Below are 72,089 nucleotides of genomic sequence, written 5' to 3' on the forward strand. Positions count from 1 at the left end.
GTGAGATTTGATAGCAAAATGTTTGAGATCCACTGCTTTCTTTCACCCAAGGAAGTGATGATTGGATATTTCTGATCAACCAGTGGGGTGGGCATTCAGAAAAAGGGCTTTTTATCCTCTCTCTAAAAATGAAATGTACAATCTATGCATGTTCCTCTGAGAAACTTTGCTCCCAGGGAACCACCAGTCAAGACTTGGGTTATGTTACCATTTCACAGTGCCAGTTAAAGCTGTGCTCAGGCAAAAGCTCAGCATGGCATGCATTTAATTCAGATCTTTTCATGGATCATGACCTTCAAACTATAGGAGTAAGCGAGGGGAGCGAGTTTCTATATGGTACCACTGGGAGGGTATCTTTCAACCTCAATGTGAATCTTAGTCTGAGAACATTTCTTGGCAGGTCCTTGAGAGTCTGTGTCTAATTAATCACCTTTTCAGACACTCAAGTGGACAGTCCTTGGGGCAGGAAGGGAGAGGCCTGGGAGGCAGAGCAGAATAAACATCTTAATCCAAATCAAGACCGAGGCCAGCTGTCCAGGCTCTTCTTGTGGCCACAGCTTGTAGGGCTACTGCCCACGGCTGCCTCTACTTTATTCTGCTTCCTCTTGAAAGTGCCTCCTTCCCTCTCCTTCCCACGCAAGCAGCCAGTCCAGTGCATGAATTTGTGGGTTGGACTCTAATTGCTAGCTGTGCTGGGAAGCCCGCCTCCCTCTAATTCAGCCTTGACACAAATAGCTAGAAAGTTCACTTGCAAAGCCACAACTCCCACAGCAATGCGCTGAGGGGTTCCCTTCTAGAGAGAGGACTTCTATTCCATCCAAGTCAACAGTTCTTAACTAAGCACCTATTTGGTACTCAACACATCCTGTGAAGAATGAATCTGAAAAACACATTTGACAGAATCATAGAAGCTTGGAGTTTCCAGGCTTCTCATCACAGCTCTACCCTCACACAGTGCCCACCAGCCTCTACTTGGACCACTTCAGTGATGAAGACCTGACTACCTCTTGAAGCATTTTTAGAGAGCTTTAGTTAGTAGATAATTATTTCTGCTTCTCTGGGAGGGTAGCATAGCACAGTGGTTAAGTCACATAGAGCTGGTCTTAATGCCATCTCAGTCACTTATGATCTTAAGCAAGTTGCTTTTTCTACCTATGCCTCAGTGTCCTTATCTGTAAAAGGGAATAACAATACCCAACACAAGCCATTGTTGCATTAAAATAAATTATGCTTGTAAGATGTATTGCCCAGGTCCTGGCACAAGTTGAGTGTTTATTAAGTCAGTTCCGTTGTTTAGTTTAATTTACTAACTAAAGTAACCGTTTAGTTACCTTTGACCTTTAACAAATTTGGTAATTCAGGTTGTTTGTTTGTTTGTTTGTTTTTGTAACTGAAATTATACCTGTATCATAGCATTGTCAGGATTCATCCCTGATTGGGAACTTACTAGTTTTAGGGCATTGGCAAGTTATTTTAATTTTTTAAGCTTGATTTTTAAAAAATCTTTAAATAGAAGAGCAGTGCTTGCTACTTAAAGGGCTTTTGTGAGAAATAAAGTATGTAAGATACATATTAGCTTTGTGCTTGGTAAATGGTAGATTTCACTGTCATTCACTTCCATCAGTTTGCCCTGAGAGATCTTTGGTCCACTATTTGGATCTACACAGACTAAGTAAAATCTTTCTTCTAATTGGATCTTTCATTATGTTTCCCACATGTTTTCTTTCCTCTGGTATAGACTTCCCCAGTATCTCCAAGGTATTTCTTTAATAAGATTTTCAGCTTTTCACTATTCTGGAAATGCTTTCCAGATGGCCTTTAGTTTGTCAAGGTTCTTTTCAAAATATGATGTTTATATCTTTTTTCCTTTAATTTTTAACATTTGTTTATTTCTGAGAAAGAGAGCATGAGTAGGGGAGGGGCAGAGAGAGAGGGAGACAGAATCTGAAGCAGGCTCCAAGCTCTGAGCTGCCAGGACACAGCCTGACGTGGGGCTCGAATTCATGATCATGAGATCATGACCTGAGAGGAAGTCAGTTACCCAACCAACTGAGCCATCCAGGCGCCTCTGATGTTTAGATTTAAATGTGGAATTGCAGGTTACGATTGACCAGCCCAGAACACTTTGAGACCATCATCTTTATTGTGTGTGAACTTTTTTTAACGGAACCAAAGTTTAAGTGATAGATTTGCCATATTACTGATTCATATTGAATCAACTTAAATCATAGAGTTGTTTTCATATTCGCTGCTGTTAAACCATGTGTTCCCAATTCTGTACTCATGAAGTTTAATTTAAAAAAAAACTTGGAAGACTTCACAAATTTATGTGTCATTCTTGCACAGAGGCCACATTGACCTTCTCTATATCATTCCAATATAAGCGTATGTGCTGTTGAAGTGAGCATGTTAAATTTTTTAAATCATAAATATAGGATTTTTTTTGATCTCTGGTAAAATTGGTTTCATTATTTTGACTCATTATTCTTACCTATTTATTTTAAAATAAGTTTGGATTTTGATATCCAGCATATTGCCTACTTGTTGCACTCTCTGTTTACATATTTAATCAGAATTCCTTTTATTTAAGTTAATTAAACTGTTGAAGAAGATAGGCCACTCCGGAGATCTGTGGGGTGAAAGAGAGTGTACCCTATCCCCATCCAGATGAAATTTGATCAACATTATGGAGGTCTAGTCAATTAAATAGCTATAAACTCTCCATACTGTAATATCATTCAGTTCTTAGTTCTTTACCATTTCATATACATGCTTAAGAAATGAGGAAATAAAGTTATCTCCCTTCTCCATGGCATAGGGGAAAGCATATAACCGAGAACAGGGATTCATATCTTTGTACTTTAACGAACTTGTTAGGTGACATGTGAAAAATTAAACCTACCCTGGATGTTCTCATATGCAAAAAAGAGATAACACTATTACATTTTTCACTGTTTACTGAGAAAATTAAGAATGGTAATAATTAGGGGCGCCTGGGTGGCTCAGTTGGTTGAGCGTCTAATTTTGGCTCAGGTCATGATCTCATGGTTTGTGGGTTTGAGCCCCACGTCGGGCTCTGTGCTAACGGCTAGCTCAGAGCCTGGAGCCTGCTTCAGATTCTGTGTCTCCCTCTCTCTCTCTGACTCTCCCCTGATCTCTCTCTCTCTCTCACTCTCTCTCAGAAATAAAAACATTAAAATTAAAAAAAAAAGAATGGTAATAGTTAGAATAAATTCTCCACAAAACGAAGATATTGTTTATTTCAGTAACTGGATCGAGACACAGATTATCTTTTATTGTTGTATATGTTTTAAACATACAGATGACACTTGTGGGGACACTTGTGGGGATGAGCACTGAGTGTTATGTGGAAACTAATTTGACAATAAACTATTAAAAAAAAAAAGACAGAGAGCCCAAAAAAAAAAAAATAAATAAATAAAATAAACATACAGATGAAGAAAAGAGGCTCAGAGAAGAAATGTATCACCAAGATTCAAACTCATATCTGTTTTGCTTAAAAATATATTATCTTTCCATAATACTATGGTACCTCACTGAGAACAGTTTAAATTGCTTTGTATTATAAAATCCTAGATGAATATGAATTGTTATAATTTAGTTTACCAGTTAGAAAAGACAATTAGGTTCATTTAACATAATTTATCCTTTGTGAATTTAAGTAGCCTCTTGATGATTACAAATTCACCTTTAATATACTCACAAATCACCTTTCAATAGTTACTGTTGCTGTTTTTTTACTTTAGACACAATAGGTTCTAGAATCATCCCTTCTTTCTTAGAAAAACTCTATTTATCCTTCCATAGGTTTTTGGTACTTCTCACATTGAGAAGTATGCTATGTTTGTGTGTGTGTGTGTGTGTTTTCTATAAACTGCTTACATGTAACTGTGGAAAACTAGATGATAGGTAAAGAGTTACACAAATTGTAGTCAAGTATTAAAATGAATAACAGAAGGGCACCTGGGTGGCTCAGTCGGTTAAGCATCAGACTCAATTTTGGCTTAAGTCATGATTTCACGGTTCAGTTCATGAGATCGAGTCCTTCATTAGGCTCGGTGTGGACAGTGTAGAGCCTGCTTCATATTCTCTCCCTTTGCTCTTCCTCTGCTTGCACGTGTGCAGTGTGTCTCCCAATAAAAGTAAAATAAAATAATAAAATAAAATAAAATAAAATAAAATAAAATAAAATAAAATAAAAAAGTAAAATAAATAACAGAAATAGAGAGTTGTCCTAGATGGTCAAGAAAGTAAACAGTGTGAGCTGCAGGTATCAGCAAAGACTTCATAGTAAAGACTGTAATTCTAGACTACAAAAGATCAGTCCTTCATTTTTGTATTTTCTTTGATCAAGCAAGGAAGCATTGATTGTATTTCTTGGAGATTCCATGAATCTGTTTACACTTTTCTTTGCCTTTTTGGGCTTCTTCTGTCTGCATTGGCACTCAGAAGCAGTGCTGACTGTCAAAGCTAACTGGTTCATTCCTCTCAGCCTATGGTCCATGAACTGCAATACACAGAGCTCAAAGAACCATCAGAAGAGTCTTGGGGGAAACATGTGTTGACTGAGAAGCAGGGGGGTAGTTATTGCTTAGAATGTCTGAGAAAATGGAGCTGCAACAAGCCCAGGCACTTTTGCCTGAAATCTGTAGGTTTGTAATTTACTTATATTATAAACATGTATCAAACACCTACTCTATACCGGGAACCGGGCTAAATTTTGGAGATAAAAATCAAGCTAAATGTGTCCTCTAGGAAGTTTCTCACAGAAGATGAAAGTTGAACTTCTTGGTTGAGTTTTGAAGAGACACTAGTTATTAGTTGGATGAAAATATTCACAGATAGTGGAAACAGGTCAGGGGAAGCAAGTAGAGAAGCATGAAATAACCTGACAAATCTGAGAAACTAAAAATGCTTCTGGATGACTAGACAATACGTTGACTGTGAAGAAGTGATGGGAGCAAAGCTGGAGGAGTCGTCAGGAGCCAGATAATGAAGAATTTTGGTTGCTAAGACAGGGAATTTGAAATCTTATTCTAAAAGCTCTGGTGGCCCACTGAAGGAATTTAATCAGCATAATGAAATGATTAAAACTATGCTTTAGGAAGATGGCTTTTATGAGAAGTGTAGAGAGTAAATGGGAGAAGAACCATTTTGAAACCCAGGTAGGAGACTATAGCAGTAATCAGGTTGGAAACAATGGCTACTGACTAGAGCACTGGCCATTAGTGGGAATCAAGTAGAGGGAACAAAGCAAATGATATTAAAGGACATAGAATTTGAGTGCGTGGTGCTAAGAGGGATGACATGGGAATAATAGAGTGAAGAATCTAGGTCAATTCTCACATTTTTTAATATGGCTCAAGGCATTGATTATGATTACTTTCATTGAGATAGGGCATAAAGCAGGCAGATCAATTTTTTGGGTGGTAAGATGATGAGTTCAGTCTTTGACATGTTAAGATTTGGGTCTACAGTATTTCTAAGGAGATATTTTAGTTGGAAATTTTATATGAGAATCTGAAGCTTATTTAAAATAAGGGAGGAGAGAGAAATTTATTAGTGTATAAAAATGGTGGTTTGAAGCCATGGGTTGACATGGAAGGAGGAGATACCAATAACCAGTGTTTTGGAAGGTCTGTCCAAACACCCACTTCTTCTTGTCATTTGCAAGGATGTGGATGGAGCTAGAGTGCATTATGCTAAGCAAAATAAGTCAGTCAGAGAAAGACAAATAACACATGATTTCACTCATATATGTAATTTAAGAAAAAAAAACATGAGAGAGGAGAGGGAAGAGAAAGGGAAATAAACAATAAGAGACTCTTAAAGATAGAGAACAGACTGAGGGTTGATGGAGGGAGGTGAGCAGGTGTGTGATGGATATTAAGGAGGGCACTTGTTATGATGAGCACTGGGTGTTGTATGCAATTGATGAATCACTGAATTCTACTCCTGAAACCAATATTGCACTATATATTAACTAACTAGAATTTAAATACAATTTTGGAAGAAAAAAGAAAACAGAAGCATACACTTCTTCTCTAAGAATTCTCCCTGACCTGATCCACAGGTGGACATATTTGAACTGTGTGACTTTGCATATTGTATTAATAGTCATAGCTAGTTGGTCTAAACTGTAGTAATCAGAATATATCAGCTAGGGGATATGACATTGAAACATCCTTGCACAATATCTCTGCATGTTGTTTGGCCGTGGAAATATAAATTCAGGAAGTACGGGGCAACCATATTTGGCTATGAAACAACTAAACAAGTTAAGTTGAGAGGAATGGAGGCAAGCTTGGGGAGGTAATAGAGAGAAGTTCCATATTGCTTAATAGTTTTTAAGACTCTGACAACCCTTCATGAAGCTTTAGTTTCTGGAAATACCCGAAAACTTCTTCCAACAAATTCCAGTCCACTCCCTCAAGCACCCTTTAGTTTTGTATGGAATGAAAATATTACTTACAGAAGGAAAATTAGACTGTAACTACTTTGAAAGCCTTAATGAACACATGAATCTAGGCAGTGAGTAGTAATAGCTACTAACAAAACAAAAACTGAACAATCAGATATTATGTGTCTCTTAAGTATAAAATGGGACAATATTACCTATGGTGAAACACTGCTTAGAAAATCAACCTTGGGTCTGATCACATCTCTAAATCTAACTAACAGTTTACAGGAAATATAGTGTCAGAGGAGCATGTTAAACTATACCATAAGGATAAAATTGGTAATATGTAGACAGTGGGAAGCATTGGCAAATTATCTTACTTTTCTCATGCAAAAAAAGAGTTGGGAAGATGTGGAAAGGTGATCCAAAAAGTTAAATGAGAGTTAAGGGACATGTGAATCAATTTTAAGATATAGACCTTATTTTGATCTTGAGTCAAATTTGTTAACTAAAGAGATTTATTCACTGGACATTTTATGATATTAAGGAATTATTGCTTTTAAATATGATGATGATGATATGACAATTTTAAATATTCTTGCACCTTTTGAGATACATACATAAATAGTAACAGATGAAAAATATAATTTCTGGGATTTCCCTCAAAATTATTAGAATGTGGCAGAGCTAAGGAAGGCATATAGATGAATCAGATTGGTCCCAGAATAGGTAATAATTGAAACTGATGGTTCATTATATTATTCTCTCTACTTTTTTTTTTTACAAATAGTTTATTGTCAAATTAGTTTCCACATAACACNTCTACTTTTTATGTGTTGGAAATTTATAATAACATAATAAAAATTTGGTTGTTTTTTTTAATTTTTTAAATGTTTTATTTATTTCTAGGGGAGAGAGAGAGAGACAGCGTGAGCAGGGGAGGGTCAGAGATAGAGGGAGTCACAGACTCTGAAACAGGCTCCAGGCTCTGAGCTGGCAGTCAGCACAGAGCCCGACGCGGCGCGCTCAAACCCACGAACCCCGAGATCGTGACCTTAGCGAAAGTCTGACTCTTAACCGACTAAGCCACCCAGGCGCCCCAAGTTGGTTGTTTTTTTAATAGTAGCTTGATATATACAGGTATTGGCGTGTGAATATCAATGTAATATACCATATTAATAAAGGATAAAACCCACATGATCATTTCGATAAACGAGAAAAAGCATTTGACAAAATCAACACCCCTTCATAAAAAAGAAAAAGAAAACACTTACCAAACTAGAAATATAAAGGGACTTTCTCAACCTGATAAAGGTTGTCTACAAAAAACCTCAGTAAATATGACACTTCATTGTGAAAGAGTCCATGCTTTCACTCTAAGATCAAGAACAAGACCAGGATGCCTGCTCTTGCTATGTCTATTGAACATTCTGCTAGAAGGTCTAGCCAGCACAATTAGGCAAGAAAATTAAACAGACATTTAATTTAAGTTTTAAAAGAAGAAACATTTAAGTTTAAAAACACATTTAAGTTTTTTTTAAAGGCCAAATCATTAATTTTATTCCTTAGAATAATTGTTTCCCCCAATGTTAACATTTTACATAACCATAGTATAAGGATCAAAACCAGAGTATCAAGAGGAAGGATATTCTATAGATACTTCTTGGTGCTTTGCTTCTATAGATACTTCTTGGTGCTTTGCTTTTTTTCTTTTCTTTTCTTTTTCTTTTCTTTTCTTTTTTTTTTTTTTACAAATAGTTTATTGTCAAATTGGTTTNTGTCCTTCTCTGCCTGACTTATTTTGCTCAGCATAAAAGACATTTAAGTTTTAAAGGAAGAAATAAAATGATCTCTAGTTATAGATGATATGACCTTCTATGCAGGAAATCCTAAAGAATCCACTAAAAAACTATTAGAATAATAAGTAAATTCACTAAAATTTCAAGACATAAGATCAATATACAAAAATCAATTGCATTTCTATGCATTATCAACGAACAATCTGCAAATGAAATTAAGAAAACAATTGCATTTATATTAGTATCAAAAAGAATAAATAGAGGAGTGCCCGAGTAGCTCAGTCAGTTAAGTGTCTGATTTCAGCTTCACAGTTTGTGAATTTGAGCCCTGCATCAGGCTCTTTGCTGTCAGCAAACAGCCACTTTGGATCCTCTGTCTCCATCTCCATGCCCCTCTCCTGCTCACACTCTCTTTCTCTCAAAAATAAATAAACGTTTAAAAAAGAATAAACGGAAGACAAAAAATAAAACACGTAACAATTGATCTAATAAAATACTACAAAACTTATAATCTAGGGGCCCCTGGGTGGCTCAGTCAGCTAAATGACCAGTTTTTTTTGCTCAGATCATGAATCAGGGTTCATGGGTTTGAGCTCCGTGTCAGGCTCTGTGCTAACAGTGCTGAGCCTAGAGCTTGCTTCAGATTCTGTGTCTCCCTTTCTCTCTGCCCCTCCCTCCCCCACACTCTTGTCTCTCTCTCTCTCTCTCTCAAAAAAAAATAAGTAAACAGTAAAAAAAATAAATAAAAATTAGAAACACTTATAATCTGAAAACCATAAAACATTGCTGAAAGAAACTAAAAGAACTAAATAAATGGAAAGAAATGTCACATTCATGAATCAGAAGGCTTAATACTGTTAAGATAACAATATGTCCCCAAATTATTGACAGATTCAATGAAATTACTATTCAGATCCCAGTTTGCATCTTTTCAGAAATTAGCACGCTGGTTCTAAAATTGATATAGAAGTACACGGGAATAAGCATGGCTAAAACAATTTTGAAAAAGAACAATGTTGGAGGACTAATGATTTCTGATTTTAAAATTTAGTATAATGCTTAGTGAAATAAGTCAGAGGAAGATAAATATATGATTTCATTCATGTGCGAAATTTAAGAAATAAGACAGATGAACATAGGGGAAAGGAAGGAAAAATAAGATAAAAACAGAGAGGAAGGCAAACCACAAGAGACATCTTTTTTTTTTAATGTTTTATTTATTTCTAGGAGAGAGAAAGACAGCATGAGCAGGGGAGGGTCAGAGAGAGAGGGAGACACAGACTCTGAAACAGGCTCCAGGCTCCGAGCTGGCAGTCAGCAGAGAGCCCGACGCGGGGCTCGAACTCACGAACCGCGAGATCATGACCTAAGCGAAAGTCGGAAGCTTAACCGACTAAGCCACCCAGGCGCCCCAAGAGACATCTTAAATACAGATAACAAACTGAGAGTTGCTGGAGGAGTGTTGGGTTGGGGGGATGGGCTAAATAGGTGATGGACATTAAGGAAGGCACTTGTTGGGATGAATGAGCGCTGAGTGTTGTATATTAAGTGATGGATCACTGAATTCTACTCCTGAAATAATTATTACAGTATAAGTTAATTAACTTGGAACTAAATAAAATTTAAAAATAAAAAAAACCACTTAGTACATATCTATGCTAATCAAAACAATGTCATACTAGCATATGGATAGACATATAACTCAATGGAATAGTATAAAAAGGCCTGAAATAAAGCTCTCACTCTGAAGAATGGAAAGTGCTCTTTCCACTAAACAGTGATGACTGTAAGAACAAAGTGGTTGCTTTTTACCAGGGGAGAAGGAAATGTGGGCCAGTTGGCCCTACTTAATTTTGATGGCTTAATATATAGCTCATTAGAAAAAAACTTAAAATCTTGTCCATATATAAAACAGTTGGTGAAAATCAGAATACACAGAAAAAAAGAGGAAAGAAGACACTAATTACAACTACAGTAATTACAATGACAGTTACAGGCAACATTTATATAACATTTATTAAATGATGCACCTATTTCTAAATATTTTAAATTTAAGTCATTTAATACAAAAATCATTAACTACCATTATTATTTGCATTATGCAGATGAGAAAACTGAAGCACTAAGAGTTTATATAACTTACCCACAATCATAAAGTTGGAAGTGCTAAGACAGAAGTTCTCAACACTGATTGCACATAAGAATCATGTAAGGAACTTGTAAAACAGTTAATGACCGACCCATACCTCAGACCAATTAAACCAGACTCTGGTGGGTTTTTAAATCTCCCAGATGATTTCAATGTGCAGCCAAGGCTAAGAACCACTGTATTAAAGCCCAGTTCTTATGCAATGACCAGAGTAAGAGGCCTACTCACCTAATATTACAGCATCCTCTGGATTTAAAGACCATGAGTTTTCAGAAGGTGGTTCCCAGAGCATTGCATGAACATTTAAATGCAAGTGAATTGAAAATTGTCACTTCTCCATCATTACCTTGGATCTGTGTTTTAACTGTCCTGCAAGGTAATTCTGATGCTCATTCAGCTTTGGGAACCAGTAATACAAGGATTAGGGCAAGCTTCTCCTCCTCTCTTGTATCATGGCCTAGGAGACCAGAAATTTGCACTTAATGAGAATTTTGTCTGTAGATGTTTATCCACTGAGAAGTGTTTTGTCGATGAAGTCCTCAGATTTCAGTGGTGAAATGAGGGGAAAGACACAATTTCTGAGATATTCTATAAGGTTAAAACTCTGCATTCGGATAACTCTTACCTAAGTTTCAGAAGTGATTCAAGTTCCCTGGTGGAAGGAGATTTTTCTAACCCATAAACAAACACATTCTGATTTCCAGAAATGCATAGCATAGTGATTAAGAGCATGACCTCCTGGATCTATCTAGATTTGAATGCCATTTCTGCTTCTTCCTATCTGATCTTAGAAAAGTTTTTAAATCTGTGAGCCTCAATCTTTATTATAAAACTGGATTCCTAATCATATGTACTTCTTAGGCTTGTAGCAAGGGTTTAAAAAAAGTGCTTATAAAACACTTAACATCAACTCAGGCACACAGTGAGCTCTCAGTAAATGAAAGCTATATTTATAATTATTTTTTCATACTGGATATTGCACAAAATTTGAATTTCAATATTTCCCCCATTTCCAGGCATACTTCAGAGTCAGGTATGAAATGAGAAAGCTTTGGAAATTAGAAGAGAAAGTGACTATAGGGGACATGGGGCTATGAGCAGCGATTATGTAACAAGAATGAAATTCTAGGATCATTTAGTCTTACAGCTGCCAGAGACCTTAACTATCTTCTAGATCAACCTTCCTCCCCTATGGATCTGGATAAAGAAGTCATGTTGGAGTAGAGTCTTGGCCTTGGAGGGGACAGCAATTTATGAAGCATTAATGGGTGAGATCCTATTAATGGATGTGACTGGGATTGGGTTCCTCCAGAGGCCTTCAACCTACAAATAGACTACTATTAATTCAAAGTGAAAAGAAAAGCCAATGTAGGAGAGAGAAAATTTTGGATGGAGGAAGTCCCACATTGTCTTAACCATCAAACCAAATGGTAAGTGTCCTCTGGGCTCACCAGAATGGCTCCTGGAAGTAATGCATTTTGCATACTGACAGGTGTTTCACCTATCAGAAAGTTCTATGTCAGACACCCACAAGATTTATCATCTGTGATGCAAAATTCTCCATCCCTTTCTGGTGCTAAATACTAATTTTTAAACACACACATGAAATCAAGGCCAATGAGAGGGGAGGATGCAGAATGGAATTAAGGTTGAGAGAGTCCACAGGACTGAGAAGGGCACTGGAAGGTATTCTTGGCTATGGGAAAGCAGAATTGGGTGCTGATACCTGAGGCAAGAGGCATGGGAAGGAATTGTCAGGTGTAGAAAGCAGATGTGAGAGAATGTTACGGACAAACTGTACTCTCTTAACAATCATGTATTTCTGATCCCTGGTCTGTGATAGTCCGCTACTTTATCAGAAGCAGAGGAGGATGGAAAGTAAAAGACCCTGAATCACTGTAGCAGTAATATAGTTCTTTTGGGAAATAGCTTATAATAATTTTCTAGGGCTGCTTAAACAAAATTCAGAGTCTAGAAGTCCAAAACCAAGGCATTTGCAGGGTTGGTACCTTCTAAGGTCTGTGAGGGAGAATTTGTTTCATGCCTCTCCTAGCTTCTGGTGGCCTCAGGCATTCCTTGGTTTGCAGATGGTATTCTCCCTGGACTTCACATTTCCTCATTCTGTACATGTCTGTCTCTATGTCCAAATTTCCCCTTTCGTGAGGACATAGTCATATTGGATTATGGCCCACCCTAATGACCTTATCTTAATTTGATCATCTGCAAAGACCGGCGATTTCTAAATAAGGTCCCATCTACAGTTACTGGGTGTTAGGACTTCAGTACCTTTTGGAGGGGAACACAGTTCAAATCATAGCATAGCCCATGCTCTGCTCCCATATTCTGGTTAACATGAGGCCAACAGAAACTTTCTTTGGTTACTGTATTTCTTGAGTCTTCAGTTTTCTATCTCTAATTCAGGGCTGCATGTCTTTCAAGAACATTCCCTACTATCTTTTACCTGGAAAAGTGTGGGGGTGCTGTACCTCTCTGAAAGGCACTCTGTCTAGTGCAGAAAAGCCTCAAATCCTTCTTTCTAGAGCTGCTGACAGGAAACTGTTGCACAGAGAAAATGTAGATCTGAGAGGAGCCTCAGTAGTTACGTGGTCCATACTATAGAAAAGTGGAGGGGGACCCAAAAAGTCATTCTAGTTCAGGTGCATGGCAGAACTGGTTACAAACTCAGTTTCCTCATTTGAAGGGCAACACTCTTCACTTTTGACCAACTCAGTATTGTGTTAGGCACTGTAAGAGTGTTAAAGGAAGTATAATATTCCATTAGTTAAAGATGCACATTATTTCACATTTTTAAAATCTTTGGAATAGAGATGATATTTATAAGCAATGGTAAGTCTAATTGGCAGCATTTTCTCTTTATTAGTGGAATACAACAGTAAACACACATATTATTTGGATAGCTTAAATCCAATAAAGTATAGTTTAAGAAATAAGTCCAACCTTCATGATGTCACCCCTCTAGTTAGAAAGATAACATTTTATCATTTGATGTCATAATAAGCATTATAAGATAGACTATAACTGAGAAGTTGACACTAACAGCTTTGGCTATAGAAGACAAAAAAAAAAGTATTCATTGAAAATTCAAAACCCATCACGTCCCTAAGCACTCCCTTTTTAAACCCTTTCGATGGCTTCTTCTTGCTCTTAGGATGAAGATAAAACCCCTTATGTGGACCACAAGACTTGGTATGTCCTGGCATTTCCTAAGTTCCTACCCTCCTCTTGCACCAATCTTCTTTCTTCACTCTCTCCACAGTAGTTCTCTCTCTCTCTCCTTTAAATTTTATTTACTATTTGTGTTTGTTTGTTTTAGTCCATCTTATTTCCATGCCCCTTTCCCTTCCCCCTACCCACACAGGAGTTTTCCCTTGCTGTTTCCTCTTCTTGGAGTGCTTTCCTTCTGTTCTTCAACCAGACAACTCTTAACCCTTCTTCTGATTTCTTTAAAAGAGTTGCTTCTTTGGAAAACCTTTCTCTGATTCCCTGATTAAGTTAAATTGGTTCCCTATGTTCTCTCAAAGCAACGTGTATCTTTCTCTTTGTTGCCCTTGCCATGGATACATACAGTTATATATTAATTTGATCATTTGAGTAATAACAGCTTCTCCTATTAGACTTGAAGCTCCTTGGGGATGGATTCTTGTCTGTTTTTCTCATTAGTGTGTCCTAGGACCTAGCATAAGGCCTGGTACATAGATGATGCCAATACATATGTACTGATGAATGAATGATGAATCTGTACATGTTCATGGAAGATATTATGGTGGCTTTGTGATTTGACCTTCATCTTGAAAATGGTGAGCAGTGAGCATAGAGAATATTACAATCATTGGGTCACACAAACATGAAATAAAATCTCAGTTCTGCCTTGAATACAATCATTGAGATCATTAAATCAAATCATATATAAAAACACCGGTACAGTATCTGGAATGCAGGTAACACCTAATAAATCACAGCCTTTATTGTTTTTACTTGCTTATGTCTAAGAGGCTGTTTGGGGGTAGGGGTCATGCCCAATTTTTGTACATTTGTAGTCCATTCTGTCTGTCACATGTCCATAAACATCCGTAACTGAACACATGGCATTAAGGTTAAAGAAATGTTTCTGGGGGCAGGTACAGGAATGATTGAATTTCCTTTGTGTCTAGGTCTGTGTCTAAATAATAACTGTAAAAGTTGCCTTTATGTTTTTCAAGAAATCGTTTATGAATGGTAGGAAATCCTTCAGAATCGTAGGGAACTATCTAATCTCTCTCAGTGCAAATGTTCCTCATGCAGCACCTGTGATTCAGCAGCATTTTCAGGTTTGTCACCAGTACATGGCTTTAAAGGGGAATGGAATCTCTAAATCAAATCAAAAAGGGGCTTATTAATGCTACTGGCTTATGAATTTCCACTGTAGCCCCCAGGGCTGTTCACAAGCTCTTGGCTCCTAGATACTTCATCTGGTTGTCATTTTTGGCTACAAGTCTCATAATATAGAAAGTTTGACACAATATTTATAAGAATAAATTTCTTTTCTCACATTAGGCCTAGATTTTGAGGAGTCTTTTAAATCCACTAATACTGACATTTTTCAACATAGAAACATTTTCATCTATTTTTATCTTTGTTCATTACTTTTAATTCCATTTTATAACACTATTTGTGTATTGGATCTCTATTTTCTTACCTCTTATTCTCTCTAAATATCTTTATAGTTGTGTGTGTGTGTGTGTGTGTGTGTGTGTGTGTGTGTGTTTTAACTTTTTACTTTGAGATCATTGTAGATTCATATGCGGGTGTAAGAAATAATACATAAGGATCCCATATACCCTTTGTTCAGTTTTCTCCCAGGGTAATATCTTTCAAAAATACAATATAGCATCACAGACAGGATATTGACATTTCTACAGCCTAACAATGTTACTTAGATTTCCCTAGTTTTACTTGTATTCATTCCTGTGTGTGTGTGTGTACATACATACTTAGTTATATGTAATTTTGTTAAATGTGTTGGCCCATTTTCCACCTCCACAGTCAAGGCACAGAATAGTTCCATCACCACAAAGATCCCTGATGTTGCCTTTTTATAATGACACCCAACTCCTTGCCCCAGTCTCACTTTGTTCTTTTTCTCTACATGATGTTTATATTTGTCTACCACATTACTGATTGGATTTTCTGCAGTATCAATCCTGCTCTTCACTGCTTCCAGTATAAATGGTAATTACACAGACATACCCTTTTTCCTCATAGTCCTTTTAAAAAAAATCTTATACATATCTCCTGCTTTGTTATTCTCTTTTCTCTTTGTAGCTATTTTCACATGAGCATAAAATTGGGTAGGAGTCTGGGGAGTCATTTAATCCAGGGAGGCAAATTCTTGGAAAATATGCTGACACATACTTCTATACTTCATATACTGCAAGTTTATGGCTTACAGTTCTCCAAGGCAAATACAACTAATCAATTAGATATGGCGTACAAAAGCAAATCTGTTTGCCATTCATGGTCTTTTCCAATCTTTCATTTCACAAATGAAGAAACTAAGGACAAATATAAGAGTGTCTGTAATAAAGTGTACAGATAAGATTGGGAAATAGATCCATATCTGAAAATGATGAAATGGAAAACCAATGCCATTTGCATTCTTATAGTTCCAAGTCTTTGCTTGGCCTCGAGGATGTTTTGCATCTAGGCTGGATGTATGGTACTTCTGGATGACAAAGAGCTCTCAGGAAGGATCTGCTGATAAAGCTGTTTTTCAAAAGTGTTCTCTGCCTGAAGAATTTCCTGCCTAAATAAGGCAAAAGAAGGAAGGACTGTGGATCCCACCTTTAGTTATATTTATGTTATTTGAGACTTTTCTACCCACTTTTCTCTTCAGCTAGTCAAAGAGTTTTAAAAGCAAGTAGGATTCAACCTGGCTGTATGTAACTAACAATGTAAAATAGCACTGGTAAGAATGAATGTTGAAGGGTAATTTTCAAACTTGAACACAAAGAATATGGCCACGTATTATAGACCTCACTCCAGAAGAGAGGCGGTATTATTTAGTGATTAGGGCTATACATACTGGGCCCAGCTTCTGAGGTTTGAAGCCAGGCTCCAGACCTATTAGCTGGTGACTTTGAGCAAGTTACTTAATTTTTTTCCCTCAGCTTCTTCATCTGTAAAATGGGGATTATAATATCAGTACCTACTTTACAGCAATATTGTGAAGGTTACATAAGTCAACATATACAAAACACTTGGAAGGGTTCCTGACATATAGTAAGTGATATATACATGTTTGCAATGGTTATTTTCAGCACATCCAGACACAATATGTGTAATGATCTTATGAAGTATCTATTACTTTTCCCATGAGGGAAATAAAACTGAAGAAGTTACATAATAAATAAGTAACAGTTTTGAATAAAGAAGAGAAAGATAATATTTCCAACTTGGAGAAGTCAAGGAATGCTTTAGAAGAATAGGCAGATGGGGGACGCGTGGGTGGCTCAGTCAGTTAAATATTTGTTCAACTTCAGCTCAGGTCATGACCTCACGATTCATGGTGCTGACAGCCCAGAGCCTAGAGCCTGCTTCAGATTCTGTGTCTCTGTCTCTCTCTGCCCCTCCTCCACTCATGCTCTATCTCTGTCTATCTCAAAAATAGATAAACATTAAAAAATAAAAAGAAAAATAGGCAGGTGAGTACCTATGGAAGGAAGGAGACTATTAAAGCAGGAATAGATGGAGAAAAAAAAATGTCATATCCTGTTGTCAGGTCTCCTGGGGGAGAGTACTAGATGCGTAAGACCCAGAGCAGCAATGCCATTTCATTCCTTACTTATTTATTGGGCATCAGTTAAATATACACCATGATGCAATTATGATGAAGAACATAAGACAATAAAGAAGCTAAACCCCAGCCTAAAATATAAGTACTATGTGTTCTGCCAGGAGAGAAGAAGTGGAGGTAGAGATTGGTCATTTTCATGCCTGTTTATTATATTATTTTCTAATAAATTTCTCAGCACTGAGCAGGTGAAATTTTCCAGAAAGATAATAATTTGAGGTCCTTTCCTGTTACTGAAAATATCAGAAGAGTTTGTCCTCTTGATGATGGCTTTAGAATAGGGGTTGCAAAGTCAAATCTTACAGGGACCAAAAGGGACAATAAACAAATGAAGCATTCTGAGTATAAGTGCAGGAGCATCAGAATGTAAAAGTTGGGGTGTAGACCATGGAAACCTTGGGAGCACACAGCCTGTATAAAGGGAACCCATTTTGGAGTAGGTTATTGCCAGATCCTTTAAATTTTTGAGAGAATCCAGAAATATATAATTTAACATGAAAGCTCTTTATTTTTAAATACTGCATCAAATATTGTAAACAAAATAGGTGTGCCAAACAAAATGTGTTTGAATATCATTTTTTAGCCTTCGGCAACCAGCTGGAGTTTAAACAAGCAATGACATACAGTGGGTGCTGTTGTCTTTTCAGCTCTCTGAGAAAACCCAAAGCTCCTGCCCCCTAGATACCCTCACTGTATCCTCTCACACCCACTGGGTCCCCAGACAATAAGCTGGACAACTTAAACCAAGAGTCTCACTTCCAAGGTATTACTGCTGAGATTTTCAAGTTTCAAGTCCCTGGTTTAGAGTGAGTCATCTCAGATTCAATTAATGGAGAATTCCTCTGGGTTTGTCACCATGGGCAGAGGGGGGAAATGACTCAGACAGTGGAGTATGCAGTGCCTAATGGGTCCAGCATGTGAGGGCTTTTGAGATTGCTGGGTATGGTGCTCATGGTGCCCAAAGGGAGCACAGAGGAGGGCTAGAGGTTACAACATGCTCTCAGCTAAACTCACTGCTGCCTCTTTTGGACTAAAAAGAATTTGAGATATTTGCATCTAACCTCAAACAAAGTAGGTCCAGCATCTCAAGGAGATGTATTATTATAAGCTCTCTGTTTCCTTTCCCAGCCTTATTTCCTTCTGCCTGCCCAAACTGTGCACTTTGCATCCTGATATCACTAAACAATTTGCAGTTCTCCCAACCCCCTTTCTTGCTTCTATACCTTTGTAAATGCCATTTTGTCTTCCTGGAATACCTTTGGCTTTATGTTTATATTTTGCCTTTATTCCATAGTGCCTTGAGCATGGACAAGGGTTTATAGAACTGTATTGAATTGAAATACTACACAGCCCTAAAGTGACCACAGTGTGACCTGTCTAAATCCTGTGGGCCAGACCTAAAGCATCAGTGATTCACGCTTTGCCATCTAAGCCCTTCTAAGTTATCTGTAGGCATAATTGGGGTGAATCGAGCAGAGAAAGTAGGAATGCACAGATAACTGAAAAGCCAGTAGTTTCACCTTACTGCTATCATTCACTCACATTCAGTAAACATTCACTGAAAAAATACATTGTCAGGTATTGACAAATGGGGATCAGCAGTCAGGAAGAGGAATCTTCTCTTCTAAAGCTTATATTATATGTGGTAGGGGAGAAGTAAATCAGTAAATATAAACACTAGAATACCAGATAACATTAAATTCAATGAAGAAAATCACACAAAATAATCTGATAGACCTAGAATAGTTGGGGTGGGATTTCAGATAGAGTAGCAGTGTTGGTCTTTCTAGGAAAGCATTGATTTTTATACTGATACCTACATGATGAAGACTCAGCAATGGTAAGACATAAAGGAAGTAAGAGCATTCCCATGGAGGAAAGAATGAACAGAAATGCTTAGAGCTTGGAATGAACTTGGTGTATTCCAAAGAATGGCTAGGGCTGTACTAGAGAGAGAGCAAGAAATAAATTCTAAAATGTAGTCAGGTGCCAGAGAATGAATAGCCCTGTGAGACTACAATTAGGAATCTGATCTATTGTGAGTCTGGTAGCAAACCAGTAGAGAGTTTTATGCAACTTTCTCTCATGCTATGACTTTCCTTCAGTTGGTATGGATTGCCCATGACAGGAGGAGAGAAAATAGAACAGAATAACTGAGGCTGAGATTGACCACTGAATGACCCTTTTCTTATGGAACCAATTTCAGACCAAAAGGCCTTTTATTGTTAGTATTGAGAAAAAGGCCTTGGCAATGCTATTAGGAACTTGTAGACTCAATGGGGTACAGTAATGGGGTACAGTATTGTTGAAATGATTGGATATGGGCAATGTCCTTTCTGATGCATACAGATATCTTGGTAGGCCCATATTCCTTCTTTGCATATAAAATCTAGTAGTATGCTGTTTCCTAAACTTTAACATACATATGAAACACCCAAAGATCATGTTAAATTGCAGGTTTTGATTTGGTAGACTTGGGTTGCTGCATTCCCCCTTTTTTAGCTCTTTGGTGAATAAGTTTATTATTGTCTTTATCTGAAAAATCTTCATAAAAAACTGTGGTTTGGTTTATTAGCTCTCTGCAGCCCACTCCAAAATTCTAAGGAAGCTTGCTTTCTGAACTACCCAAGCTTTATTCTGGGCAAGAGACATTTGGGGGGATAGTTTCACCTCTTTTTTAAACTTATTTCTTAGACTTCTTCTTATAGGCTGGATTCTCTCATAGAGTAGTGTGAGCTTTCTTAAACATCTCCTCCATCATGTCTGGAGTTACATTGTTCTTTTATGTAATAAGAGAATTGTTTCTTGTAAGCATCTTCCATTAGGTAACACATATAATCTGGTAACACATAAAATCTGCAACTGTTAGACCCAGGATGTGCTTCCAATGTACTTCTGCATTGAATCCCTTGTTTTCTGAACCATAACCAGGGAATCATTTGATACTGTGAAGGATAGATAAGCCTCCATCCACAGCTCCCTTGAGGGCTCTATAAACTTTATTTCAGTAGTATTTCTGGCAAGCCCTGTATCCAAATAGCAGGTGAAAACAACAGGTTGACCATCAGTGCTTTCTACATTGTATTCATCCCCAGTCACCTCCATTTGGCCTTCATAGATCTTGTCCATACCATACCTGTTGGCCAGCAGCAGGCCGGTACAATATGATGCAACATAATTTGTCAGGCCAACTCTCACACTTTGGAAGCTCAAGAGCAAAGCCACACAAACTATCATATCTCCTTTTGTACAGGCATAAGCGATCTGACAAATGATATATCTGTTGGTTACATGAAGTATCATCCTGTATTTGGGTGTGTTGTACTTATTTTTATCCTGAATTACCAAGTGTTTCCAAGCATAGTAATCATTTTACCCTCTCATTTTTTTCTAAATTTAACTTGGTATTTCTTGAAATAAACTTTATTCCTGACAATTTTTAACAAACCCCGTCCTATGGAGCAAAGGCCAGCCAGCACCTATGGCTCACCACAGACCATCTGGGGTGCTGCATTCTCCCAGGTGATGCTGAGGCATCATGTAGTCAGATCATGCAATCTGAGGACTATATTTTGAGAAGCCCTTTTGAGCAGGATACAATCAGTTTCCTTCTCCTGTTTTCAGTGAAGGAATAAGTTAAAATTGCCTTTACCTATTCAGATTCAATCTCCTTGGTTCCAGGGCTGGAGTGACCTTGTATAAAGGGAGATAGAAGATGAAAAGGGATGTGATACAATTTGAAATCATACATAGACCCATGGGATCCTGAATTAAGCAGTGAGGCTAGATGGACCGTGTCAAATCAAAGTCCTAGCCATGTTAAGTGGTCATTGTAGATGCCCTCCTAAGGCACCAAAGCCATTTGTTACAGAATTTCCTAGAAGATGGAAAGCAGTTTGAAACAAAACCTAAGCCCTAAGCACCCAGGACTGGACAGTGGGGCTAGCTGACCATGATCAAATGGCACCCCATTTCTGTTTCCTAGAAATACCAGGCTCCCCTAGCCTGTTCCTTCAAGGAAAGTTCTCTTTGTATTGCTTCAAAGTCTTGGACAGGATATTAGCCACTTCCTTCTCTCTAATTCATCCTTCCACTTTGCCATCTGGAATATTTCTCTTTTACAAGTGCCTAAGTGTTACAGTTTGAGGCAGTTGAATCTTAAATTTGGTAATTTATTGTTTTTAATGCTTTCTTCCCCAAATTCATATTCTGTGGTTTGAAACAGACTCTAGCCAGGATTTCTGCTTCCTAGTTAGACATCTGGTGGTCTGCCCTTTCCAGGTCTTTATATCCAGGGTTTATTTTTCAGCTTCCCACTAGTGACTATGAGGGGTTTCTTCAGTTCACTCCTCCCACTGAATCCATTAGCTTCTTTCATCTTGTCATTGCCCTGAATGCCTTGGACAGACCCCTTATGGTGGGAACTAAGACTTACTGGGGACCAGTAGGCTAATAATTTCAACTGCAACACAAAGTTCTTTCTGTGCCTAAAACATCTTTCTACTGATACTCGAAATCCTACTTTTAAAAACCGTTTGGGTTATGGGTCATATAAATAATAGGTAGAAATAAGTACAAAGTAAACAGTGAGATTTGAGAGGAAAGGGACCTTACAATTGTTGAATATTTACTATGTGTCAAAGTCTGAACTGATAGAATAGGTAAAATCATCCCTACTCTGCAAACAAAGAAACCAAGGCTTCAAATAATTGTCCCGAGGAATTCTGATTACCGAGTTGTAGAGTCAAGACATGACCAAGATCTAACTCAAAGCCCATGTGTTTGTCATCAGGTTAGTATTGAAGAGTTAGGTGAGGAACAGGACACAAGGCAAAGGATGTAAACCAGATTCTGGGGGATATTTAAGGGTAGGATAATTGAGCACAATCAAGCCAGGAGGCAGAATGGGCACGGAATTTCCAGAACAAGGTACCAGCTACTAGATATAAACTTCATATTGAACTAAACTTGGCATTATTTCAAGACTTTATGAGTTTCTTATTTATGGCAAGAACTGTACTTCCAGTTTGGTTAGCTTGAAGCTTGTAAGTAAAAGTGAATGGCAGTAATCTGCTTTATGGAAATTTTGAGTAGGAGTGGGACAAGATTAGTTGATCCCTGGAACTTTTTCCGTGATTCTCTTTGAAGAGGTGCTTTTAGGTAACAATACCCTGGTGGTTCTCAACCCATGGAAGCTTTAGCCTAATACTTGGGCCCCATCCAAGACCAACTGTTGGGTTTCTAGCTGTGGGACCCTGGCATTTTTGCTCTCTGAAGATATCCAGGACTGATGAGAAACCAGGGTTAAAACCACAGCCTTGGGATAAATGAGCTTGCGATTTTTCCTTGCTCTGAAAAGGACAAATCTAAAACACAGCACAATTCTAGGAGGCAGAATAGAATAGGGAAAGTTTTCTGGTGCTGAAAGCTAGAAACCAACTTTTATCATTTGGAAGGAGAAAAAGACAAATTTTAACCATTTTACAATTTTGCCAAAAGACCAACCACCCAGAAATTTCTTTCATCTCGTGTTTTGATGAGTCCAACCCCCAATGTTTAACCTTCATGGAGTCAAGGTCAGGAGTAGGTTTGGTTCCGACACCCTCCTGACACGTTCAATTTTAAAACTCCTATGTTACATATAGGGTCTCCAATTTGTCTAAAGTACTTGGAGCTAGGGAAAAGCTGTTTCATTGATTTTAGACCCAGAAAATCTAAGAGACACAGTGGTTATTTGTCTTGACCAAGGTTGCTTACTAAGTCATCAGGAGCCAGAGCTAAATCTCTGCCCTCCTAAAGCTGTCTTCTTTAAGTGGAGCAGCATTTTAGATGTTCCTGGAGGGGGCACCTGGGTGGTTCAGTCGGTAGGCATCCAACTCTTGATTTCGGCTCAGGTCATGATCTCATAGTCATGAGCTAGCTGTGTGTTGGACTCCATGCTGGGCATAGAGCCTGCTTGAAAATCCTCTCTCCCTTGCCCTTCCTCTCTCTCTCTCTCAAAAAAAAAAAAAAAAAAATNCTATTTGTAAAAAAAAAATTAATCTGGGTGATTAAAAAAAAAGAAATACAATCATCCCTGCAAAATTAATAGAGGATGCCTAGGGAAACAGTCTGTGTGCCCAGCTCAATCCAGCCTCAGAACAGTGGCCCGAGGATCCATAGGGCATCATGATTACAGTTACACCTTTTTTAGTAAGTCTGTCTTTTTAGAATTGCTGCAAGAACCCAAGATGAACTATGTCCCACTAAATCAGAAATGAGCTATAGAAGATGATGGAAATTTTAGAGCAAGAGGATCCCAGCTAGCATTTACTTTTTCTTGATTTGTCCTGGGTCTATTTCTGGGGATTTATTATGACCCAGAAGAAAATAAATGAACTAGATTCATGATATCTAAATGAGCTTTTTGCCTAAGAAAATGTATGACCAAGAGATAAAACATAAAAATCCCATAGAGTTGAAGTAGACTTTTATAGATCATCTAGGTCAGTATATCCGTCAGGATTGGGCAAGAAATGAAAACGTTTTCCCCATCTCACATGAGTTCATCTTACTGGTAGAGTGTAATCCAAATGCAAAAGCCTAGCTGCAGGAAGTCTGAAAAATACAGTTTTTGTCCCTAACCACTCTAAATAGAAGGATGATAAAAAGATGTTTTAGATAACCAATCCAAGTGTTGGCCAAAAACAGCAGTTTTCAACCAATAAACCATAGAATAGTGAGATGTAGCTACAAGTTATTATTTTTTTTAAAGAGAGAGAGATTTTATTCTCAAATGAATTTGAGCCATGCTTGGCAAAACAAAGTTGAATATGATTCTTTACTGAAATATGTCTCAGGGTTTTCAATATCCACTCACACAGCCCAGTTCTTCATATTTTGGGAAACATGAATTAGGTAACCACTTATCTAAGCCCATTTTGCAGATGAGAACATTGGAGTCCAGAGAGATTAAATAAGATGTCTGAAATTGAATATCCAGTGGTGGGCAAAGCCTGGATCAGAATCTATGCCCCTTAACCAGCCAGGAGTGTTCATTCTGCTGGAGAGAATGAGGAGGAGGTAAGGGTGGCAGGCAGGCACGAAAGAAGAAAGAGGAAACTAACAGGAAGGTGAGAAGGGCTAGAAATCTAGAGGAAGACTATGCATCAATGTCTCCCCCAGTTACTGAGTAAAAAGTACACTCTGCATGTGTCCTGACCCAGATGCAGAATGAATTCATTAAAGAAGGTCGGAGCCCTGAACCCACATCTCATCCCTTCCCATATGTGCCTGGAATATGTTGATGCTTTGGCCTCGATTAGTAACAGGGAAAACTGGTTCTGTGGAACATGTCATCTTTATAAATAGAACCAGAGACCAGTGGTTTCTAAACAGTCAGGAGACACTCTGTCTTCTGGTGTCAGCTATTTATTTGTATTTCCGTTTCATAAAATGCACCTTCTCTGGTTCTAGGCTTTGCCCCATTAGACGTCTGCTCTCCTGCCCCAGATGTGCTACACAGATTCCTGGCCTCTTGACTCAAACCTCTGGGAACAGGGCCAGTGGGCACTTTCTCCTCTGGTCCCTGCCAAGGTTGTCACTGTGGTGAGGATGTTTGCATTTGATAGTAATTCCTCCTTTAGATGGTGCACTTAGAGGAAAGAGGAAAAATAAAAATATCTTTCTCAGTTGCTATGCCTCAGTGGCCTCCTCTCTTTCAACCAATGTGCATACTTGTTAATTCTTTTTAACAAAACTTGGCGGGTCAGTTCTCTCTGGTTTGTCATTCACAAGAAGTAGATAGTAATTCTGAAATGAGGCTGGCCAATCTGGTAATGTTATAGTGCAGTTTCTCTTCCACTCATGTCTCCCTTCCTTCCTTCCTTCCTTCCTTCCTTCCTTCCTTCCTTCCTTCCTTCCTTCCTTCTTCTTCTTCCCTCCCTCCCTCCATCTTTCTCTCCCTCCATGTCTGTCTTTCTTTCTTTCTTTCTTTCTTTCTTTCTTTCTTTCTTTCTTTCTTTCTTTCTCTTTCTCTCTCTCTCTCTCTCTCTCTCTCTCTCTCTCTCCCTCAGGTAATAGACACAAACCTAGCCTCAATCAGCAAGGCCAAAAAAGGATTTAGGGTTCTCCAGTGATACAGCATTTCCTTTTCTGATAGATTCGATTTTACATGAACCATTCTGGAAATGGGCAACTCTATACTCTGTGAGGCAACTTATACTGTAGATGGCTATTTATCTCCATCAGTCAACACACGTTTTGCCACAAGTAATAGAAGAGCCAATTAAAACTGGCTTAAGCCCCACCCCACACATAGCCCCCAGAAAAGGTAATTTAACAATCACCCAAAGAACAGTTAAGGGATTGACCTACTTCTTGTATTGCTGGATCCAGGAGCTAAAACAATGTTACCAGGACCCAGTTTCTCTCTTTCCACCTCTCAGTTCTGCTTCCTCTATGGAACTTCACCCTCAGCAGACTTCTCTTAACCAAGACACCCCCAGATGCCCCAGACTGAGAAAGAGAGATTCTATCCTCTGACTGCTCAAGCAGGTCCTGAGATGAGCCTCACTGTACCAAGTTCAACTATGTCCAGTCTCCTGAACTAGTCACTGGCGAGGGCTGTTCATTATTTGATTGCAAAGGCCAGAGTCATGGGCCTCTGGAGCCATTGGTAAGGTGCTATTAACAGGAAGAAGGGCAATAGATGCTGACCAGGAGAAAATACTCTCAGTTACACTCTTTGTATTCAACATTCATTCATTCATCCATTCATTCATTTTGCAGAACTGAATTGAGGGCTTGTTTTGTGCTGGAAACTAGAGATAAAATCCTGGGTAACTACTACTTATCTGTCATGATGCAGCTGAAGAATCATCAATTTTATGAGGAATCCTTTCACTGACACCCTCTCCTCATGATCCTTCTTTTCTCAGTAAATGCCTCTACTATAGCATACACCATTCAGAAATATATTGATGTCTCCTCATCTTTCTCCCTAATTTACGTGAGCTGGAGGATAGGCATTATTTATCTTGGACTTCCCAGATACCAACAGCAGGCACAAAACACTCAAAAAACCTTTGTTGAATAAATATATGAGTGTTGAGTTATTTATTTAATTATGAACTAATACATATGGTCCCAGCCCTTGGGGATTTTGCAAACTCTCAAGGGGAAAGAAATCCATACATAGCTAACCAGAATACAGTGTGATCAGTGAGACAATAGCTATAAGAGCAAAGGGCTGGGAAGCACAATGGAAGACAATGTATAACAGAATTATTGAAAAGTCTTAAGGTATCCTTTGGTATTGCAAATTTAAATCTATCTCCTATAATGTCTCCCTGCATTTTCTTAGTTCTTCATTCTTGAATAGCTCCAAATATGTCTACCTATTTTTCTAGCACCTGGGACAATTCCTGACAACACATAAGGCACTTAATGGATATTTCTAGAAGAATTAATTGCATTTTTTCAGCTACATAATAATATCAATTGTGTAAAGGTAGATATTTTATCCCACTCTTGGATGTTCTCTGATAATGGCTATATCATTGTAAGCCAGATTAGTCTCTTGTTGACAACTCACTGTGTTGGTATGTCTGCAACTCCAAAGTCAGATTGAAAATTGGTTGTTTGAAACCTGAATAACATTTTCTTTTAGGTAAAATGTGGTCAATAGTGCTTGCTTTCCAAGCTAGTACACACTAGCTGATTTGGTAGATATTGGTACTTGTCTGGGACTCAGTAGTCAGAAACCTCTAAACAGTCTGAACCTTCATTTGAGATGTGAGTTGGGTATTGAGCAGAACTGTGTCAAATCAGTCTTGGCCTCCCTTACCTGATAGCATCACTCTTCCTTTCTCTACTGTACTATTCATCCACTGTCTTCTGCTATACTAGGGCTTCCATAGCTATGGTGGCCTTAAAAATGCACCACTCAGAATTCCTGCTGTGTCGTAGGGACCATAATTAATAATTAGCCCTAGATGCAGTACTCCAAATCCATGCCATCTATTCTGAAGTTTTGCTTCCCTTGGGCTACTCTCAGCCAATGATTGAGCAAAAGAGGGGTACTAAGGCAGGCCCATACCTGTGAGATGTTAGATAAGTTGGCTCTAGGACTCTCCATCAGCCTAGCCAAAAATTTCCTAGCGCTGGGCTGCAGTCTGAGACTGCCAGCCCAGCTGTCTGTCCTTTCTCTCTTGCCTTCACAGGGTCAGCCCTGTACTATGGTCTGACAGTTCTTCTTGCCTCTCCGACTTTACCTCTATTTCTCTTGCAGACATTTTCCAGTAGATCTCTTGCATGTCTAATTCCATCTTGGCTTCTGCTTCTTGCAGGATGAGGTGTAACACATTTGTAACCTTGAGACTGCATACAGGAAGCATGCAGTAGGGAGATTTCTTCAGCCCCAACAACTAATGAGCATTTCCTTGTTTGGGGTACAGAAAAGAGTGGTTGGCCAGTGTATCAAGGAAGTATTAATTTGAATAAGAGGGGTTGGATCTACTAATGGAGCTGGAAAAGATCTGAGACAATCTTATAGATGCAGTTAACACCCAATCTTCCTCAAAACCCTAAGGTCAAATATATGATCTGTTCTTCCCCACTTCCTGACTTATATTTCAGACTGTTTCTTGTTTTTACATTATTAAAGTAGCTTTGAAGATGCACTTTGATCTGATTTAAATGAAAATAAATAGGAGTAGAAAGAAGAGGTTTTCAGTGCAATTTTTCTTCCCCTTCCCCTTCCAACACTATGCATGCATCCATGCATCCAGGTCAGACTGAGACGTTAGCCATGTCAGATGAATAACTTTAGTCCTTTTTACATGATTTTTTCTATTCTTTACATGTCTATTCAACATTTACTAGGAATGGGAAAAATAATAAAAGTAAATGCTTTTTATGTTTAAGATAAAGGTATATTTTCCATGTACATATTACATGTGATTTTCTGAACTAGACAATTTCTTGAGAGGCATATTAAACTCCTTAAATGTAGACATTCTAATAAATCATCCCCAGGAAAGAGCACATACAGCATCATGAATTTTTCAGTTTCAGAATTTAAGCAGGCAAGACTGCTACAGGAAGCTCTCAGAGGGCCAGTCTCAAAGTTAGTGATGGGACCTTATACACACCATGTAAATTTCATGCACTTGCCATAAAAAATATATCAACAGAGAGAGACTGGCAGCAAGAGAGAGTGTTTAATTGCAGCCAAATCCATTTATTTCTCATAAGTTTTGTCCGCAGTCATGTGTGGAGACCTGAGTTAACTGGATCCCTACTTGTTTCATGCCAGTAACATTTTGGTGGCCCCTATTGACTGGAGCTCTGGACAGCTGCCTGATGGCTCACCCATGAATCTGGCCTGTATCATCCTAAGCCTGGGGTACAGAATGGACTCAGCTTGAAACACCATGTCATTTCTATGAAATGTCCCCTGGAGAGCCTGAGTGCCATCTGGCCAGAGGAAGACTGGGGAGGGTGAAGCCTGGTGGAGATAGATGAAGGGATGTGGTTTCGGTCCTGTACCTGGAAGGGTAAAGTGCAGCTGTGGTAGAAAGTCACAGGTTTTTCTCACCATTTGAGAGGGAAAGTCTCTCAAATAAGGGAGAAATAAGGGAGGGGGCAGTTTTTTTAGTTTTGCCATTCTTGCCACCTGCAAAACTTTTGACAAAGTGGAGACTTTTTTGGAGTCCTCACACTGGTGGGTAAGTGCTACTGGCATCTAGTAGGTAAAGGCCAGAGATGCTGCTAACCAATCCTATAATGTTATGGAACAGTCCCCACAACAAAGAATTTTCTGTTCCAAAATGTCAGCAGTGCTGAGTTTGAGAAACCTTGCGAGACACAGGATTAGCTCTAGTCCCAGGCTTGGATAACTTATAGGGGTTTTCTTTCCTTTCTAGGCCCACATCTTCCTTTGCTTCAACATTGGCTTGCCTTCTTCTCATCTGAGTCCTGCAGCATCTAGAGTCTGTTCCACACCTTCATTCATTACTTGTGGAGAACATGAATGGCCAGAAGCTAGGAGGGAGGGGAAGGCAAAGAGCTTTGATCTAAGGTACTCCCCATCTTCACTGGCTGGGCCCTTCATTTGCACCCTGAGGCATTCACAGGAAGGAAAGGCCTTATAGACTAATGAGGAGACTGGGCTCAAGAATTAGTGGGGTCCAGATTTGTGCAGAGGAGGGAAAGCTTCCAGGAAAGAGACTCCTTATTAACAGTTATGTGGGAGAGGGAATGTGCATGGTATGCTTATGTTCCATTTGTCTAAATATTGTTTCCATGAAGTCAGAAACATTACCCAATATTCTGACTATCCATAAATGCATAACAAATCACCCCTAAATTAGCAGCTTAACATATTTTTTTAGTGTCTTTCAGAGTTCTAGTGTTGGCTAGGCTCATCCAGGTGGTTCCTGCTTGGATTTCTTACATGTGGTTATAGTCAGATGGTCGTTGAAGGCTACAGTCATCTGAAGGCTCGACTGGCCTGGATGTCCAAGACAGCTCACTCGTATGGGTGCATTTATTGTTGGCTTTTGTCTTAGAACTCAGCTGAAGTTGCACCTGGAGCATCTACATGTGGCTTCTCCATGTGGCTTGGGCTTCTTACAGCAGGGCAGCTGGCTTCTAAGAGAGAACATATGGAAAAGAAAGCTGCAAATCTTTTTGTGACGTCCTCAGAAATCCCAGATTTCAGATGGTTAAAATAAAGTCACTGAGGCCAGCTCAGATTCATGAAGGGGGAAATTAGACAACTTCTCTTCATGTGAAGAGTAGCATGTAGAGACAGGGATTGATTATTGCCATCTTTGACTATTTACCACCTTCTACTCTTCCATGCCCAAACTCCCCCTCGCCACCCTGACACCCCAAACAAGAGGGCCTGGCATTATGCTGTGCCAAGTAGATGAGAGTCAGTATGGAGTAGTGATTAAGATCATAGATGTTTAAAGGCAGGGAAACCTGGGTTTGAGGATGCAATTTTCTACTTTACAGCTATGGATCTTGGACAATTTGTCTAACCTGTCTGAGTCTCATTTGGCTCATCTGTAAAAGGGTGTTAATATATATGTACCTCCCTTCTTCGTACCTGGTTCGGGGTGAGAAGGATGTTGGTCTCAATGGATTCCTTTGGCTTTCTGGCTTCTGTTTAGGTTCAGGCAACAAAGGACCCAGCAGGAGACTGGAGAACACAATGCAGGAGAGTTTGAAATATTCAGTCCCACTGGAACGCTGCACTTCTGTCAGTATCTGTGACATTGCATGACCACAGCTTCTGCAGGGCAGCTCACTTTCCTGGCTCCAGCTCTCACTGTTCCTCCCCTTGTCTCTTCACGCCTAGGGGTAAAAACAGCTTCTCAATGTTGCTTTTCTTCGGTGCCTCAACATCCTTCCTTGGTTCCTTTAACTCTCCCATTCTAATAAAAAGAATTCCTTCTGTAAATTATCCCAACATTTAACCTCAAGTATGATTCAAGGAAACCAGCAGTTTCCTTCTGAGGCTTTAAGGGCTACATCCACCAATGACTTCCTGTTGGTCTCAGGGTGGAGCCCAAGCTCCTCTTCACAAGGCACCCACGGCCCTGCCAGATCTAGACCCTGCCTGCCTCTGCAGCTCCACTGTGCTCTTTGTCCCCTTCTTTGTATCTGGTGCCTGACCTTAACTCAGTTCTTAAAATGTTCATTCCCACCTCTCAGCTTTTGAATGAAGATGTTTATGTCTTCCTGGAAATCCTGTCCTCATTATCCCTCTTCCCTTGCAGAGTTAGCTCCCCTTACCCTCAGCTCAAATGTTGATTTCTTACCTCAGCTCAAATGTCTCCATAAGTCACTAGATTGGGCATTGTATTAATTCTTCAAATTTTCTTCATACTTATATCACAATTGTTTTATTTGTTTGATCAGTTTCTCTCTCCTACTAGACTATAAGAGGGATGAGGTTGAGCTCACAAAAAGTAGAAAAGTAATTGCCAGGGGCTGGGAAGTGGAGGAAATAGGGAGAGCTGGTAAAAGGGTACAAATTTCAGCTATAAGATGAATAAGGTCTGAAGATCTAACGTATAACATGGTTACTTTATTTGATAACATTATATTGTATAATTGAATTTTGCTAAGTAGAACTTGAATGTTCTTACTAAAAAGAAAAGTGGGAAGGGATAAATGCGTGTGGTGATGGATGTGTTAACTCACTTGGGGGAATCCTTTCACAATATGTATGTTTATCAAATCATCACACTGTATACTCTAAATATCTTACAATTTTATTTTTCAGTTATACCTCAATAAAGCTTCGGGGAGTGGGCGACAGAGGCAAGGAGTAGGCACCATGTCAATTTTGGCTCACTTTTATATCCTCAACATGTAGCATGCTACCCTAGTACGTTGCAAAACTTTTTATGTATAATCCAAAATCTCAAGTCTTATGACTGAAGGTTAGAAAAAAATGAGTTGGTTTCCTGAGGAAACTAACAATAGAACTCCCCTAGGACCCAGCAATAGCACTGCTAGGAATTTACCCAAGGGATACAGAAATGCTGAGGCATAGGAGCACATGTACCCCAATGTTCATAGCAGCACTCTCCACAATAGCTAAAACATGGAAAGAGCCTAAGTGTCCATCAACAGATGAATGGATCAAGAAGATGTGGTTTATCTATACCATGGAATACTACATGGCAATGAGAAACAATGAAATCTGGCCATGTGTAGCAACATGGATGGACCTTGAGGGTGTTATGCTGAGCGAAATAAGTCAGGCAGAGAAGGACAAATATCATATGTTTGCACGTATAGGAGGATTAGGAGGAACTTGACAGAGGAACAAGGGGGAGAAGAAGGGCGGAAATGGTGGGGGAAAGGGAGAGAGGCAAACCATGAGAGACTCTTGAATGCTGACAAAAACTGAGGACTGATGGATGTGGGGGGGAAGGGGGGATGGGCATGGAGGAGGGCACTTTGGGGATGAGCACTGAGAGTTATGTGGAAACTAATTTGACATAAACTATTTGTTAAAAAAAAATATCCAAATAAAAAAAAAAAAAGAAAAAGAAAAAAATGAGTTGGTGCTTCCAAGGTCATTTTAAGAAATTAGACACTGTATTGAGGACTTAAGTCACCAGATTGCATATAACTTAAATTGCCCTTCTGCACCTTCAACTCCTTTTGGATATTTTTAGAAACCATGTGTCCAAACAAAGCTCTGCAAGGAAAATTTATACCCCTACCACCACCACGTGTGTGGTATGCAGCAGAGCAGAAAAACAATCAGAAATGCATTTGATGAAGAAGAAAACAGCAGAATGTGAGTCCCTGGGCAAATCATCTTGGAGAAGCCAGCCCAACAGCTGCTTGCATTAAAAATGATTGCTTTATATTTATGGCGGACAGGCAACAATAAGCAGTTTATAGCCTATAATCTAACACAAATGACTTGGGAAAATAGTCTTAATAGATAGTTTAACTGAGTGTCCCAGGGCGTTAGGAAACCCAGCAGGGAACTCTCAGAATTGGCCTTCATTGATCTGACAAATCCTCACTGACTGGCTGCATGTTAAACCATTTCTCTGCACAATTTTATATTCTCCCACTTAAGGAAACTCTACAGAAGACCTATCAAACTCTAGGGGCACAGACTCTACTAGATAGTCAGCCCCCACAGTTCCCACTGGCTTCTTAGAAACCAAGCCCTGGTTGTATCAAACCAGGGAAAATGAAGCGTGACCTTGTAAAATATCAGTCCCTGGCTATTTTCCCCCCTAATTGTGAGGATGTTATCATGGTAGAAGAAAAATATCATTTTCCGCACTCCATTCTAGAAAACGATATCCATCTGTGGGAATGCTGAGCAGGCATGATTGCTGTGGCCAGGCGTGGTATCAGACTGACAGGCTGAGTGGGAGTTTGGTTTCCATAAGGGGTCAGCTGAAAGAAAGGAAGTAGGTTCTGGAGGAATTTGAGTTCTTAGTGCCCTTTCTTCTGGCTCTCTAACCAGTGCCTTGGGCCTTCTTGCTGTTCAGTGATGCCCACTTGAGTTTAGAACACCATCTTATATCATTGGCTCCTATATTATACACATGTATTTCTAACTGGACTGCATGCTTCTTAAGGTTAGGCATGCCTAAGACCTCTTTGTCTCTCCTGGACCTCATGAAAACAATCCTTTCTACTAGAAGGCATCTACTTTCTGCTAGAAAATAGTAGTTCCACCTATGAGAAAGAATGCAGCCTCCTACTTTTAACCACAGGTAATATTTTGTATTGCACCAACCCCCCTACCTGTGTTAAACTGGTCTGACCTATACTCCTATCTCTCTCTCCCTTTAATAGTTAGGAATTTAAGATCCAGTGCTAGGTAATTAGGGGCCAGCATTCCAGCTGTCTCACAGTGGTGTTGTCTATGGGGAGTTATGTAACCTCTCAGAGCTTCAGTCTTCTTATGTGTAAAATGTGGAAAAAAATGATACTTATCTCACAGCGATGCTATAAAGACTGAGTATGATATGTACAGTGTGCTAATGTCATTTGTACAGTTCATGCACATAATTAGCACTCAATCAATGTTAGCTTCTTGCTGTAGTCTGAATATTTTTGTACCTTCAAGATTCAACTGTTGAAATCCTAGTGGCTAGTGTGATGGTATTAGGAGGTAGGACCTTTGGGAGGTGATAGGGTCCTAAGGGTAAAGCCCTCATGAATGGGGTTAATGCTGTATAAAACAAAACAAACAAAGAAGCAAACAAACAAACCTCCACAGATCTCCCTTTCCCCCTTCCAATGTGTGAGAACACAGGGAGAATGCGATAGCTATGAACCAGGAAGAAGAGAGACCTCACAACAGTGTGACCATGCAAGTGCTTTGATATTGGACTTCCAAGCCTCCAAAACTGTGGGGAATGAATTTTCTGTTTGTAATCTACCCATTCTGTATTATTTTGTTATAGCAGCCAAACGGACTAAAACAATTCTTCTTTCCCTTTCCTTCTTTTTCTTCTTTTTTATGAGGGTAATCTTATCTTGGCCTAAAAATACTTACAGAATGTTAAAAAAAAAAAAAAGCATACATTTTCTACTGGAGATGATTGTCCTAATGAGGTACAAGAAAGACAAAGAGTTCTGAGACGTGGATCTTACCTTGAGGAGCTTGTAGTCCAGTTAGTGATAAATATGTACAATACAGGAAACAACAATACAAGACAGTGAGCTCTGAGTTCACAGCAAAAAGACCAATGCTTTGGGAACAGAAAGAATGAGCTCCATGAGCTTGAGAAATCTTACCAGAGAAGCAGTGTCTTCAAGTTCTCAGAAAAATTAACAGGAGGATAAATACTCTGGATAGAAAAATGACATCAATAAAAATCTTTAGGTAAGAAATAGAATAGTAAGTTCAAAGGACAACAAGGAAACCATATGACTGAATGAATGGTCCTACATATGTTTGGCCAGTAGTGAAATATATGGTTAGAGAAAGTCTTTGCTCCACTAACCATAGCCCCCATGGGTGTTTTTACACATGAACTTGGGCTGTTCAAAGTCACAGGATAAACATAGTATCTTTTTCTGGAGAGTCAACTTACCTAAAATTTAAATTTCAAATGCATCATATTTTCATTAAAATAAATCCAGATATAATATGGAGTTAATTAAAAAATTCACATAAAATTTAGGATAAATAATGAGAATTTATAAGTGCTTTGCATTTTATTTTATTTTATTTTTTACTATAATTTATTTTCAAATTGGTTTCCATACAACACCCAGTGCTTATCCCAACAAGTGCCCTCCTCAATGCCCATCACCCATTTTCCACTCTCCCCTACCCCCATCACCCTCAGTTTGTTCTTAGTATTTAAGAGTCTCTTATGGTTTGCCTCCCTCCCTCCCTGTAACCTTTTTTCCCCTTCCCCTCCCCCATGGTCCTCTGTTAAGTCTCTTAAGATCCACGTATGAATGAATACATATGGTATCTGTCTTTCTCTGATTTATTTCACTTAGCATAATACCCTCCAATTCCATCCACATTGCTGCAAATGCCAGATTTCATTCTTTCTCATTGCCAAGTAGTATTCCATTGTATACATAAACCATATCTTCTTTATTCACTCATTAGTTGATGGACATTTAGGCTCTTTCCATAATTTGGCTATTGTTGAAAGTGCTGCTGTGAACATTGGGGTACATGTACCCCTATGCATCAGCACTCCTGTGTCCCTTGGGTAAATTCCTAGCAATGCTATTGCTGGGTTGTAGGGTAGTTCTATTTTTAGTTTTTTAAGGAAACTACACTCTGTTTTCCAGAGTGGCTGCACAAGTTTGCATTCCCACCAACATTTCTCCACATCCTTGCCAGCAATTATAGTGTTCTGATTAGTTCATTTTAGCCACTCTGGCCAGCGTTAGGTGGTATCTTAGTGTGGTTTTGATTTGTATTTCCCTGATGATGAGTGACTTTGAGCATCATTTCATGTGTCTGTTGACCATCTGGATGTCTTCTCTGGAAAAGTGTCTATTCATGTCTTCTTCCCATTTCTTCACTGGATTATTTGTTTTTTGGGTGTTGAGTTTGGTGAATTCCTTATAGATTTTGTATACTAGCCCTTTATCTGATATGTCATTTGCAACTGTCTTTTCCCATTCCATCGATTGCCTATTAGTTTTGTTGATGGTTTCCTTTGCAGTGCACAAGCTTTTTATCTTGATGAGGTCCCAATAGTTCATTTTTTGCTTTTAATTCCCTTGACTTTGGAGATGTGTCATGTAAGAAATTGTTGTGGCTGAGGTTAAAGAGGTTGTTTCTTGCTTTCTCCTCTAGGATTTTGATGGTTTCTTGTCTCACATTCAGGTCCTTCATCCATTTTGAGTTTATGTTTGTGCATGGTGTAAGAAAGTGGTCTTGTTTCATTCTTCTGCATGCTGCTGTCCAGTTCTCCCAGCACCATTTGTTAAAGAAGCTGTCTTTTTTTTTCCCCATTGGATACTCTTTTCTGCTTTGTNGGAAAAGTGTCTATTCATGTCTTCTTCCCATTTCTTCACTGGATTATTTGTTTTTTGGGTGTTGAGTTTGGTGAATTCCTTATAGATTTTGTATACTAGCCCTTTATCTGATATGTCATTTGCAACTGTCTTTTCCCATTCCATCGATTGCCTATTAGTTTTGTTGATGGTTTCCTTTGCAGTGCACAAGCTTTTTATCTTGATGAGGTCCCAATAGTTCATTTTTTGCTTTTAATTCCCTTGACTTTGGAGATGTGTCATGTAAGAAATTGTTGTGGCTGAGGTTAAAGAGGTTGTTTCTTGCTTTCTCCTCTAGGATTTTGATGGTTTCTTGTCTCACATTCAGGTCCTTCATCCATTTTGAGTTTATGTTTGTGCATGGTGTAAGAAAGTGGTCTTGTTTCATTCTTCTGCATGCTGCTGTCCAGTTCTCCCAGCACCATTTGTTAAAGAAGCTGTCTTTTTTTTTCCCCATTGGATACTCTTTTCTGCTTTGTCAAAGATTAGTTGGCCACACATTTGTGGGTCCAATTCTGGGCTCTCTATTCTGTTCCATTGGCCTTTGTGTCTGTTTTTGTCTGTTTTCTTTGTGCCTATTCTGTTCCACTGGCCTAATACTGTCTTGATGATTATAGCTTTGTAATAGAGGCTAAAGTCTGGGATTGTGATGCCTCCCACTTTGGTTTTCTTCTTCAATATTACTTTGTATTTTATTTTATTTTTATTTTAATGTTTATTATTTTTGAGAAAGAGAGAGACAGAGAAAAAGTAGGGGATAGGGAGAGAAGAGGGAGACACAGAATCTGAAGAAGACCCTAGGCTCTGAGCTGTCAGCACAGAGCTGGATGTGGATCTCACAGAGCTGTGAGATCATGATCCAAGCCAAAGTCAGACACTCAACAGACTGAGTCACCCACAACCTCTATAAATAATTTGCATTTAGTAAGTGTCTTAGAGCTATGTCACAGTTCTCATGGAGACTCTTCATGAGAGTACTTGGTAGTCAAAGTGTGCAATTCACAACTAAACCAGTAATACACATTGCATTGGAGGAAAAGGGGTATATTTTGGCAGTGAAAAAGAAGAATGGTGATAGATACCTAATTCTTTTTCCTAATTTTGTATACAGAGAGAATGAGGTTTCAAGAGAAGGCAGTTTTTGCCTGGGGTGCACAGGTAAGGCTCTCCAATCAAGAGATAGCTCATATGTGGGGAGGCTCTAATATCATTTATTTCCCTGCTTCTGAGATGCTGTCTTAAAATTAAGCCTTACAAGTTGCAGTAGAAACCTTGTGCAATGGTTTTGATAGCTGGTAAATTTTCCATGTGAAATGTAAAGTTTCCCATTCAGGGATCCTAACCTAGGCACCATTTATGGTCTGTGAAAGGCATGTAGGAAATCTTTCCCTGGAAGCTTGTCAGTTGTTGTGAAATTGTGACATTTTAGATTTCTAGTCTTCTTAGCTCCATTCTGATAGTGTTAGGTGAAGTGGCTTCTGGAGGTCTAGGGTGACCAGTGCACTCTGAATCCTACTGACAGTCAAGAGTCCTACAGATATAAATCAGTAAGGAAAATCAACCCAGCTTCAAGAGCAGTGTCTACATGGGTCCCAGAGGAACATGGAAATGTCACCTACTCCTTTGGTGTCCATACCACACTGTAGCAAGATGGAACAGCATAAACAACACATTTTAGCAAATAGACTGCAGAAATCTCAACCAAGTAAGATTTTCTTCAGACTGTAAGAAAGGTTTCCAAGCCACAAACTAGAAGAAAATACTTATAATTCACAGAGCTGATAAAGATTTCCAGAAATTACAAAACTTCTTCATAAATCAATAAGGGAAATATTAAATCAAAATAGAAAAATTGATAATTCACAGAAGAAACCTGAAAAGCCATCATCATGAGGAAAAAAATCTCAACCTCATAGTAATCTTATATCTGCAAATGAAAACCATAATGAGAGAGTATTTTGTATCAGACGGAAAAAAACTAAAAGCTCTAACAAAACTAAGTTTTGACTTGGATATTGAAAAGTCAAGATTGGGGCACCTGGACGGCTCAGTCAGTTGAGCATCTAACTTCAGCTCAGGTCATGATTTCACAGTTCATGGGTTTAAGCCCCACATTGGGCTCTGTGCTGACAGCTTGGAGCCTGGAGTCTGCTTCAGATTCTGTGTCTCCCTCTCTCTCTGCCCCTTCCCCGATCACACTCTGTCTCTCTGTCTCTCAAAAATAAACATTAAAATAAAAAGTCAATATCATATTCTCTATCAAAATGTTTATGACTGTAGAGTACCATAACCACTTAGGATAGTAATTTGTCAATACTCAATAAAGTTAAAGATTTCCAAATTCTGTGACCTAATAATTGCATAACAAGTATATAGCCCAAATACGCTTCCACATATGTGTACAATGAATATTCATGCAGCAGGAATTTATAACGGTGAAGAACTAGAAACAATCTATATTTACAATAATAGAAAAATAGTTAAATGTTGAGTTTTTGAGAGTTTTTTTGTAATGGAATACTACACAGCAATTAAAATAAATGAGCCTGATCTGTATTTATTAGCATATTTAAATCTTCAAAATATGTTTACTAGGAAGAAAACAAGTTGCAGTAAATAACCACAATATGATGCCATTGGTATAAACTTTAAACTACAGATCAATATTGTACACTGGTTTTAAACACCCAAGGTATAACTACATGAATGGGAAAGATATAAGCCATCTTAAAATATGAATCACCTCTGGAGAAGAGAGTTGGGAAGGGGTAAGAAAAGTTTTAACTGAATGCTCTGTGACTCAAGAGAAGTTAGGAATTTCCCATGAGAAATCATACCCCAGGCTTGGTGCTTGGACAAGTATGAGTCTAAGTTTACACAACTGGATGACATAAACATCTCCACCTGAGAAATTGTTAAAAAACAAAACAAAACAGTATTGGACTGATGGATCCCTAAAGCACATGGTGGAAACACTTCCACAACTTGGGGCACACATGATTGACTACCATACTTATGCACACATAAATCCCTACTGATAATCAGCTCACAAATAAAAATTACAAAATACACAACCTATAATGTAGTCCATCATGATGGAGAGTTAGCAGACACCAGTAACTAGAGAAGGAACTTTCCAAGAAGCTGATATTATAGAACATTCCTAAAGAAACTAAATAATAATAAAGAAGTTCCTATCCATATTGAAGTGGGCCTTCACAATATCTACCCAGTGCAATTTTAGAATGGCTACAGATCAATGACTGCTCTGCACCTCCCTTTCTCCCATTTATGAATGGATGTGTTCACTTAAATTATCCTGCTGGTGTTCTACCACTGTGTTGGAGTGAGGGGCAGATATTTGTCTTTTTGGTGTATCAGCCTTAAAGCAAAGAGGAACCATGTACAAATTTGATTGAGTTTGGATGAAATGACTGGATAGACCTTTGAGTAGCTTTCCTTGGGGAGGGAAGGGCTTGAATGTGTTCTACAACTGGAAAGAAGGGGGGAAAAGAGTATTCATTGATTAAAAAGCAGAAACATTTGCTGCTCACCAAATATTAATGTGTTCCCTGATAGTTTTCAGGCCACTTATGGTTTGTCAGGACTATGCGACAATTTATAAGGAATGGATTGTAAGTGCAAGTGGCATAGGTTACTTCCAGACTGAGGCATGGAAGAGAAGGCATAAGATCTTCTGCCCTTCCTTTTCATTCCTCAATGACAGTGGCAGCTCCATCTTGAGATAGTTTAGCCACTAGATGGAAACAGCTGGATTGCCAGATCATTGCTTGGAAGGAGCTGCAGACTTTCCATGAGAGAAAAATAAACTTTCATGTGTCAAGCCAAAACTCATATTGCGTGTGACTCTTATACACAAATGCACATGCACATACACACACACACACACACACACACACAGTGCTCACGGGAAAGAGAGATCACATACAAAAATGAAAACTACACTGGGAAGCAATCCACTTTGAGGAGAATTGCAGATATAACAAAATGGGAATTAATACCCCAAAAGTCTGAAGTAATGGACCTATATGATAGAGACTATATTAAAAAGTACATTTTGAATATTTGAAGTGCCATTTACAGAGATACAGGTACTATTGGGAACTTTTTTTAACTATGTGAAAACAAAATCAATAGGGATTTTAGAAAGGAAAAGTATTACATTTGAAATTGAAAATTCAGTAGAAGACACACATGTTTACTCGTTTTATGACAAAGGTGAAACTGAAATGTAGTAGGAAGTGAGGTTTCTTTTAAATAATTTAATTTTTCATCAATTGGATACCTATAGAGAAAACATTTTGATTTACGCCTTGCATTATAAAAAATTCTAGATGTATTATACATCTAAATATAAAAATAAAGTTTCTACATGAAAACTTAGTAAATATTTTTAGGCAAAGATTTCTTGATAGAATAACCATAAAATACTAACAATAAAAGACAGTTGGACTGTTAGAAGTAAGAAATTCTGTTTGTCAAAAGATACTACTATGAAAGTGAAAAGGCAAGCCATCAAATGGGAGAAGATATTTACAGTATATACATCTAATAAAGGTTTCTATCAGTAATATCAAAGGAACTCCCACAGATAAATAAAGACATAAACCAATAGAAAAATGGGTAAAGGACTCAAATAGGCATTTCAGAAAGAAAGTTTTCCAAAAGCCAGTTAGCACTGAAAAAGATATTCAGTATCATTAGTAATGAGGGAAATACAAATTAAAACTTCAGTAAGATACCAATCCAATATCAAAATGAATAAAATGAAAAAATAAGTATTGGCAAAGATATCAAGTAATTGGAACTTTACTGCTACAGAAGTGTAAATTGGTAGAGCCACTTCAGAAAACATTACATAGTAAAATGAAACTGAACATATGTATCTTCTATGTGGTAGACAGAATAATGGATCCCCAAAAATATCCATGTCCTAATCTCCAGAACCTCTGTTAGGTTACCTTGCAAAGAGGAATTAAGTTAACAGATGGAATTAAGGTTGCATATCACCTCACCTTAACATAGACTGGGATGTTCCCAATATAATCACAAGGGTCCTTAAAGGTGGAAGAAGGAATCAGAAGAGAGAATGGGTAAAACAAGAAGTAATCAAGTCAAAGTTACTGGGAGGAAGGCAGACACATGCCAGGGAAAGCTGGTGGCCTCTAGAAGCTGGAAAAGGCAAGGAAACAGATTATCTCCTAGAGCCTCCAGGAAGAAAGGCAGCCCTTCTAACACCTTGACCTTAGTCCAGTGAGATTAATGTTGAACTTATGATCTGCAGAACTGTATGTTATTAATTTTTGTTGTTTTAGGCCACTATGTGGCAATTGGTCATAACATCAAAAGAAAACTGATCTATCCTATGACTCAGTAATTCTACTCCTAGATATAGAACGAATGGTAATGCAGAGATACATATATTTAAAAAAAACATGTACAAGACTGTTCATACAGCCTTATTCATAATTACCTCAAATGAGAAACTACTCACATTTACATAAATGTACAATGGATCATATGTAATGTCTTAATACAATGGAATACTAAACCACAATGAGAAATGAATGCTGCATACAGTGGTATGATAGCTCTCACAAACATAATGTTGAATAAAAGAAGCCAAGAGTTCAGGTTGAAAATTCCATTTATATTAAGCATAAGACTAGCAAAACTATTTTATGGTGTTATAAGCAGAATTGTGGTTGCCTTGGCAGGGGGCTGGTGACTGAAAAAAGGTTGCAAAAGGGTTTTACCAGGTGCTGGCAACACTCAATTTCTTGATCTGGGTGGTGGTCTCACAGTGTGTTTGGTTTGTGGAAATTGGGTTGACATTTAATGATTTATGCATATTTTGCATATTTGTGTATGTATTCTTTATTTCAATAACTAATTTAGCTTTAAAAAGGCAGTGGATTGGTTAGAAAACATCAGACACAGCCAAGGTGAAAATAGAAAATTGAGAAATATATCTGAAGAAATTCTCCAGAATGCAACTAGAGGATAAAGAGATGGAAAATATAGAAAGGAATGTAAGAATGAGAAAGATCAAGTTTATCTATAATAGGTGCTACATAAAGAGAGAGTAGAGAGAATAGGAGAGGAAACATTCAAAGAGATAATGCTAAAAATTTTCCAGGCCTAATAAAAGATCTGAATCCTCAGATTTGAAAAGCAGGATATATAAAAATGAAAATAAATATATACCGTGATATATTCTACTTAAGCCAAGAAATACTATTATGAACAGCAGTTGAGGACAGAAAGCAATGCAATAATAATTTCAAAGTTCAGATGCAGAAACAGAGCGGTCAGACTAGATTTTTTTTTAACTTAGGTGTATTAAATATATAAAGAATCATTCTCTTTTTTTAGTGTATGGTTCTATGAGATTTGACAAATGCATACAGTTATGCAGTCTCTACTATAGTCAAGATATAGAATGGTTCCATCACACACAAAAATTCCCTCATGCCCCAGGGTGATCAAACCCTCCCACCATTCAGTCCATGGGAACAACTGATCTATTTTCTGTCCCTGTAATTTTCATTTTCCAGAATATCATATAAATTGAATCATACATAAATTAGTCAGAAAGACTAATTTCACTCATATAATTCATTTGAGATTCATCTAAGCTGTTGTGTGTATCCAGGTTCAATTTTTATTGCCAAGTAGTATTCCATTGATTACATGTAAGGTAGTTTATTAATCTATTCACCAAGTAGAAAGGCATTTGGCACCGGGTGTCATATGGAAACCAACTTGACAATAAACTATTTGTAAAAAAAAAAAAAAAAAAGGCATTTGGGTTGTTTCCAGAGAATAAAATTTATGAATAAAATTAGTATAAATATATGCATGCAAATTTTTGTGTAAGCATGTTTCAGTTTTGAGGGTTAAATACCTAGGGATGAGTTGCTAGGTCGTATATGACAAATGTATATTCAACTAAATGAGGAAACTGATGATTTTCTAAAGTGTCTGTACAATTTTGCATTCCTACTAGCAATATATGAGAATTTTGCTTTCTCTAGACCGTCACTAGAACTTTGTACTATCCATTTTTTCTGCTAATCTCTGTGTAGTGATATTTCATTGCCATTTTAATTTGTATTCTTTCATGTGCTCATTTATCATTTATCATTGGTATATACTTTGGTTAAATGTTCAAATCTTTGCCCAATTTAGTTGGGTTTTTGGTTTCTCTTTTGATTGTTTTAACTATATTTTAATTTAAATAAAGACTAATTTGTAATTTTTTTAATATATGATGCTCTTGATCTCATATCTAAGAAGTATTTGCCTAATCTCAGATTACAGAGAATTTTTCCTTTTTTTTTCTAGGAATTTTATACTTTAGGTTTATATCCACTTTATTTTTTTTAAATTTTTTAATGTTTACTTTTGAAAGGGGAGGAGGGGCAGAGAGAGAGGAAGACACAGATAGAATCCATCTGCAATAGGCTGGCTCTAGACTCTGAGCTGTCAGCACAAAGCCCAACACAGGGTTTGAACTCACAAACCACAACATCATGACCTGAGCTGAAGTCAGACACTCAGCTGACTGAATCACCCAGGCGTCCCTATAACCACTTTAAATGCATTGTTGTCGATGATACAAGGTATGGGTGGAGGGCTTTTGTTTTTTATGTTTATTATTTTTATTTTTTTAATGTGGATATCCAATTATTTCATCAAAAATTGTTGAAAAGACCATCCTTCTCTACTGAATTACCTTTGTGCCTTGTTAAAATCTATTGTTTGTATATGTATGGGTCTTTTTCTTTATACTCTGTCAGTACTATCAATCTGTATGTCTACTTTTTCACCAATACCACACTGTCTTAAATACTGTAGCTTGATATTCAGTTTTGAGATCAGGTGGTGTAAGTTCTCCAACTTTGTTCTTTTTCTAATTATTTTGACTATCCTAGTTTTCTTCCCTTTACAAATAAATTTTAGATGCAATATCTTTCAAAAAAGAGATGTTTTTAATTTTGATTAAGTTCAATTTACCCTTCTCTTTCTGTTGTGGTCTGTGCTTTAAGTATATTATCTAAGAACTCTTTGCCTAATTCAAGCTCAAAAGGATTTTATGTTATGTCATCTTCTAGAAGTTTTTATACATTTAACACTGACATTTAGATATAGACTATTTCAAGTTAATTTTGTACATAGTGCAGGAAAAGATCAAGGTTATTTGCTTATTTAGCATATAGATAGCCAATTGTTTCAGCACCCATTGCTGAAAAGATGATCTTTTGTCTGTTGAATTACCTTGGCACTTTGGTTGAAGGTCAGTGTCCATACATATGTGGGTCTATTTCTGAACTCTTGATTCTATTCCCTTGATCTCTGTGTCTCTCTTTTATCTAATATCACATTGTCTCAATTATTATATCCTTATAGTAAGTCCAGATCAGGTTATCTGAATCCTCCAACTTTATTATACAAAATTACCTATTTAGCTGTTTTAGTTCCTTTGTTTTTCTATATAAATCTTAGAATTAACCTGTAAATTTCTACCAAAAAATTCATGCTGAGATTTTGAATGGGATTGCTTTGAATGTATAGTTCAATTTGAGGGGACTTGATATCCTAACAGTATTGAATTTTCCAATCCATGAGCACAGGTACAGCTATCTATAAATAATTTCCTCTTCATTTCACTAATCAACATTTTGTCATTTTCAGCATTTAAATCTTGTACGTATTTAGTTAGTTTTGCCTCTAAGTATTTAATGTTTTTTAATACTATTGTAAATTGTATTATGTAAATTCAATTTCCAGTTATTCTTTGCCAGTATCTGATGAAATAATTCTTCTTGAGCTTTTGTAGCTTGTGTCTTTCAAGAAATTTGTCCATTCCATCTAAATTATCAAATGTTTGGGGTAAAGTTTTTCATAATATTCTATTATTCTTCCTTTAATTTTAGTTGGCTTTGTAGAAATGTCTCCTGTTTCATTCCTGATATTAGTCATTTATGACTTCTCTCTTTTTTATGAGTGATCTTTCTAGAGATTTTCAATTTTATTTATCTTTTCAAAGAACAAATTTTGATTTCAGTGGTTTCTCCTTTGCATTTCTGTTTCACTTTTAGAGATTTCTGCTCTTTATTATTCTTTCCCCTATTTTCTTTGGGTTTGACATGCTTTTCTTCATATAATTTCTTAGAGTAGAAAATTAGGTTATTGATTTTCATCCTTCCTTCTTATCTAATACCAAAGCATTTCTTTTAAACACTGCTTTAAGCTTCATTTCACAAATGTTCACATGTTGTATTTTCATTTTCATTTAATTCAAAATATTTTCTAATTTCTCTTGTGATTTCTTTTACCGTGGTTTGTTTAGAAGAGTGATGTTTAAATTTCAACATTTTAAATGATTTTCCGCATATTTTTGTGTCTTTGATTTCTAGTTTAATTCTGTTGTGGTCAGATAATATTTTTCTCACAATTTAAATCCTTTCAAAATTACTGAATCTTATTTTATGGTCTAGACTATAGTTTATCTTAGTGAATGTTCCAAGCAGATTTGAAAATAATGTGTATTCTGCTGTCATTGGTGGAGATTTCTCTAAATGTCAATGAGTCTTATTTGGGTACTAGTGTTTTTTAAGTTTCATATAACTTTAATGATTTCTTGTCCACTTGTAGCAATTACTGAGAGAAGAGTGTTGATATTCACAACATAATTGTAGATTGGGCTATTCTTTTTTTTTAGCTCTACTAGGTTTTGTGTTCATGTATTTTGAAGCTTTGTTGTTGTGTACATCCACATTTAGGATTATTATGCTTTCTTGGTGAACTGACCCCTTTATCCTTATAAAATATCTCTTTATCTGGGGAAGTAATGCTTATTTACATTCTACTTTGTCTAATAATAATACAGCTACTCTAGCTTTCTTTGATTAGTGTTTTCATGCTGCATTCTTTTCCACCCATTTAGTGTCACCATCTTTGCGTCTTTATATTTAAAGAATCTTTATTATAAGTATAATTCACTTGGGTCTTGCTTTGTTTAAACCAATCCCACAAGTCACTGGCTTTAAATTGGATTGATTACACCATTTATGTCTGATGAAATTACGGCCATATGGGTTTAAGACTACCATCTTGCTATTTATTTAATATTTGTCCCATGTGTTCTTTAATTTTTTTAATGTTTATTTATTTTTGAGAGAGAGAGAGAGCAGGGGAGGGTCAGAGAGAGAGGGAGACACAGAATCAAAGCAGGCTCCAGGCTCGGAGCTGTTAGCACAGAGCCCGATGAGGGGGCTCAAACCCACAAATCATGAGGTTGGAAGCTTAACTGCCGAAGCTACCCAGGTGCCCCCCCTCATTTGTTCTTTCTTGCCTTTTTCCCTATTTTCTTACTTTAGATATAGTATTTTTTATCATTTCATTTTATTTCTTTTGCATTTTTGCTATATGTCTTTGCTTTATTTTTTTTGATAGTTTCTCTAAAATATTGTTTACAACACATATTTCAAATTTTCATAGTTTATCTTCTACTCTCTAATAATATTATATCATGTTCCCTATAGTAGAGTAATCTTACAAGAGTATACTTCAGCTACGTTCTTCTGTCCTTTTTGCTATTATTTTCATATCCTTAATTTTTGCATATATTAAAAACTCCTTGATACATTGTTGTTATTTTACTTTAAACAATTATCTTTTTATCATATTTATTGAGGTATAATTTAAATACAATAATTTTTAAGTCCAGTTGACTGTTTGAGCTTTAGTAAATTTATGTAATTGAGTAACTATCACCAGAATCCAATCTTAGAACCATTTCATCACCCCCAAAAATCCCTTATACCTGTTAGCAGTTACTTTCCACTGCCCACCCTGCCTCATCCCAAGTCCTAGAAAACCACTGATTTGCTTTCTATATATATAGCTTTCCTTTTCTTTGTATTTGATGTAAGTTGATCCACACAATCTGTAGTCTTTGTATATGTATTATGTTTTTGAGCTGCAGCACTGTATCCACATTATTCCATGTGTCAGGAGTTTGTTCCTTTTTTAAACATACATCTATCTATCTATCTATCTATCTATCTATCTATCTATCTATCTATTTAGAGAAAGAGAGAGAGAACTCATATATGGGTGAGAGGGGGAGGGGCAGAGAGAGAGAGAGAATCCCAAGGAGGCCCCACACCAGCACAGAGCCTGACAGGGCTCAATCCTACAACCATGAGATTGTGACCTGAGCTAAAACCAACAGTCAAATGCTTAACTGACTGAGCTACCCAGCTGCTTCATAAGTTTGTTCTTTAAAATTGGTGAGTAATATTCAATCATATGGATATATCATTTTTAGTTTTAGTTTTTTATCTCATCATCCATGGTAGACATATGGGTATTTCCAATTTTGAGCTATTATGAATAATATTGCTATACAAGATTGTGTAAACATATATTTCCCATTTTCTTTAATAGGCATTTAGGAGCAAAATTACTAGGTCATATGCTAAATATATGTTTAGCTTTTAAGAAACTGCCAAGCTACTGTCCAAAGTTGTTGTGCCATTTTTATTCCTATTAGCATTGAATGGGGGCCCCAGTTTCTCTGTATCTTCTTCAAGGCTTAGTAATTCCAGTCTTTTTGATATTGGCCATTCTAGTGGCTATGTAGTGGTATCTCACTGAGATTTTAGTTTGCATTTCTCTTATGATTGATTTTGAGCATCTTTCCATGTGTCTACTTGTTACTTATATCTATTCACCTTACCTTCCTTGATGAAGTGTCTCTTCAAGTCTTTGGTTTATTTTTAATTTGGCTATTTGTATTTTAATTATGGAGTTGTAAGAGTATTTTTTTTTAATTTGGGTTTAAGACACTCTAGTGAATTTTACCTGCTGCTGATACCATCTAGTGCATTTGCATGTTAGATATTCTATTTTATATTTCTAGAAATTCCATTTGCTTCTTTTTATAGCTTCCATTTTTTCTACTTCCTAAATATACAAATTATGTTTATAATAGCTGTTTTGATATCCTTGTCTGCTAATTACATCCTTACTACCATTTCTTTGTCTGTACTGATTTTCTTTTTTCCATAAGGCATATTTTCAGGTTTCTTTGGGTTGCTGGTGTTTTTTGTTTTTTTATTGGATGGCAGTCATCATGAGATTTACACTGTTAGATGCTCTTGGATTTCTTTAAACAGTGTGAGACTTTGTTCTTCTCACAGTTAAGTTACACAGAATCAGTTGGAGCCTTTTGCAACTTGCTTTAAGCTTTTCTTAGGGTAGGTTCGAGATATCTGTAGCTTCACTGCAAAGGCAATACTTTTCTGAAGTTTCTATTCAATGCCTTATGTTATTATGAGGGTCTTTCACTGTGGCTGGTAGAAACACTAACTATTCCCAGTCTTGTGTGAACTGTGGGAATGATTCAGCCTATTCTTGTCAGGTGGTTCTTTTCTCAGCCTCATGTATTTTTCTTTCACAAATACTCAAAGACTCAAGGGAACATCTCAGTAGATTCTAGAATTCTCTTCTTTTCAGTACCCACCTCTTAGGTACACAGTGTTACAAGTCTAGACACAGTTGTCTTTCCAGTCTCTGTCTCCTCAACGTAGAATGCTGAGTTCTCATCCCTAGACTTCAGCCTGGAAATTATCTCTTGGAAGAAAGATGGCATAATTGTACAGATCACCTCATTTGTTTCACATTTCAGGGGGTAGTCATATACTTCCTATTTTCCAATGTTTGAAAATCATCTTTTTAATATAATTGTGTTCACTTTTCTACAGCCTTGAGGTCAAAAGGTAAATCTAGTTTTTGTTATTCCATCATATCTAGAAGCATAAGTCTCTCTAGGAAGCTTTGGATCATAAGAATTATATGATTGGATGCATATTTTAATAATGTGGGGCTGCTGAGTTAAAGGTTGGCTATAGAAGGTGGGGAGTGGTAGAGGTAAGGAGTTAGGAGGTGACTGCTAGAATCAAGATGAGAAGTGACAATCATTTGTTGTAATGGTAGACATGAAACAAAAATGATTGAATTCTGGACTTGAAGAAAAAATAAATAGGAATTAATGATTATTTTGGATGTTGTGGGTGAAAAGAATAGAGAACTGAAGGATGACTCTAAGCTTTTTTTGGCTTAATTAACTAGAAAAATGGAGAGGTCTTTGAAAACAACAGTTTCGGTGTTGGGGAGAAATTCTGAAAGGGATGGATTAAAGAAAGAATAAGAGAGGAATTAGACACAGTGAGGACAAACAGCTCTCTCAAGGAGTTCAATCAATTACATTCCATCTGTCAAGAGACTTACAATCTAGTTGGGCAGGAGAAATATTCATAAATAGATAATTACGTTAGTGTAAGGAGTACAGAATAGAGATTTCTACAGCCACAAATCAAATGAAGAAGTCTCTAATATAAGAAGGGTATTAATGGAGGAAAGTGTAAAATGCTTCACAGAGGTGGAGATGCTTGAGCTGCATGGCAAAGGACCAGGATGGTTTCACCAGAGGAGGTGGGCATGGGCATTATAGAAAGTGTGAAGAACATAGGATAACTTGACAGATGGTAAACGCTTCAACACTTTCAGGAAGTTTTAATTCTCTATGGCTCAGCTTGAGGTGGGAAGAAGAATTTGTGAAAAAATGAAGTAAGAGATACAGGCAGAGACAAGGTTTAATTGACAAAGACCCTTCTTTACCATGCACATACTTTAGTCTACTTTGTAAGTAATGGAAATGCCTCTAAGTGTCTGGAATGTGACTGGAGGTGGTGAGCAGGGAAGCTGGTTGAAGGGCTTGGGTGAGAGACCATATGGCCAGAACAAATTCAAGAAGATGTAGCATTTGGGATAGGATCTCACAATATTTGAAGTTAAGGAGTCAACAGGTCTTGGTGAGCTGATGGATGTGGTGAGTTTAAGGAATAAAAGGGGAAAGTTAAAGATGATGTTTAGGTTTTTGGCTTGGCCATCTGGGTAGATTGTGATACCATTAGCTAAACCTGGGAAATAAAATATTTTACAGACATTCACACTCCTTACCCAAGGTTGAGTAATCACTCAGTGAGGTGATGGCTCCAAGAGTGGATCCTTAACCTACTACTCTAGTGGTTTTCATCAACTCCACTCCTTATCCCCTAGTCATGTTGAAAACTTAAAAGCTATAGGGAGAAAATATGATGCTGCCTATACAATATAGCTTTGCTACAAATCTCCTAATTAACTTGCCTTTATCAGTCCCTTTACCTACAAATATCCCTAGAATTAAAACTGACTTTGTGTCAGATCAGATTAGTCCGAAACTTTAGACTTCTCTTCATACACACAAATGATAGAGATAATACCATTCATTGTAGTGCTTCACATAGACAAGGGTCAGTACAATAGTGAAGAAGAAATAATTCTGAACTTCTCAGAAGAGGTCTCCCTCATGTTCTAGGATCCATCTATAGAGCCCTTTTTTATGTTTCTCTAACTGGCCAACTCATATCATAGGGCTTTTGCATGTGCCATTTTGTCTCTTGGAAGAGTGACCTATCCCACTCCATACCTTATTATATCAGAGACAGATTCTTCTTGTCTTTTGAGTTTCCTTCTATCGCCATTTTTTGAGACATTTCCAGCCTCAATTAATCTTTATCATGTCACCCTGTTGATTCTCTTCCCAACACTTTATATTTTTAATTATATATTTATTTTCTTGCTTAATTGATTGTTTTACATCTATTGCCAAACAAGACTCCATAAGAGTAGCAATCATGTTTTATTTTGCCTTCACTATAACGTGACCTTCACCCAAAAATATACAGCAAATACATGTTAAATCAATAAATAATAAAAAGCAGATAATTAGGGCTACTATTTAAAAGCTACTATTTCATTAACTGACCAACAGGAAGAGGTATTTATTTTAGGGCGGGGAGAATTTCCTGTTGTTTCTGGAATCATACTACATAGATAATAGCTTTCCCTAAGATTCATCCTGTGTGATTTGGAGAAAACATAATTTCAAGATTGTATTGGTATATCATTCTGGGCAAGTAATGCCATTGGCTATGATAAATAACCCCCAAGCCTTAGTGGGGAGCTTAGGTTATTCTCCTATTAAAGACTGCATGGTCATTGCCTTCTAAGTGTTGATTCAAAAATTCCAGTGTCTTCCTTTCTGTGGCTCCATCATCCTCTTAGGACACTGTGATTCCTCAGTAGATCCCCTCTATTTGTCTAGCCAACAGGCAAAGACAGAAGACCTGCCTGATTATAAGGGTTTCAAAGACCATGTCTGGAAGTGATATGCATCACTTCTGCATAAGCTCCATTGGCCAGAATGAAGCATATGGCCCCAACTTAACTGCAAGGGAGGCTGGGAAATATAGTCTCCCTGTGTTCCCAGAAAGAAGAAACTGGATCTGTGGGGATCAAGCTAGCCTCTGCCACAATAGGGGACTTCATTTGGTTGTTATCAAGATTAGAGAGTTAATATATATGAAACACTCAGAACAATACCCAGCATATCAGGGGCATCAATGATGCCAGGTAAGTTGCAAAAGGAGTTTCTCTGAGTTTGCACTAATTACTGTTTGCTAAACAAGGGCGGTATCCTAAAGTTTTTGTCAAGTCCAACAGCTGGCTGGAGAGTTTTGTGAGCCCCAGTGCCCAAGGAAGCGAGCCAAGAATGCAGATGCCACCGCCAAGTCTGTGTGGCACATCCTCATGCTTTGTTTAATTTGGTTCCCTGGGTGGGATGAGTTTTATTAGCAGGTGTTCTGGTTAATTAGGTGATTAATACTCCTCAAATTGGAGAGCCATTTCCCCAGTGACAGTTCTTGATCTGCTCAAATATGAGACAAATCTTCGTTGCACAGTTTAGACAGGCCCATGATTGCACTCACCTGTCTGCTAGCCTTCTCGGGTCAGCACTCTGGCACTGAGGACTAGGAGACTGACCTCACATCTGGCTGAGTCACTATCTTGATGCACCAGTTTAGAGAAATAAGAGCTCCCCAATTCATTTGGCCTTCTGTTAGACTAGGGCAAGGTCGATCTGGGGCACATTTATGGTTTCTTTCTGGGGATTCCAATCCATATAGTCTCTCAAGATTAGAGTCATTGTCTCTGCACAGAGCCCTTTAGTTTCTGAAGCAAGGTGGCAGACCCATGTCTAAGGGGAAATCAGGCATCAAACTTTTCCTCAAAATTTCTTTCAGACCGAGAGAAATCTACCCTAAATTCTCCTATATTCTACATTCCCAAATCCCCTTCCTCACACTCATGTACCATTCCATTCCTGTCTCCTTATCTTTTGCTTTCCTCAAGATGAAGACCCTTTTCCCTCCCACTGAACTCATCAAATCTATAAAATCTATATATCCTTCAAAAGCCAAATGACATTCCTTAGCACTTCCAATCCAGCTTGAAGTGATTTCTCTCTTTTTAGAATTTTTGTAGCACTTACTATCTGACTCACATTAATTAGCATTTAATTATATACCATATCTTTTATTTTCTTTCACATATCTTAATTTTGTCTTCCTAATTGGACTGTTGGCAGCTGTGGGCTGTGTCTTCTAGGCATATATGAAGTTCTCAATAAATGGCTGTTTGATTGCTAAATTAAGCTAGAATGTCTCTTATACATCCAAGGAAATGGGTCAAATACGAACTGGGCCATATAGCTGAAAATATGGCTGCTCATTTTAGTTCCTCACATGCTCAAGCTTTACAACCACAGAGGGACTGAATCTCTTCCTCCAGTTTCAGTTGGAAGAATTTCAAGGAAGATCCAGATTAGCTTATGTCAGTCATGTACTCACCCCTAGAAAATCAGTGTCTTGAAGGAGGCAAGATCTATAAGAACAAGAAAGTTCTAAAATTGTAATCACATAGTTGGAGTGAAAGATCAAGTAAGAGTTGTTCACTAGGATTTTGGAAGGTTCTATTGTTCTGTCTTCTTCTCCAGGATAAGTTATTTGTTTTAAAATAATTTTTCATTCACCAAATATCTATCTAGTCAGAGTAGATCCTGCCCTTTGGAGAGGCTCACTAGATTAACTGGCAGTAAACCTTTACTATTCTTTCTTTCTCAAGGGAGAGAAAAAGAAGCATTTTCATAGAAAAAAAAAATGACTTCCAGCTCCAGGTGATGGTATCTTTCCTTAATCCTGCACTCCAGAAATGACCAGAAATTCACATATGTGAATTTTTCACTCTCCCAGGAAGATTTAATAGGAATCACAATCTTAATCTCAAATTAGAATTTTCACCATCTTTCCTTCCCTCTTTCCATTCACATATTCCTCAGGGATCTGTCTTGATGGCTCAGAGAGGTAGTGTTTCAGTTTCAGGGCCTCTGGTAGGAAACAGACAATACAATCTGAAGGTGTCATTTGAAGAAGGGTTAGTAAAGGGACTATTTAGAAAAGTGAGGCAGGGTTAAAGAATCAATAAGAGATGAGGAGTCCCCAAGGTTTAGCAATAATGGAAAGCTGTTTCTATTCCTACCCTCTAAAGAGAAAAAGGGGATGGGAATGGCAGCTGGAGGACAGGCTAGAGAACATGAACTGAGATCTTCAGTAAAGGAAGGTAGCCACTGCCAAACTGCTGTCTTTATGGAGGAAGCCCTAGCTTTCCCTCCAGATCTCTGGGCTAGTTCCCTACATGGACAGACCCAAGAGAATACAGGTGATACAGTCCATAGAATGTCAGCCTCCTGGGGAAGAGAACAGGGTGCCAGTGGGCAGAGCAATCTGGAAAATTCACTGGAGAATGACCAGCACAAATGGTAAGTTTCCGTGAGATGGGAGCAAACATATCAGAATGGAGGTGTGGGGCAAGGAATGTGTATAGTTTAAAAAAAAAAAACCACTCAGAGATTCTAGAAGAATGTAGTCTTGTCCTCCTCCCCCAAAAGATTAAGTAACACTAATCAACTAATCAAAATAAGTAAAACTGCAGCAAAATAATGTCAAATAAGCTAGCTGATTGGGTAGATTATTCACATATTTGTTAATTAGTCATTCATCAATCATCTAACAAGTCTTTGTACCTCTAGGCATCAAGCATGCAAAAATGAATTAGATACCTCTGTATGTTTTAAATTTTTTATAATAAATGTTGCAAGTAATGGATTACATAGGTTCACTGACTTTGAGAATCTAACAGATTGGTCCAACAAGGTTTCCTGGAGGAGTGAACAGCTCAGCTGACTCTGGGCTAGCCAGATAGGAAAGAGTCAGGAAGAATACTCAGGAGGGATGTTGAGTGAGTATAGGTGTGTGTGTGTGTGTGTGTGTGTGTGTGTGTGTGTGCGTGTGTGTGGTATAGAGGTAATAAATCAAAGTTCAGGATTGCATTGTCAGGTGTGTATTTTAGAAAAAAACCTTGATCATCAGGGCCAAGTCTGAATTGGTTAAACAAACCAGACAAAGAGAATTGATGGGGTGGGGGAGTGGTGTGAGCAATGGCCATGCATGAAACCAGGATCTGAACAATAGCAGGGGGTCCAAAGATCCAGAGGGACAGATCAAGTGATAATCATGAGGAAGAATTAATGGGACTCAGGAACTGAATGGCTGTGGTGTGAAGCAGAGGGAAGATGCATCAGTGCTGTTTTGCCCTCTCGACATCCCCCTACTTTTTCAGCTAACAGCTCCACAGTTTTCCTTTGAAAGCATACCTGTGACTGGCCCAACTGAGTATAATTTCCATGGAACTGTTATCCATAAATTCTTGTCCTCTTTGACCAAGAGGATTATTATATAACCTCAATTAGGCCAGTCTTTCCCTCTTGGGAATTTGGATATCGTAGGCTTGGGCTTGATCCTAGATCCAGCCTTGATTTGTGTCTTTTTAAAAGCTTCCTTCTTTAGTTCTTCCTCCCAAAGAACTTTTTATTTTTTTTTTNTCCTAGAAATAAATAAAAATATTTAAAAAATAAATAAATAAAACATTAATTTTTTTAAAAGTATGACTTTGTTTGGTACTTCAATCAGTTATTTTCTATTGTTGAAACCAGAAAACCTCAACTAATTATAGTGGCCATGTAAAATAGTGATGCCTTTTCCTGAAAGATAGAAAACAGGTAGAGGAGAAAATTTGAGGTGGGTTTCTTGGTGGGTAGTTTGCTTTTGAGAAGCCTTTAGAAAATCAAGGGGAAAAATCTAAAAGTTTGCCCCAGAGGCTTATGTGGAACTCTGAAAATCACACCACAGAGTGCAAAAGCCATCTCTGGTACATAGACATAAAAAGTTCTACCCATTTAACTGACCTCTTAAGGATTTACTCATCTTACTCCTGCTTCTCTGAAAAGAGTAATGCTTCCATGTGGAGGCTGACATATTCTAAAGATGCTTCAGAATTAGTGGGGAAAAGTGGATAGAACCTAATTCTAGGCTCTGGGACCCCTGGGTCTTGCCTCTAGTTCTCTCACTAATTAGCTTGATAAACTTGTGCCAGTGTCCTCCCTCTCTGAGGCTCAGTTTCTATGTTATTGAATGCAGGGGCTGAATTTTATTGGGTGGCCTCCAAAATATTCAAAATAATTTTAAGTTTACATGTAAACTGGGAAACTGGGTTCAAAAAACCTTAAATCAGTTTCCTTACTACAAGACTTCTCAGGGTCTTAAAAATATGCTCATCAGTGATGCAGATCTCCAAGAGAGGTGAAAGTGAGCATTTCTCACCTTGTTTTTGCCCAAGATCACCCTCCACCAATGTTCTTGAAGAAACATGTAGAACTAGGAGTCATCAGAACACACCTGCAGAAATTTTGGATTGAGTGGTATCTAAGATTGTTCCACTTACACTCCCTGATTCTGTACGGCTGGTGGCCTAAGTACCTCCTGCTTTTCCCACTTGTCCCTTCCTCAGGGATGATGGACTGCTAGGCTCTGCTCTAAAGTGCTCTCCCAAGGAAAAGCAAGCACACTTGAATGCCCATGAAGTCACTTAAAGATCTAGTCAGGCTCATGAAATCCCCTATCAGCATAAATGGAAAACACAGTCCTTGCACCACCCCCATACTGTGCTCAGAACACAGACCCAGGCCCAGCCTAGAGGGATTGCAAAACATGCTCTAGCGTGCACTTGGGAAAACAAAGAAAACCCTACTCTTTTCTCCTCCAGACAGTCTGAGACGCTTTTGTGCCCTTGGGCCTTTGCCCAGTTCTCTCATCTGCCTCAGTCCTGGTACTAAATTGGTTCAAGGTTTGGAGGAAAGTTTCAGAGGGAAGGATGTTTAGAGTTCTTAGAAGCTGAAGTCACTCTATGGACCAGAGCATAGACCATCTATGGCCACCAGAGGGCGATGACAACAGTATCTGTGTAGAAAGCTGCTCCCAAGAATAGTAACAGTAAATTACACCTAATGTGTTTATGAGTGATGGAGGGGATGAAGTGTGTGCGACTATACATGTATGTGCAGTTGGGTGCCTACAGCTATGATTCTGAAAATATTCTAAACAGAATAAAATAAGAGCTGCACCTCCGCTATGTATTCACAGGATATGGTCAAGTCATTGAAAATTTCCTTCAAGGAAAATGAGGTAGGAGTTAGAATAGCATTCATAACTGTTATCGTGGTATGCATAACTGTGTGATGTGAGAGTATGCGTACACACATGTGTATATTTGATGTGAGTGTGTGCCTGAGTGTTAGCACGTGTGTGCACGTGTGTGCAGGGCTCACTTAGACTTACCCAGTGTGAGCAGACTTCAAGTGAGTCTGGGCAATGCTTCCCACAGTTCCTGCCTTCTCCTTCCAAACAAACAAACAAAATCATTCCTACAAGTATTTATGGAGCCTCCAACACACTTGCCCTNAAAAGCTCAGACCTGGCCAATTTAGAGCGCTATGGAAGAATGAAGGCTCTGGGGGCTGAAAGGATGCCTCACATGTGAATGACTGTTTTGCAGAAACACTTTCTCTTCTTTGATGCTCCAAACAACCCAGTGCCGTGGGCCCAGTCAGAGCTGTGGCCCCTTGCTTTGAGGAAACCAGGGCTCAGAGGTGACATGATTGGTCCAGAGTCACCCAGTCAGGAAGCAGAAGCTGACTATGAACAGGCATTGTCAGTCCAGTGGACCAAGTCCCTGCCATCACTACTTTGAGCAGCACAGCTGGCATTGGGCCTAGGCAGAGCAGGGCCGGCCTCCGAGTAGGGTTTGCCAGCAGCGAACTGAACAACATGGACAACCATTTTATGTGACACATGTGACTGTGTAGTGTGTTAGTATCAATAAAATAATAGGTCCTTTAGGAAGAACTTGGGGATCCTTGCCAAGATGAGTTAGGATCTTTGAGGATCTTTGTAGATGAGGTACGGACGCAGCTTCAATGGGCTGTGATGTAAAATATGAGTGAATGTGAGTGTTGTGGTTTGGGGTACCTAGCAGCTGTGTGGCTTTGGTCAAGTCGCTTGACTTCTCTGAGCTTTATTTCATCTATAAAATGGGGTACTCAGATTCCCCCCTGCGGGACGCTGTTGGAATCGAAGGAAAGACTATGAGCAGAGTGCCTAGCTCAGTGCCAGAATAAAGAAAATGTGCCACCAGACAGATCAATCCTTAGCTCCTTAAAAGTAAATGGATCTCAATTCTGGGGCCCTGCTGGCCGAGCCCCTCTCCTCCCCTCATCTCCTGCCTCCTCCCCTCCCGGCTCTCAGTTGCTCCTGCAAAGTTCCCAACTTAGTCGACATGACGCGCGGCGCAGCCAATGAGAGGAGGAGCTGGCGTTTTTGGAGGGGCGGGAGGGGTGGGCCCCGCCTCTCCTGTGTCTGNTGCCCCACCAAGTGTACCTGCTCCGCCGCCAGCGTGGACTGCCACGGGCTGGGCCTCCGGGCGGTTCCCCGGGGCATTCCCCGCAACGCCGAGCGCCTGTGAGTACCTCCGCCCCGCCCAACCCGGGCCACCCACCTGGGTCCATAGTGGGGCCCCAGGCACCAGATCTTTCCTTTCCCTTTGGCCGCACTGGATGCAGTCTCTGCTGTCACCATGGGTCGGATCTTTCCTTGTCTGAGTTGGGGGTCTCTGGCGTTGGGCGCGTCTAGAGAGAGGTCTTGAAGCCCACTGTGATGGGCAAAGAACAGTGCTTCTCCAGAGGTGAAGCCTCCAGACGTAGGGCCCGGTGACAGCTTCCAGCAGAACGCTGGCAGGAAGCGAAGGGAGGAGGAACACTGCAGCTAGCAAGGTCTTAGGGTGAGAGCATGGGGTCTGTGCTCATTAAAGGGGGAGGCGAAGGAGAAAGCTGAAAGGTGATGGGACGTCAGGCACGGAGAGGGGAGAGGGCCGAGAAGGTGACCGGCTTGGAGATCAGAATGGGCCAGTCACTTTCTGGCTGCCCTTGCGAGCGAAGTTGAGTGTGTGTGTGAAGGTCTAACTTCTGAGGAACCAGACGAATTCAGAGTGGGTGCTTGCAAAACCCGCCCTGCCTGGAGCGCAGTCTCAGAGATGCCAAGTTGCAGCCCGGGTGAATTTTTTATGGCTCGGTTATAAATGCCTCCCCAAAAGGGCCGGAGAATGGAAATGCTGACAGCCCTTTAAATGAGACCGAGCGCTATAATCTTACAAACCGCACTCAGCCTCGGATCCTGGGTTTGGCAGCGAGAGGAGAGGCGTTTGGAGAGTGGGGTGGATTGACCCTCGTTTTAACCCCAATTGTGCAACCAAATATTTACTTTTCATATGTCAACGTTTTGGAAACATTTATCATTTTGATCCTCGGACCAAATTCAAAACTTGGACTCCGAGGGTGGGCTCTTCCCAGCCCTCAGTTGGGGAGTAAGGAAGGAGGGAGAAATCGTGGAGGGGGTTGGAACCGGCCTGGGAACACAGCCCAGAAGTGGGTGAGGGTTTGCTCTGGTGTAATAGACGTCTTGCTCTCCCTGTGTCTTCCTTCCCCACGTGTCCTAGGGGTAGGTGCATTGGTCTTCCATCCCGCCTCCTTGACTTTAGGCTGGAAGAGATTGTCATGAGACTAAGTGGATTGTCCTGGAGTGGGTTATTCCTGTTGATCACGCCTCTCACCCCACTTCTCTGCCTCAAACTCTGCGTCCCTGGGTAGAGATTCAATAGTACTGCCTACCTTTTTCCTAGAGCTTTCCTGTGGCTTAAAACATTTTTTTCCCAAGTGCATTGATTATTCTGTGTGGTCATGAAATTCTAGAGGTTTGGAGCTAAACCTTCATTAACACATGTAGGAAAGGAGGCTCAGAAATGTGAAACGACTCTCCCAAGGTAATGCATCAAGTTAATGGCAATAAAGGTGCTACAATCCAGGTTTCCACAGCTTAATTCAGATGTTATGTTTTACCATACCAGTTACAATTTTGTGTTAGTGGTATTTTTGGATAGCTACCACTGTGCTGGCCATCTTTGGAACAAGGGTCAGTTTGGGCCAAGACCTGTAAACAGACGGTCTTGGGAGGGTTCTGGCTAGGGTGGGCTGCTCTTGCTACTGTTTCATCTATGCCCTGCAAAGACGTTACCTCTCCTGTTTGGAGTTTGGAGACTCCCTTTCCTCCGTTGTAAAAATAAATAAATAAATAACATGGTACCTATTTGGGAAACCAGGGGGAGTGAGCCCGTCTGCTGGCACGTAGGAAGTCTTCAAAAGCTGTAAGCACAGCACAGCAGCCAACGTGCCACCCACCCTCCTTCCTCAAGAGACCCAGGCAGCTTGGGGCTGCCCATCTGCTCTACAACTGGAGAAACTGGGTGGAGACTGAGTCCTGGGACCCTGGTGTGGTCACAGTCATTTGCAGGCCTTGGCAGAGTGGGCAGTACTTTGGAGCCTTGGTTCCAGTCACGGGCGCCTCTTCGGCTGGGGTGCATTGGGTGATGCAGCTGCCCAGATGGCTCCTCATTCTGTTCTCCTTCCTTCCTGGGAGAGGGGGATGTCTTTAGAAGAGGCGGGGTGAGGAGTGCTGCAGGGCTGGGAGCAGCGCTCCTTCACCACCTCTCACCCTCTTTTGGGCAGCCCAGCTGTAACATTTGAATTCTGCACTCTTGGGGGGATGTTCGGCATTTCGAAGCTACGGAAAGGATTTCTTTAGGAAGGAATTTCTCATTCATTCCTCTCTTCATTCATTCAACAAACATTACTTGAACCCCTACTGCATTCCAGTATCTGTATATAAAATCATTGCATATACAGAAGAAAACCAGCAATTCAGCTTAAAGAATGTAAGCAAAGGACTGAGCAAAGGGAACTTCCTTTAGTGAGTCTTTTAAACTTTCCAGGACTCATTTCTTCATGGGGCATATGTTTTGTTAGCATCAGCATCACATACTCAGACCTTCCTAAAATTCAGTTTACTGATCTCAAATGTTTCTGTTGTGTTTTATAACAAAGAAGAAGCATTTCTCCCTTCTGCATCCTGCTACTTTACCTCCCAGAGAGGCTTTTCTGAAGGAGTGTGTGTGTGTGTGTGTGTGTGTGTGTGTGTGTGGTTGGTTCTCTGCGGGTTTTTGACTTCAGAGGCCTCATTTGCTCATGGTACCCCTTAAGGAAAATCTGCAGGGGTATAATGTGGTCACCATTTGGACTTTGCTTCAGGCCTGGAATGGGGTCTGTTATATTGTTCATAATTAGGTGGTATCAGATTTGGGGGGGTCTGTGTTCCAGCTTCTTCTCCATAATGTCAGCACATTACACAGAAAGAGAAACTCTCTGTCGTTTATAAACTACTGACAGTTTTTTTTTCTTCAATGAGGAGGTGACACCCACAAGAAAGCTAAATAAACGCAGGGGAGAATTCAGTGTAATTTATTATCCGTGCAGCAAAGATAGAGGACAAGAGGAGAGGAAGTGAATGGTGGTGCCTGAAACAAAACATTTACCATGGAGCACAGAGTAAACAGATGTCGCATTTACCCTTCTGAGTACAAAAGGAGCCCACAGATGTAATTCTTCTCCAACCACAATCTCAGCCTGGAAAAAGAGGAGACAGATGAAAATGAACTCTCACGAGGGGCCCTTTCTCCCCATGCTGCCTAAAGGCAGGCAGAGGCCTACTTCTCACCCACGGCGAGGTGGTGGCCCGAACAGCAGAGTGGGGGCAAGAGTGGACATCTTTGGTTTTTCACTTGGCTCTGGAACATGCTGGAGACTGCTGTATTTAAATAAACATTTCCTGTTTGTGAAGGAAAACGGGTGAAAGGCTGAAACGTGAGAATGTGGTAACTTAATTTTCTCCATCACTCCAGATGATGGCAAGCTTTGCCGGTGGTTGGGTCCAATAAAAACCAACACCGTGTCACAGGCTTTCCCTCGCTTGACCACAGAGGTCTCCAGGTCAAGTGGGAGGCTTTCCAAGATGCTCTGCGGCCAAGCCCTGCATCCTGGTATTCCTAGACTCAGGGCCAGCCCAGAGGACTAGGGGCTGTTTGGTGGATCATGGGGCCTCTCTGAGCACCGTGCTCTCCTGGTGAACCTGTGGGTTGGACACGAGCAGTTAAGTGCACCTGCCTCCAGTGTACTGTGCAGCTGAACAGATTGCTCTGCCTTTTGGGGCCTATTTTCCTGAAAGTAGAATTCTAGTGTAGTCCTAATAGTTTTCCCTGTATGGGCCTCTTCCCCGGTGCCTAGAACAGTGGCTGGCACATAGTAGGCTTTCAACCAGTATGTGTTGATTAAATGAATAAATCTCAAAAATACAAGTTTTTCTTTAGTTCTTACACATGAAAGATGGACAATTATGGCTTTGCATTTTTTATGTATGGCCAAGGTCGACTTATTAGTAACCTGTTACATGAGTTATTAAGGGTTTCTAAAATTTAGCTTTCATGAACTAAAATTGTTGCCCTAGTAGAGTTAGCAAGGATGCCTAAAGAGTGATCCACTCTGGAGTCTGGTTGCCAGGCGTTGCTTAGCAACCTTGCAAAATTCCTACTGTGCACATGCCCCCGAGAAGAGCTAGAAATCCCGAATACTTAAACTGTAGACCTTTCTAATCAGAAACTCGTCAGCATCATCCTGCGCTTTCTGTGGTTTTTGATTGCTGCTCTCCTTGTATTAATTGATGTATTTGTAGGATCATTATTAAGTTTTGCTTTTGCAGATCATCTGGGTCTTGTATATTTCTGCATTTTTTGCATTTTGATGGTTATTTTGTTTCTCTCCAGTTCTGTTTGTTGTCACTGAGTTCCTCCCCTGGAAAGTGAGAATGGTAGATCTGAGAGCCTTGGATTCTTTTCCATGTGCTAAGTGGGCGGTGGCTAGGTTTCAGAACCCCATGCCTACCAGTTCAGGGTGTGGGCTCTGGAGGCAGAGGGCTCTGGTTTGAATTCTGGCTCTTTGCCGTTGCACCCTGGGTGGGTTACTCCACTTCTCTGAGCTGCAGTCTGTTTATTCCTTTTGTACTGTATTTCCATAGCTCTATTACAGGGATGAGAATCACACTGGCCCCTGTGAGCATGCTGTGAATGTGGCCCGAGACAAATCACATCGTGGACTCAGCACAGTGCCTGGCACTTTGATTTTCCAGCTACCACTCCTGACTTGGAAAGTGTGCATAATAAATGTTCCTCTTGGAAAGAATCAAATGAAATAATGGATAGAAAGTACTTAACACATTACCTGGCACTTAGGCCTCCACTAGGTATTAATGGTAGTGAACATGGCCATTATTTCTATTATCTTCATCTCAGGTCCCATCCAGCTGGAAAGCTTGAGATGGCCGCTGTAAATGTGCCCCATTGCGGCAAGCTCCTTGCCAGCACGTAGGCTGTGCCCAGCATGCTTGGTCCCCACCCCCTACCCCCACCTCCAGTTAAGCCCAGGTTGGCCTCCGTTCCATAAAAAGGGGATTACGGTTGAAGTGGTTTATATCTTTTCCATGGGCGTGCTGCTTTGTGGTATATTTAAATAAGGAATGCATTTTATTTATTTATTTTGGGGGGTTGGATTTTCATGGGGAATTTTTGGCTCTGACTTTTTTTTTCAATGCTCATTCCTTCTGTCTTTCCCTAAATACCTTTTACTGACTTCCCGTGTCTGTCTCTGTTACTGCTTTTACTTGAAACAGCTGTATTTACTAGTATGCTCCACCCTCATTATGTAAGGTGGTCTTAACCCTTTTTAGAACTGCTGAAAAGGAAGAAACACGCACGCGCACGCGGCAAGGGAGGCTTTTCCAGAGAGCTGTGCTGGACCATCACTAATTCCAGATAGGATAGATGCAAAGGGTGCCCTGCTATGGTGCATGGTGTTGAGTTTTCAAGGCGCCTTATTATTTTTCACTCTCCAGCATTAAATTTAAATCAGTCTTTTCCAGGTGGGAAGAGCTTGTAATGGGAATCTTCTGTTTCTCTGTTCTGCAGAGCTGGATTGTTTTTTAAGTACTGCTATTGCTGGTCTGTCAAAGGCTGTGCTTTCTTCCCACTCACTGTGGTCTTCATAGTTCTTTCGCCAGCACTATATTTGATATGTCATTCCCTGGGAAACATTCCTCAAGAGTTCGTGATTAAAAGTCCTCAATAGTGATGGGTGAGGGAGGTGGGAAAAGTAAGAATCCCTGGGTAAAGGTATAGACTTTAGAGGCAGACAGGGTCCGTTCCTAGTTTCTCCACTTACCAGCTGGTGACCTTAGTCTTCTCATTTGTAAAATAATAATAATAATAATAATAATAATACTCCCCTTCATAGGGTGCTGTGAGTACTGAATTTACTCACATAGACTGCCTGGATCACAGTGCAGCCTTCCTAAGTATGGCTATTATTGTTATCATCATAATTCTTACCGACTATAGTCCTTCCAGAGCATGCTCAAGATAAAGCCTGATTTGAAACAATACAAATTGTTAGAGTTGAAAGGGCTCCTCTAGTCGAAGTTCAAACCACATGCAGATTGATCTTCCACCAACATAATTTTGGAGAGAGTGGCCATTCTCCTTTGCTTGGTTATATCTAGTGGTAAGGAATTCAGTTCTTCCTAAAGCAATTAATTCCATTTTAGAAAACAGTTTTAACAAGAAAATTTTCTTTGCCTGGGGGTTGGACTTATCTCCCACTGACTGTTGTTACACAGAGCAAGTATAATCCTTCTTCCAAATGGTACAATTTCAAAAATTTTATTGCTGTTATGTTTCTCACTACCCACTTATCTAAGTCTTCTCCTCTCTTCCATAAATTTTTATAATTACTTCAACGATTCTATATGTGTTAGACTCTGAGACAGGCCCCCTCCCCATTCCCAGTTGTCTTCCTCTAAATGCATGCTAGTCTTTGCTCGTATTAGTTTGATTGAGTCCTTCCACTGCCTTGCTTTCTTGACTTTTATTGACATCCTGAAGGGACATTTCCCCTTTAGACAGCCACACCTCTGGGTTGGCTCATTTCCACCGGGCTGTGCACTGTACCGGCCATGTCTTCTAGCCTTCCCTGCTGTTGATCCTATTTTCCCCATCCCAGATTTGTGTAGTTGACTTTTTGGAGTCTTGAGTGCAACACTTTGCATTATCCTAATTAAATTTTGGCAAATAGTTTAATTTCATCAGCTTTTCAGCAACATTTTCTATTTTGATTCTCTCATCTAGCATGTTGCCACTTCTCCCCCCACTCCCTCTGGAGTGAGGATCTTACCCTGTGGATCTTTATCCAGGTTGTCAGTATAATCAGCAGAGTCTTCTCTGCTCTTCTGAAGTCTTTCGATGGCCAGGATGTGGATCATATAAATATATTGTCCTGTTCTTTCTGGCTGGGATGGATAGAAATTTTGAGATCTTATTGGCCTGTAGCATTTTCTTTCCCTGGGGTTCTGTTGTTCATATTTTCTCTGGAATGATTTCCTATTAATGCTTAATTCCTGTTTGTTGAATATTTTCTAAACTCTTGGTGTCTCATAGCACTTTCCATTGACTTTAGCTTCATCCTTGTTCTAGTAGGCTGATGCCAGAAGCCCTACCAACATAGGATGTGGTGTGTGTGTGTGTGTGTTGTTCTCTCCTGTAAAGTATTGTAGCCTGAGAAATTGGGCTTTTCTGTCAGCGGCAGAGCTCAGCTGAGAAGCCTCACTCTTGTAAAGTGATTTACTTTAACGTCTTGGGTGCCCATTGGCACCGAGCACATTTGTTTAAGTCATGCTGAGAATGAATGTATTGGAGGATGAAGCATAGAGGTTCACATGTTCTTCCCAAATTGTTAAACAATAGTAATGATAATAACTATGACAATCACTGCCACCACACCAGCTGCTGTTTATTGAGCCCCTCTTTGTGCCTGACCCTGCTCTCCCACTTTACACACTTGCTCTCACTTAATCTAACAATCATGCAGAGCAGAAGCTCATCCTGTTCTCATTTGACAAGTAAGGAAACTAAGAGAGGTGAAGTAGCTTCCCCAGGTTGGAGCAGTAGAATCAGAGCTCATTCAGGCAGGCTCCCTTCAGGTCTGTGCTCCGCCCCACTGATCATGCCATTCTTCAGCAAGCCTTTGAAGTCAGCCCCCTTTCTTGTCTTCCAAACCCAATTCTTAAATAAGAAGAGAGAAAAAGGGAGTCCCAGTTGAAACAGTGAGCACCTGTTTGAAGCAAGGCATCCCAAGAGGAATGGCAGTGCTGTGTTCTGGACCGCTGGTGGTAGAGCCATCATGTCCAGTTTGGGTAAGTAGGTGGCATTCAAATTGGAGCTTAAAGGATGAATAGGGTTCCTGTAGGTAATAATGGAAACATGGTAGAGATTTGCAGAAGTTCGTGGTTACATGGAACTAAAGAGAGCCTGCGCCCAATGTAAAATGATAGGAGCTGTACTTCAGGAACTTTCATCTAACAAAGGCGTTTAGAGAAGGTCAGGTCTTAGGAAAAGTATCACTGTTGTTATGTGGATAATTATTATTTTTATTTTGGATTTGAGGGGATAAGCCCTCCGAGAAGAGTTCTGATGAGGCTTCTTCATCAGTATTCTTCCCCCACAAGGATCTGTTTAAATTTTTGCAGGGACTGCCTTTCTCTCCAGTTAGAGGTACCACTTGCCTTCTCTCAGCCATGATCCCTGGGCTTCCCTACCCTGAGATCAAGTCTTGGTAGAACAGGACAAATATAAGATGCATCCTGGCTAGAGTGAAGATGACTTCACTCTTTACAGCCTTATCGCTGCTTGTGTGGCCTCAGACGACTCTTGTCCGAAATGCCAGTCTAGGTTCTTGACCCCTGATTCATTCTGCACTTTGGCAGTAGTGTGGATTGTGGTTCCTGAAAGTCAGCCAGCACATTTAACCACCCACCTTGACGCCTTCTTGAGTTTTTTGGCCTCCCTAGATCCTGTCTGCTACCTGGCATACCCACTCCTTGCTCCCTTACACTCCAGAATTAGTGTATGCCTTGATTCAGGCTATGGAGTCCATGGCCCTCTTCTGATCTGTGTGTGGGCTTAACCATGGACCTGTGTATTTTGTGCATCTCTCCTTGAACTGCCCTTGGCCCTTGCTTTGACCCTTCCAGCTTGGCTTCTTGCCTTCTCACCTTCCCCTGCCCTCCGTGTAGCTCTCCTTAGCCTTGGCACTGAATTCAGATATCTACTATCTAAGCCTCAGGTCCTGATATTGGCTTGCAGGAGGATCTTTGTGGCCTGGACTTTCCTTGGAGTCTGGAGACTCCTAATGTGTGCTTATGTCCTGGAAACAACCTCAGATTTCATCTTCATGACCATCTGAAGCCTTTTATGATGCCTAGGGTGAAATGTAGAGATAAAATATAAAGATGTTCCAGGGCTGGATTCTGTGAATGATAAATTGCTTGCAATGTGCTCTCAAGTCTTCTGCAACCTAAACAGTGAGTAGAGCATGTTTTTCTGTATTGAAAAGCTCAGTAATGATGATTTCATTGAAGAGATGTCCTGTTCAGAAATGTGTTGCAGAAGTTTCTGGACTATCAAGCACTTTGCTGATATTCTTTCTTCTCTTCCTCATCTCTGCCCAGCCCTAGAATGTAGATAGAGAAGTGTTTTATATACGAGTTTCTAACTGGTATAAATGAGAAACCAGTGGGGAGTGTAATTTGATGTAAGTTAAAAGGAGTAAAAATAGGGGTGCCTGTGTGGCTCAGTCAGTTAAGCATCTGACTCTTGATTTCAGATCTCAGTTTTGTCTGTCGGAGACCTGTATTGGTCAGCGTGGAGCCTGCTTGGGATTCTTTGTCTCTGTCTCTCTCTGCCAGTCCCCCACTGTGTGCATGTGCATGCATGCTCTCTCTCCCTTCTCCCTCTCCCCCCTCAATAAATAAATATTTCAAAAAATGAGTAAAAAGACCTAGTCAGAATCCTGGTTTCCATCCCCCTCCACTTTTTCTTTTAACTCTGGGACCTTGGAGGAAGATCTTTCTCAGTCTCAGTTGCCTCATCTGTAGCCTTTAGAAGGGTAGGACTAACCCTTCTCTCCTGGGGCTGATGCAAGGTTTATATGAGATCAGATGTCTGCAGATACCTCCTAAATTTAGTGCTCTGCGAATACCTTAATGAATCCACCCACGATATCTGATTTTAACCACTAATCCTGTATCTGAAAGATGATCAGGGTGCATTTTCAGAAGAGGAAATGCAGTGAGTTCCAAGTCACCCGTGCCTTCACACTCTTGCTAGGGTTTCCTTTTCCCTTATTAACGCGCATCTTTTACAAATGCAAATAAAGCACCCTACCAGCCAAGTCAGCAGCCCAACCAGGTGGAGCTTAGAGGACTTTTTACCTAACTGAGTAATGAATAAGCAGCAGTTTCCAAGAAAGTAGAACCACGAAAGGGGCTGTATGAAGGATGAAATTGTTTAAAGGAGCTATTCATTGAGTGCCTACTATGTGCCAGGAATGGCAATGAAGAAAGCAAGCAAAATATCCTCATAAATAGGACAGCTCAAAATAATACGGAATGCAGTCTGGGCTGTTACTTCCCACCAAATGACTGACAAGGCAAAGGCCACCATGCTAGGTTCAGAGAGGAGATTCATGGGATGGCGGGGAAAATGCTAGAACAATGAGGCGACACCAAGCCCTCGGGAACCACTGATGAAAGCAAGTCCCACTCATCCCTTTTAGTGGGTACAAATATGCAGAAAAACTCACACATCATAAAAAAAAAAGTACAAGTGGAATTAAAAAAACTCATGGGGAAAATATTAATCTGAGAACAATTGTATCTGAGAAAGCATTCAAGTATGCCTCTGCAGCTAGCTGGCAAACAGCACAAGTTCTGCATTTTATTAGAGCCCTAACTCTGTGTCGAACACTGACCTTATTTGAGAAGCATTTCATAAACACTGACACACAGCACAGCAGCATTTGAGGCCATGAGGAGATACAGGGCCTCCTCTGGGCGGCCAGCTTCCCTTCCCGGGTGCTTGCAGCTGTAACCAGACTACTGGACATGATTCCCCTGTGTTGTTAATTCCCTTATTCTTCTCTCTCAGGTTTAACAAGAAGGTAGGAATTTTCTCAGGGGAAGATGAAAGAGGGGGCTTTGGACTGAAATGTGCTCTTTGGGCAAGTTTGCCCGGGAGTGCAGTGGGCCATGAGCAAGACGAAGCTTTGGAGGTAAGAGTCTGAGAACGTAGATTTGGCCCAGTTTCTTGTTGGAGAGCTCATCTGGTACCTGGAAACCAGTGATGTGTATGTGTGTAGGAGGGTGGTCCTCAAGCAGCATCACCTGGTCCTGTGGAATGGAAGACCCGCGGCTTGCAATAGCCCTAAGAAATGTGTGCACCGCCTCTCCTCCTACTACAAGTTGGCAGTTGTCTTTCCATCTGCTGCCAGCTTGAAAGTCCTGAATTTCTGCCATGGAACTCGGTTCTGTCCCTCCCCCTCTCATTTCCCTCCCTAGCCAAGAGATGTTTAGGCTTTTGAGGCATCTCTGGAGATCATCTGGTCTGCCCCTTCCCCACTGTTCCTACCCACCTGGACAGATATGTGTCCTAGCAAAGCCGCCAGAGAGGACCTCAGCTTTGAGGTGGAAGCTGCCCTCCTAAGAAGTTTGCCTCCTTTCATTTCAGCCTTGCTCACAGCATTGGTCCTGAATAAAGATCTCTCATCCTTAGGAAGTCTCTGCCAATCTGGGAAGCTAGGGAGACAGAAGAGGGACCAAATCTAGTACAAAAAAAAAAAAACAAAAAAACAAAAAAACACTGATGTGGAGCTAGAAAGGAGAGGCACAAAATGGGTGACTTGGGATCGCAGGTTATATCCTCCAGACCCTAAGCACCAAGGTAGCTGTGTACACTCTGAAAAGGAAGACCTCAGATAGGAAAACTGCATGGGGAACCAGGACTGGAATGGGAATCCAAAATGGGAAGGCCAATTACTTCATGGGAGTTTTTAATGAGTCGAGTGCCCCCCACCTTCTGATTACTTCTTACCACAAGGTGGTAACCAGTCTGCTCTGTTTACTCTCTTTAGGCGTACGTTTTAATACTTTCTGAACGATTTCACATAAGCTTCCTGCTGCCATGTGCCCTCCTTGTATGTTCTAGAAATTTTGCAAAGACCTAAATCCCCTCTGCGTTCTTTCCTGACTGGAGCTGCATGCTGATTCAAGCCATATTCATCCAGGAAGCTCTCTTGCCATCTTTAAAACAAGAAACATCTCCTTCTGAGAAGACTGCACTACAGTTTTCTTTGTCTGTGTTGCTAATGAACAAAGAGGCCCCGTTGCAAAACAGCATTTCACGAGCAGAGCGGGGCTGATAGCACCTCTTGCCAAATGTGACTGTGTGTAGTTGTGTGTGGGGGGAAACAGCTTTGTCAAGAAGAGAGCCGACGGAGGCAGCTCTGGGGAATTTTTAGCAACTGCAGCATGGTGTAGTGGAAAGAATGTTTGCATGGGAATTTGGAGACCTGGCTGTACCTCTGACCCACCGTGTGACCTCGGACAAGTCACTTGACCTCTCTGGGCCTCAGTTTCCTGGTCTTTAAAGGAGATGAAGGGAGTAGGCTGGATGATCTCCAAGGATCCTTTCAGCCCTATGCATCCTCACTTCTGGGGGCTGGGATTTGAGGTTTAGACCTGAGCCAACATCCATCCAACCCAAGGGACTTTCTAGAGGCAATAGAATGGCCAGGACAGCTGCTTCAGGGAGTGGCTGGTCCTTGATTAAGGCTCAAATAATTAGCTCAGCTCCACAGTTAGTCTTCTGAAATTAAGAAAGAAAAAGATGTTTAGTTTCAAAAATAGCAGTTGGTGTTCCTTAAAACTGATTGGCTTTGGGGTTTGTAGACTTTATGCACAGACATAATTTCCCTTCCTCTACAGAGAGCAGTTTAGAGTATTGATACTGGAGTTAGTATGACCTGGGCTTGAGTACCATAGCTAGCTAGGTTACCTTGGGCATGTTCTTTACTAGTAACCTGCTTCATTGGGTTGCTGAAAGGTTCAAATGAGGTAACACATGTCAGGCTTAGAGGGCAGTGTCTAACCTTAAATAACCACTCAGAAAGCCATTATTTTGATTATATATTACTGTTTAACAAATCATCCCAAAACTTGTTGGAAAGCAACAACCATTGCATTGGTTGTTTCTCCATGCTTCTTTGAGTCAGGATTTGGGACATGGCTCAGAGGGATGGTTTGTCTCTGCTTCCTGATGTCTGAGGCATCAGCTGGAGAATGTGCGAATGACTAGGGGAGATTTGAACCGCAGGGTGCTAGAATCATCTGCAGGCTGTTCACTTACACATCTGGAAAACAGGCTGGGTTGACTTGAAGGAAGGTTGGCCTTAGGCTGGGATTGTTGACCAAAGTCCCTACATGTGACTTGTCTATGTGGCTTGAGCTTGCTTGCTGCAGTGGCCATGAACCCTACTAACTTCTTACATGAAGACTCAGAGTTCCAAGAACAATGTGCCAGTCAACAACCCAGAGGTTGCATGCCTTTTTAGAAACTAGCCTTAGAAGCAACAAAATGTCCCTTCTGTTGAAGCACAAGTTAGCGTGCATTCAAGCTGAGGACCACCTTTCAAAAAGAAGTCCCAAAGAATTTGTGGCTATGTTTTAAGACCTCAGTAGCCATATAATTATCATTGTTATTTTCTGTACTGTGTATATAATCTTTTGACTAGATAAAAAGCATCTTGAGGGCAGAAGCTGCACATTTCTCTACAGAGACTTAGTACAACACTAGTGAACATAAGACTAAGTCAACACGTTTTTAAAAATCAAATTGACTTCAATAGGCAGGTCCTTCCTTAGTGGAAGGACCCTGATCGTTAAAGCCAAGGAGAGTTGGGTTAAAAAAACTGAATTTAAAAATGTGCCCTTTGGCAAATCACTTGTCTTTCTAGACTCAATTTTCTTTCTCCCCACTCAAATGGAGACATTAATACCAATCTAAAGGATTGTTGTAAGAATTAGGGATAATAACGTGCAAAATGGCCAACATCTAGTTGATGTTAATGAACATTGTGAGGGACTGTGGCAGGCACAGAGATGCTCAGGGTGACAGAGTGGTGTCAAGTCCCATTTCTTTCTTTTCTTGGAGGGCAAAATGGGTATAATAGTATATTATGTTTAGGTTTATTGTAAGGATTATTAATACATCATGTAAAGCTTCCAGCTCAGGCCCTGATACATAGCAAGGACTTAATACCTAGCACCTGTAAGAGTACCTGTAGAGTAGCCACAGTTAAAATTGCTATTCTTTTGTTTGTACATTGATTCATTTATGAATTTATGCATTGCACAATTATTTATTTAATGCTCATATCTCATAATAGCTTCATTTCTTAAGTCCTTGCTTGCTAGGGTCTGTTGATGCCTAGATCTGGAAATATATATTCATTGATGGAGAACTGGCCCTTCAGCAAGGAGCTCACAGGTGCAGGCCCGCTGCTTGGGACAGTATTCTATTTGGACATAGGTGCAATTGAATTTTAAT

General features: G+C 39.5%; 1 protein-coding gene, 1 non-coding gene and 1 pseudogene across 2 annotated transcripts in view; 1 reads left to right on the top strand and 2 right to left on the bottom strand.

Moving 5' to 3' along the window:
• Positions 1-2,301: 2,301 nt before the first annotated feature.
• Positions 2,302-2,408, bottom strand: LOC144226041 (U6 spliceosomal RNA). Its single transcript, XR_013333507.1, has one exon. It is a non-coding gene; the product is annotated as a U6 spliceosomal RNA (small nuclear RNA).
• Positions 2,409-19,790: 17,382 nt separating this feature from the next.
• On the bottom strand, positions 19,791-30,485 carry LOC144226027 (large ribosomal subunit protein uL18-like; annotated as a pseudogene).
• Positions 30,486-57,938: 27,453 nt separating this feature from the next.
• SLIT3 (slit guidance ligand 3) overlaps positions 57,939-72,089 on the top strand; it is a 598,836-nt gene continuing 584,685 nt past the window's right edge. The window contains exon 1 of the mRNA XM_077757361.1: positions 57,939-58,120. Coding sequence (XP_077613487.1) covers positions 57,939-58,120 — 182 coding nt within the window. The remainder of the gene's footprint in view (positions 58,121-72,089) is intronic.

The sequence above is a fragment of the Crocuta crocuta genome, unplaced genomic scaffold (genome assembly GCF_008692635.1).
Source record: "Crocuta crocuta isolate KB4526 unplaced genomic scaffold, BGI_CrCroc_1.0 scaffold131, whole genome shotgun sequence".
In the NCBI taxonomy this organism is placed as follows: Eukaryota; Metazoa; Chordata; class Mammalia; order Carnivora; family Hyaenidae; genus Crocuta; species Crocuta crocuta.